General features: G+C 35.3%; 1 non-coding gene across 1 annotated transcript; it reads right to left on the reverse strand.

Annotated features, from left to right (window-relative positions):
• Positions 1-30,882: 30,882 nt before the first annotated feature.
• Trnastop-uca (transfer RNA opal suppressor (anticodon UCA)) lies at positions 30,883-30,969 on the reverse strand. Its single transcript has one exon. It is a non-coding gene; the product is annotated as a tRNA-Sec (tRNA).
• Positions 30,970-72,089: the final 41,120 nt, after the last annotated feature.

A 72,089-nucleotide genomic window follows, 5' to 3' on the forward strand; every position in this document is an offset into this window, starting at 1 on the left:
AGATTGTGTTAGAACCGAGGAGATTTCGTTGAAGGAGCATGTGGTTAGAAGTGAGCAGTGGATGTTTTGTGGCCAATGACGTGGGGGTATGTGAGACCAAGGCTGATTATGTTAAACGTATGGATAGAGAAAGGGCAGAGGAACTGGCTAGGAAGAAAATGCATGGATGGTTCTTCCAGGATGTAGCAGAAGTGGCTGATGAAAGATCATGGCAATGGCTTAGAGCTGGGTATCTGGCTAAGAGTACTGAAGCTTTTGTTTGTGCAGCATAATAGCAGGCATTAAGAACACGATTGTTCAAAAAAGTGGTTCTAGGGGGAGGAAGTTGTTGCAGAATGCCGGATTTGTGGTCAGACCTCAGAGTCAATTGTGCACCTTGTAGCAGGGTGTAGTGGACTGCCCCAGGGGAGTACCGCAACAGACACGATCGCATAGGACTCCGGATATATTGGGAGGTGTGTAAGAAGGTTAGGGTGAAGTGTGCTGGGGAATGGTTTGAGTAGGTGCCTGATGAAGTGAGAACAAGTGAGAATGGCAAAGTAGAGGTATGGTGGGACAAAAGTGACATACCGATCAAGCAATTGGAACAAATTCGTCTAGATTTGGGTATCATTGACAAAGTCTAAAAAAACTGGCATATTGTAGACTTTTCTGTCCCTTGGGACACGAATGTGAGAGAGAAGGAGAATGAGAAGAAGAGCAATTAAGCTCCATTAGCCTTGGAGATAAGGCGTATACACAGGGTTAAAACACAAATAATCCCGGTCTTAGTTAGCACACTAGGAGTAGTATCAAGTCGTCTGGAAGGACAAGTAAAAAAAAAACTACAAATCCCCGATGTTTTAGGCGGCCTTCAAACCTCTGCAATTATAGGTACCACCAACATCCTTAGAAAATCTTGATCTTTGAAGTTCCTAGTTTGAAGCCGGGATTGAGTGGAATCCTCTGGAAATGAATCACATCCCTTTCCAGAGAAACGTTGATAAACCAAATCATAATTATTATTATTATTATTATTATTATTATTATTATTATTATTATTATTATTATTATTTGTATAACTTTTATGTAACCATTTCCAATAAGCAGTGCTTAATAGCTTAGTAAAGCTAGTTAGTTAGGTTTGGGAAATATATATGAAAATAAGCTTCATAGAATTTTCCTTATTTCATCCATGTGAGGATTCTTCAGGTAATGGCATTGTCGTGTTATTACTGCATGGTGTGATATATTCGTTGTTTGCCACTTATCCAATAAGACATTCTTATTCACACATTTGTTTATCGCAGTTATTTTTCGCTGATCTTGTTTCCGAATACTAGTTTATTCACCAATTTTCTGTGTTTGAATGTGCTTATGTGATCATAATATCTGCTTCTAAAATAAAGATATAGGTATAAAGAACATTTATAACCCCTATTTTTGTATTTCTCCTATTGTATTGGTGATTATTAAATCTATATGCACTAGTATATACTTTTGCATTGTCATTTTTCTTTTTTGTATACAATATATATATATATATATATATAATCATGTAATTAATAGCACTGTACTAGGCAAATGTAAATTTAAGCTTCAGTTCAATAAACATATTAATGTTTATATTTTATTCCAACAAAAAAGAACAAAAAACACAGCATATTCTAGCCCGCTATATATATAATCTGCTTAATGGTATCTATCCCCCGACAAGAAAATTACATTCTCTGAAACTCTACAGAGCAGGGATATTTCATCACCTTTTTTTGATTATTGTATTCTGTCGAAAAATAAATTTGTACATGCAAATTTCTGATATTCAATTTGTATTTATGCTCACACATATATATATATATATATATATATAATTATAAAACTCAAATGACCTTGTAACGAATGATGTAACCCACTTTCCAGTTTATGACATCCGATTACGCATTCCCGCATAAACATTAACGTTTAGACAATTGGATAGAGTAAACTATGAATAACCATGGAACTAATGCGACCCTTTATAACTAGAGGACGTGATTAAAAGCTTTTCTTCTCCCAATTTTGAAAAGTCGTCTGCTTACTTTCTTATTACCGATTTTCCAGTAGCTGATTAACCTTACCATAGTTTGGAATACTCCTGTATTTTATCTGCACACGCACAACGGGCATCCGGATCGTTAAATGCACACGTGCCTATTACATTAAATAGTGTTTTCTTTTGTTGTTTTTTTAAACAGCAGATGCTTGAATCTATTCGGTCATATTTTTTACACATATTAAATTCATTTTTTTTTTTAACAAATTCAATATTTTAAATTCAGCCTAAGTTGTTAAACAAAGATGTAAAAAATGTCATCGGCGTTCCATTCGTAGGAAAATTATGTTTAATTTTCGATTTTTGAATGATTATTCTGAAAAATAGGTAATTTTACACGATTAGAAAATATTTTTTCCATGTTTGAGTAAACCGTGCGGATGCCATTAATCCGGAAATACGTTTCTATATAATTATTATAAGAAATTACAACACTAATATATATGTATATATATATATATTCAATAAATGTTTTGTTTTCAAATATTTTTGTGGTCGGAAAAAAAATCTTGTTTGTTACTTATTTGCTGCGGTATTTGACCAAGAAGAAATTAGAGTTACCCCCCACCACTACCACCAGTGTCACCGTCTGTATAGAGCAAAATGTTGAAAATAAAATAAATTAATAAAAACAAAACATTTTAAGTGAAATGTAATGTTTTCTCACTTACCTAATACAAGTAACACGTGATTAGAACAAAACGTTTTCGATAAAATCGCTCGATCTGTTAGGGTTTCTAAATAATATGCTTTTGTTCTAAAAATGTCGAGCGTTAAGTCTATGTGGTAGAAGTGAACAAATCGCAAACGGTGTAAACATGATTTTGTTCCTTATCGAAAACATGCCAACCACATTTTTTAAAAAAGAAAACAAATGTTTTTATATGTAATAAACTCTAATTATTTTTACTTACAAAACATATAAATCATTTAAGGAACAAACTATGTTAATGCAAAACTAACTTTTGTCTGTATTTGAAAAAAAAATAATGACCAATCGGTGCTAGGGTTCTGAAATTATAGCCGCATTTTCGTATTGCTAAAGTATAGCTCTGCTAGAAAACTGCGACCTCTGTCAAAAGATACTATTTTCTTTACGTCACAAGTGTCACGCTCATACATGAATTCCATAGCTAATATAACATACTGGTCCAACGGGTCACGGTTAGTCTAATATATATATATATATATATATATATATATATATATATATATATATATATATATATTTCTGTAGAAATATATTTTCTGATAATATATAGCAATCCCTAATTAAGAAGCTTAATGTAATTACAGAGCAATATATAGAATAAATGAGAAATAGAATATAACTTTTTGCCATTTATTTTATTTTTTATTCAATTTTCACCCCAAACAAGGCACAGTGACACTTTGAAGTAGGGGGCTACTATCGGGGAGATAATCTGCGGGGGCCTTATGCAGGGAGATGCGTAGAAAGATGTTTGTTCACATTACACTTGAACTTCTGCATATCAGTACAGTTGGGGAAGCAGAATCCCGGAAGGGAGTTCCAAAGACTTGCAATTCTGGGGAAGAAACTTTTGGTGTAAACGGCTTTCTTACACCTAGGGATCTCTACTGTAAAGAGGTGGGACTTAGTTGCATGTCGGGTTTGTCGGGGGGTAGTAACGTTTATTCTCTCTCTCTCAGTCTCTCTCTCTTTCTCTCTCTCTCTATCTATCTATCTCGCTATATATATACATATAGTGTGTGTGTGTTTGTGTGTATGTACACAATATTTGTTTAGTTGAAATGTCGAGAGAAACGGATAATTTCTTTCATGTTTTTATTTTTCTGCTTTTGTGTGACAATCAAAAAGTGAGTTTTTGTGTCGTACATGTCATTAACGTCTTCGATTTAGATTCGATAATGAATACTCATTATATAGGAAAGCGAATAAATGAGGCTAAAAGTCTGGTCTACGCATCACATTCTGAATTAATTACATTCAAAATATTACTGATTTGTCAGGAAATATTATTAATTTTGTGTTCTTTGTTTTTATACAAATGGATTCATCTTCTTGTAATTGATATTTTTACATGTATTATTTCGGTGTTATTTAAATGCATTTATCTCATATCGAAGAGTTTAGTTTTTTTATGATAATCAATTGAACTAGGATTTAAAAGATGCAAGGAGACGAAAAGGAACTGAAAACAACGAACCAATATTACAATTAGTCTCAATAGTTTTCTGAGAGTTACAATCTTCCAAATTCTATTTAAACCATTATAACATTCACTTCTTTTTTGAAGCATTACAGGTAATTTAAGGCTTAAAGACTTCGTGAAGTTCATGTGAAATTTCTTTGTCAAATTTAGCATTGGAAAAATATTTAGAAAAATATACGGAATTAAAATAATCATTTATACTAACCTTTTAACTTTTTAGCAATTTATTTTACTTCAGTAAGTTTTAAGAGATAAAGGAGCTCCATCCTTGAAGTAACCCTTGATTCTGTTATGATTCAAATTTATATCCGAGTGCTCTTTTAAGAATATATACTGTTCCCTTTATGGCCGCTATTTGTATTTCGTTACAGCTTCGTCTTCCAGGGATTGCTTATAAGTATTTTTGAAGATTCTTTTTTTTTATTAAACCGGATGCTCCTATCACATCCGGTACAATGTTTATTTCTTTCAGAAACCATGTCGTCGTTTTTAGATCACTTTTTAGGTTCTGATATTTTGTTATCTTTTCCCTTTCAGCTCTGTTAAGGCCAACATCATTTGGGACAGCGACAATGAGTGCAGTTCTTCCAGGCTTGTTCCATATAACAATATCTGGTTTGATGGCCTTGTCTTTCCTGTATCTACCCGCCTGTGTGTCTTTGTCATAGAACACGGTCACATTTCTGTTTGATGTAATTGGTGGTGGTTCATGTTTCCAGATGTTCGGTGATCTGTCAAGTTGCATCTCTCAACAGATCTTCCAATGGAGATACTTGCATACTTTGTTGTGACGAGCCGTGTAATGGTCATCTGCCACAAAGATTGGGCATGCAGACAGATGGCTTGCGCTTTCAATCGCTGGGTGGCAAAACCTACACTGGCCATTCGTTTGTAGGCCAGCCATCTTTTTAACATTATAACATTTAACATTTCAATTTTAAATCTAATAATCACATTTGGATAAAGTCTAGAACATGTATTTATAGAATCAATTTTCCTAGCCGTACATATAGTTAGAAAGATTAACATAAAAGAAACGAGTAACAAAATAAACAAATAAATATTTCGGTCGATTCAATGACTTTTTTATTTTGTATCCGAACACTAAATGACTCTATTTTTTCTCCCACTCAATTTATGTCTATACTGGTGATAGTGTGACAGACTAAGGACAATGCTCTCTAAAATTTTAAGGTGTCAGAAGATTTTTTAAGCCTATAAACACCATGTAAAACTGGCATTTAAAATCCCAATATTAAATATCGAAAATACTTTCATTGTAAATTGCATGACACATCACAAATATTTAAGTTCAATCCTCTGTTATATATACGGCGGAAAATGATATTCTCGAACAAGGTAAAATACACAAAAAGAAAAAATCTACTTGAAACTTAATTGCACAGAAAGAAAGTAGATCGATTAGCGTTGCTCTCATTTTTTACGTATTGGGTTTCCTGTGTGAGTGGTTATTAAACAATGTAGAAATAATATTAGCTGCCCGTGTGCGTCATTCATTTCAGTAAGCTGGAAAGTAAAGAATAGAAGTAAATAATTAGCAAATAAAATGATACTTTCTCTTTCAAATTATCTCAAGAAAGAACCTTCTGTTCTCTTTCTTTATTTTTTATTTTATTTTTTTACATAGGCATAACCACTTATCAAAGTCCAGAGACCACTCAAGGATAATGGTTAAGAGTGTACAGTAGTCAATTGGACAATATTAGTAACCGTAAGTAATGGAAAATCGGTAAATTTTTTAACAAGCGGAACACCTCATCAAGAACTTGTTTACGTTGGACTTGAACACAACAATACTGTAGTCAGCTGGAAAGCAGGAAAAGATAATTCCACAGGCGTGCAGTTATAAGAAAGAAGCTGTGTTCATGGAATCTGCGTTTAGGTTTAAGCACAGATAAAGAGTTGGGGGAAATATTGATAGTGGTTTCAGCTAGACGAGTGTTTCTTGTGAATGTTTGGCGAGAGGGGAACATAGATTGAAGCTCAGTCGAGCACTTGCCATGAAAATAACGATACAGCAGACAAACTCGCAACACCTCTTCTGTGAGATAGAGGTTGTCGCAAAGAGATCTCCTACGAGGCTACGAAGTTTATTTTGAACTCTATCAAGGCAGGACAAGTCCTTTCCAGCAGCTCCTGCCCAGATGTGGCAACATTATTCCATTCTTAGACGTACCTCGCTCTTATATAGATAGAGAATTGCATCAGCAATGAGATATCTACTGGATCGATTGAAGGATCCTACCATTTTTCTAGCGGCCTTGGAAACATATTTGATGTACGTGGTACATTTAAGATCAGGAGTAAAGGTCTAGCCCAGAAGCTTGTCATAACTTGAGGCCTTCCCAAGACAAGAGCCATTCATTTCAATTGATGCCAGATGTTGATCAGAATGTTGATGATGTAAAGTGAGAAGCTTGGTTTTAGATGCATTAAAAGTAACCAGCCACTCCTTTCCCCATTGTACCAGGTGCTCCAGATAAGAGGAGGTAGAATCCGAGAGAACTTGGTCGTTTACTGTCTTAGATGTGCTACCATAGATGGTAGTGCCATCAGCGTAAATTTCTACGAATGATGTAAGGATGTGATTTGGCAGATCATTAATATAGATCAGGAAAAGAGTTGGGTCCAGGATGGACCCCTTAGGAATTCCAGCATTAATACTGTGAGCTTCTGATTGTTTGCCCATCAACTACTACTCTTATGAACCTATCAGAGAGAAATGATTTAATAATTGAGAAGACATTTCCATCTATATCATAGCTAAAGATCTTGTGAAGTAAACCTTTATGCAATCCTCTTTCAAAGGCTTTTGATATGTCAGGAGCAATTGCCCTAGAAAGGTAGCCTCTGTCGAGAGATTCGCTAATCCTATTAGATATAACCGTCAGCACATGTGCTGTAGATATAGCAGAGCGGAAACCATATTGTGTGTCACTGAGAAGTTTATTTTTGCTAAGATGCTTGATTATTTCTCTAGCAACCACAAGACGAAACAGCGATCATGCAGAAGACACGGTTTAAAACAAGCACGTGTTACCATTTTATTATATTTATGAATATGCTGCTAATGAATATCGTAGTTTTATTTAACTTATACAATAATGCAAATGCCTGTTATATATGTATGTATGTATATATATATATATATATATATATATACATATATATATATATAGATTTAAGTAAAAGAGAAAAGAGAAAGATCAATTCCACAAAAGGAGACTTATACGGATAATGCCAAGCTCAACAATGATTATTGGAGCTTATACAATAGGACAACAAGAGAATGAAATGAAGACACAAAACTATATATAGGTAGATATAGAATGGACCATTTATTGAATAATGGAATACAGGCAAAATTTGGGGAATAAAAGGGACTCTTTATGCCAGGGCATTTCGAAGCCTAACGCTTCTCATTAGAAGAGTAGAGAAGGTGCTAGGCATAAAGAGTCCCTTCTATCCCCCAAATTTTGCCTATATTCCATTATTCAATAAATGATCCATTCTATATCTACCTATATATAGTTTTGTGTCTTCATTTCATTCTCTTGTTGTCCCAATATATATATATATATATATATATATATATATATATATATATATATATACACAATGGACCCCTGACATACGAAATTGATTCGTTCTCGGATGAAGCTCGTATCTCGAATGAAAATGGCACAATTAAGGAGACGTACTGGAACCATTCGACCACCTAGCGGTTGTATCTGGACACTTGTAACTTGGATTTTCGCTCGTATGTAGGGGAATTTTTGCTCTGAAGCCATCCCGTATCTAGAATTTCTTGTAACTCGGGTAGCTCGTATGTTGGGTGTCCACTATATATATATATATATATATATATATATATATATATATATATATATATATATATATATATATATATATATATATACTAGAATGGGTGCCCCGCGTTGCCCGGGTATTTGGATGTGTATGTTGAGCAAAAAAAAAAAAGCGGTCAATTCTTTTACCTTTGACCCCTATTTCGACCCCTTAAAATTTATTATTTTGGTTCAAATTTACTAATTAAGTAAGACCCATCTCCAAGAAACCCATATCTAAAATATCAAGTGTTTAGAGACAAAATTTTCGGAGGAGTTTGGTAGAGTTCTAAAATAGACAAATCTTTACACTTTGACACCTTAATCGCCAAATTTCTAAGGTAATTTTTTTTAAATTTGACCCCTATTATGGCCCCTTAACATTTATTGTTTTGGGGTCAAATTAAGATTATTAAGTTAGATCCCTGTCCAAAGAACATATATCTAAAATTCCAAGTATTTACATCCCAGATTGTTGGAGGAGTTTGGTAGAGTTCTCAAAGGTCAAATCGTTGATCTTCGACCCTTTACCAGCAAAATTTCTGGCCGAAAACCGATCACATAGATTTTCCCAAATCTCAGTACACTGTATATCAAATTTCGAGTCTGTAGAATAAAAATTGACACAGTTCTAGCGTAGGGAAATGTACACAGATATACAGACATACAGACACACAGCCACACAGACGCGTTCACTTATATATATATATATATATATATATATATATATATATATATATATATATATATATATATATATATATACCAGCAAACAGTTAATAAAACATGTTAAAAAACACTTTGAAATGAGTTAAAAATATTTAATCGTAAAAGGAAACACTAGATAAGTGGACAGTCCTTAATCTGCGGAGTTTCGAAATACTTTCCTTCTCATCAGAGGGTAGGGATTAGCAAAATGCGGAATCGGATTTTGTATGCAAAAGTATTTTATGAAACAACAAGTAAGCCAAAGATCTTATATGATAACAAAAAAGTGAAGCAGAGGGAATATGGTGAAGAAAAAGGTGATTACACGTGAATGGATAGTCGGTGGAAGATTAATAATCCAGTGATCGTATATATATATATATATATATATATATATATATATATATATATATATATATATATATATTCTCTATCAGTACCCACTAATCGGCGTTGAATAAATTAAATTACGATTCTTATTGATGTTGTTTGTGTGGTTGCTACTAAACCGTCAACCTCCTTATGTTACAAACGGCTTTCGGAATAGACATCCCTAACTCTTCATGATAAAAACGGCTATGGTAACAGATGGTGAGAGTTGGTGTATTAAGGGTATTTAACAACCCCCAACTGAAAAAAAAGATAACACATGGAAGCGATTGGAAAAAGAAATAAAATAGACGCAGTAGGCGACCCGGTTGAAGAGAGGTGAAAAAACAAATAAATTAAAATAAAAATGTATTTTTCAACAGGTATTCATGCTCGTAGAAAATAACATTATGAAGAAAAATTCCAAATTTGCATCAATTATGTATTCTATGTATGTCTTTAGAGTTGCATCTGTTCTTGTGGTTCAGTAATGTTTGATATAAAAATGTAAATATAATGACCTAGATTTACTTTTTTTTTTTACATATTATCAAAAAGAGTATCAAACACCTGTGAAACGAGTTCACCCGATTGTGTTTGTATCAAACATGTAATTTGAGCCGTAATGTATCCAGCTCAATGAGCGTGTTACTGTTCGTTCACCGCAACAAAGAAATAAGATTCGGTCCCCATTTTGTAAGAATATTTATTTTTGTTATGGACCGTTTTGTACGAGGATTTAAAAATAATAACACCGGAAACATTCGTTTTTATTTTGAATAGATGTTTTCCCTTTAATGTAAGTCGTTTCATCGGCGATTACTTCGCAAATTGAATACCTGGCATAGTTTTATACAACGTAAGTTGGTCAGCATTGTTGTTTTTCTTGTCAGCTGAAGAAATACATTCTTCTAATAGTCAAGTTAAATATTATGTCAGAACTATATACGTATATATATATATATATACATATATACATATATATATATACGTATATATATATATATATATATATATATATATAAATTATTATATAAATAGATAAAATCCGACGATATGAAATTTAAAATGTGGACGGAAAAACGTAGAACCTCCACCTTCCGCCCGTCTTATACGGGCTTTCTCACGAGGGATGATCAAGGCAGACAGGCTCGAATGTTTAGGCTATACATTCTAATGGGGGGGTCAAATCTTTATGCAAATTAAACATCGATATACATATTTACATGTTATGATTTAAAAAATGATATATAAGAAATTATGAGGGAATATTTTGTATCTAAATTGTTTCTATTGATAATGATTTTTGACAGATAGGGCGAAATGCGGAGGAAACTTTTTCTTTGCTTAATAGTATCAGCAGATTGACAAATGAGAGCAGATTCAATTAAATGACGTGTTGATTTCTTGTGTGTGTTTCAGGGGAATCGCATTATTAAAATCCAACTTGTGATCATTCTCCATAATTGGAAAGTAAATAACATTAAGTGTATTATTATTTTTCATAGCTCTTTTGTGTTCATATATCCTTTTATCCAGATTACGTTATTAAGGTCGGGTGGCGTTTCTTCTATGTATATTTTGCCGAAAACAAGACAGGGTATGGAGTATATTCTGGCTTTTAATTTGGTATTAGTGTTAGATGCAGATTTACGGATGAGATCTTTAATTGTATAAGAGGTGTGATATCTGCATGCAGATATTATTTTAGATTTTTGTAATTGCGCGGTTATTACTGTTAGTGGGAAGGACTAATATATATATATATATATATATATATATATATAGATATATATATAGATATATATATATATATATTTATATTTTGGCACACACACACACACACACATATATATATATATATATATATATATACATATATATATTAATATGTATATATATGTTAAATTTACGTGAAGACTCCAACTTTATAAATATATATATATATATATATATATATATATATATATATATATATATATATATATATAGTCCTTAACAATTTACCCTCTCGTCATTGACCTCTCTCTCCAGAAAGCCCGCATAAGACAAGAGAAATGTTGAGTCTCTAGGTCGCTCCGCCTTCATTTTGAATTTCATATCCTCGGATTTTATCTATTTTAATAATCACACGGTCGGATTGGGGCAGCAGTCTTACAAAAAGAAAGCTGCATAAATATACAAACACATTAATCGCAGCCCAGTTAAAAATAAACAAGATGCTTTCTTAAAACTATGCATTGATGAGAAAATCATTCGCAAATGTACCTATACAACCTGTCAAGTTTCTCATTATATTCCCCCAATCACATTGAGTAGTATCTAAGCACATCAGCGAAAATTCTAAAAAAAAACAATTTACTTACGAACTATCGCAAACTCAATAGCAGTCGATTTACACGTGAACCACTCTATCTCCATGAACCCCTCTTCTAAAATCAAACGACATATTAAATCTTTCAATTCTACTCTTAACAAAGAGCTTAACAGAAAACTATTCAACCTATCTTCCAACAGTAAGTCGTTCTCCATTGGACGGCCGGAACTTATTCAAAATCTCACAAACCGACCACTATTAAATACCGAAACAGAAATCCTCAATTTCAGTTTAAAATTTGCAACGGGCGTCTATCCTGAAATAACAACAAATATGATCGACCAAAACTATAGATATGAAGACAATGATTTTATGAAAGGTTTCGTTCAGAGTATTATATCTACAACCACAGACCAAACCATGGATACCATCTTAGCAAAACAATATATATAAATAGATTATTACACTTAGCTAACGATCTGCAGGGTAAAAAATACATATGAGGAAACTAATTCAGAGATAATACAAACATAAATTTATAATTTTAACAAAACATAAAAGAAATTAATAAAACATAAGGAATTTATATATAATAACAACATTTGGTCCACTTATATAGACTCCCGACTTTCTATGGGGTACATAAGAAAACACAAAATTAACACTCAAATTCGCTCTATTATTTCGAGCATTGTCAGTGTTACTTAAAATATAGTACGAGCCATTGCAAAACTCCATTGTTAGGTACGATCAGAAATTCCCATCCCAAAAAATCCGGTGACTTACTTAATAAAATAAAATAAAAAAACCTTATTTAAAAAATAATACATTGAATCCTTCTATAATAATATTCCAACTTAGAAATGCCATAACCTACTTCTAAAACATTTAAACAAAATGCAAATTAACTTTCTCAACTGATAATATAATTAATATTATAAGTCTATGTGTTGATATGTATTTCACATTTGAGGGACACTATTACAAACGGAAGTGTGGATTACGCATGGGTAACCCTCTTAATGGGATCTTAGCGTGGTTGTTTTTGGAATTCATAGAAATAATGATTACATATCTTTCGACTCACATCACAACAATAAAGTAAAAATAGGTATTATAATTGGGTTTTATCTCAGAGCCCTAAGAATTTGCAGCAATTAATATACGCTTAAATAAACAATTTGATTATATAGAACAATAATTTGCAATACTCTCAATATTTATAATTAAACGTCAAAAGACGGCTCTAAAAATTTACAGTAACCGAAAATCCTAACAGCCCCGAAAATAATTAAACACATAGCAGAAAACTTATCGTGCCCAACAACAGTAATAACAGCGCCATTTACAAAATTCCTCAGAGCAAGTCAAGGTTTTTCTCTAAGGACTGACCCTATTCGTTGATTGTTTGAACCGAATGGGCTGGGCCGTCATTTTGCCCAAATGAGAGGACGCCCTAGACGCCACCCCCGGAGGCAGTCAACTTCCGGGGAGCGAGTCTGTTGCGGGGGGAGGGGGTGCTACTCCAGCTGGTGCCCTAGTTGCGCCTTCCGTGTCTGTTGCGAGGGTTGCCACACCCGGTGGTACCCCAGTTGTGTTGTCAGTGTCCGTTACGGGGGTTGCCAGGCCTGGTAGTTCCTCAGTTGCGTCCTCCGTATCAGTTGGGGACTTACATAGCCACTGGTGCCTAAGATTTGGTAAAATGCACAGGGTTTCGGGAGCACCATACGTCACGCCCGATGGACTACATACGTGGAACCAAGCAGATAGTTCATTGGAAGACAAATCGGGGATTAATTCTAGGAAGAAGAGACAAGTAATTAGCCTGGGAGAGGAAAACCGAGTTTGAATAAAGTATGTGGAGGAGGACACTGGCGGCACCCAGAAAGAATGGGATCAACGATCATAGAAATGAGAAGAAATAGATTGGAGGAGGCGAAGTTAAAACGTGCTCAGTGATTAGTAACCCTCAAACAAGCCAAGGAAAACATAATCAAAAAGCACTTATCATGGGACGAATGCTCCGGGTAGAGGTCAAGGAAATGACAAGTAGAAGATTGGCCAGCCCTTGGGATTTCGGACTCTCCTATCACGGAAGCCCAAAGAACGCCAAAGAAGAGGAGCCCGAAGGACAGACCCGAGAAAACTAACCTAAAGGAAAAAATAAAGCAAATAAAGTGTAGTCGTCCTGAATCATAACTACATTGTGAAAAGGAAGATCGATTAAAAACAACTTCAGTCAATTCCTATTTGCAGCCAGGGAGGACGTCTTATATAGCAGTTAAGTATGAATTTTGTAATATTTCTTTTCCAGATGCAAGTGCTAATATTATATTTATTTCAGTTTTTAAGCTTTATTTCATTGTTTTATTAATTATGTGAATGGTTTTCTCGTGGAAAGATGTGCCGATTCTACCTGGCAAGTTCATTTGGAATATTTTATTTTGTTTATTCAGGTTTTACTAGATTTAGATTTTTCTTGTCCATAAATGTTTATATTTTCCAAGTTGATACCATAACAGGTGTTTGCAATTGCTTTCATTTTCATTTTGTTAGAAGGAAATCTTTCATCTAACCCCCTCTTAAACACACCAAATGGGCTTTTATTAAGTACAATACTTGTTTTTTTTTGATGGAGAATAGACAATGCATTGTGGATGCGTTATCGGGAGCTCCCGTTACTCTCGCTTTTCTTGATTTGTCCCTCAGTCCTCATTTTTAATGAGTTATTTTTCTGACAAAGGGAGAAGAAAAAGCTGTTTCCTAGGTTGGCAGTATTTTGCGTGAACAGCAGCCAAGGATGTCAGAAATTTTCTGTTTCTATGTTTATCCTTGTAGCCATGTCAATAGTAAGGGTGCTGGAGGTAAACTTTTTATCTGAGCTGACGTTATCCGCCTGATAGTCAGGGACCCGGACCTTGGATTAACCACTAGGGAGGCTGTCATATCAGCAGGTGCAAAGTACTAAGGCTGCTGTATTGCCATTTCATGAATGGATTCTGGACCATGCAGTAGCTTTTGGTTGTGCCTCTCGATGCCATATTAGTGGGTAATTGTTACGGGTCTACCTTTTCATGTGTTACAAAACAATATTTCTTCATTTCTATTTCTCTATTACTTTCCCTCTCTACCCTGCTTCAGGCATGTCTGTCGGCCTAGTCCACAAATCCCAAAACACCATCATGACCAGTCTCAATAAAAACACACGATTAAACCCAAGTCTCTAACTTCTACCGTAGACCCCCACTACCAGGTCTCCTTCTCTAACATCAGGGGTCTAGGTTCTAACCTTCCAGAGGTTGAAACCCAATTAGAGGAGACTCAACCGAACATATAATTTCTATGTGAAACTGGCATTGGAGAGACCATTTCCCTAGATTAGTTCGTAATTAAAGGATACTCTAATTTACCTTCCAAATCTGACCCCCAAGATCGCCATGGGCATGGAATATGAGTCTATATAAAAGATGGCTTTCCATCTCCAGAGAAGATCCTAACTTACCCTATCTGTGCTTTCGGGTTGCACTTGCTCAAACTATTGCATTTATATTTGCTCTCTATCGCCCCCACAACAGCGGTGTTACTATCTTTAAAAGCATATCTGAGAATATTGACCACGTCCTATCTGCTTATCCTTCAGCTAATATTCATGTCTGTGGAGACTTTAATGTTCACAATGTGAAATGGTTAACTCATCTAAACAAGACCGATGATGAGGGGAGGTTCTGTCATGATTTCTCCATTGCTTATGACCTCACTCAGATTGTTCACGAACCCAACCGTGTTCCCGATACCGACGGCCAGTATGACCTCTTTCTCACAACTTGCCCTGAACTGTGTTCAGCTTCTGTTCTGTCTCCACTTGAATCTTCCGACCACTCTGTTGTATCAGTTAAGATAAAAATAAAATGTAATAAGTCCCCTGATGCACCTCTCCATCGTACAGTATATCTATACCCTATGCCTGACTGGGATAGCTTCCGTACATTTATATCAAATCCACATCTGCGTTCCGTGTTTAAAAAGCATGTGCCCTCTATAGTACCAGACCTGACATAATGGTTAATTGTAGATATAGACTGTTTCATACCCTCGAAAAAATTCAAGCAAAAACCTAACAGCTCCGGAATGTGCTGCTGCCATTGCGCATTGAAATCACTTTTTTCCATCGCGTCCAACATAATAGATGTAGTGAGACTAAAGCCGCTTTCAGAACTGCCAGCAACAACTGTAAAAAAGTAATAAATAACGCAAGAGAATTGTCTGCTCAGTCCGTCAAGTCTAAAGTAGTTGAGCAGCAGCTTTGTTCCCACCAGTTTTGGCAAATAGCAAACAGATTCGTGAACAGAAGCGTGCGCACTATCCCAACTCTCATAAATGGACCTGAGGTAATCTCGTCAGCATCAGACAAAGCCAAACTCTTTGCCAAGAACTTTGCAGCTAATTCTAACCTTTGCGATCAAGGCTGCCAACCACCAATATTTCCTCCTGTATCAGAAAACATGCTATGCGATATACAAATATCTGTTTTTGATGTTGCCAAGCTAATCAAAAACCTTAATTCCAGTAAAGCAGCCGGCCCTGACGGTATTCCAATTATAGTACTCAAAAGACTTCAACCAGAACTTGCGCCCATCCTTATAAAACTGTTTAAACATTGTCTTAAGGAGAATTGCTTCCCGTCACCCTGGAAAATCTCATCAGTAGGCCCCGTATTTAAGAATTCAGGCGATCGTTCATCTTCATCATAGTAAAGGTCATTAAGTCTCCTGTACGCCATGAGTAAGTTGCTGGAATCTGTGTTAAATAGAGAAGTAATCAAACATCTCAGAAAAATAACCTTCTTAGTGACACGCAATATGGTTTGAGTTCTGCTAGATCTACAGCAGATGTGTTTACAGTTATATTTAATAGGATTAGTGAATCTCTTGAAAAAGGCTTCCTTTCCAGGGCAATTGCTCTTGACATATCAAAGGCCTTCGACAATGTATGGCATAAAGGCCTACTTCCCAAGATCTCCAGCTACGGTATAACTGGAAATATTCTCTCTATCATTAAATCATTTCTCTCTGATAGGCTCATAAGATCGACAAAAATCAGAGGTCTGGAGTATTAATGGTGGAGTCCCTCAAGGGCCATCCTGGGCCCAACTCCCTTCCTGATCTACATTAATAATCTCTCTAAACACATCCTTACATCATTCGTAGACATCTATACTGATAAGACTACTATCTATGGTAGCACACCTAATACCGTAAACGGCCAAGTTCTCTCTGATTCTCTCTCCTCTGATCTTGAGCAAGTGGTACAATGGGGAAAGAGGTGGCTTGTTACTTTTAATGCATCTAAAACCAAACTTTTATCTTTACATCATCAACGCTATGATCCCCATCTGGCACCAATTGAAATGAATGGCTCTCGTCTTGGGGATGCCTCATGTTTTGACAAGCTTCTGGGCTTGAGCGTTACTCCTGATCTTAAATGGAACACACACATTAAATCCGTTGTCAACGCCGCTGGAAAAATGTTAGGATCTTTCTATCGACCCAGTACATTACTCACTGCTGATGCAATTCTCTATCTATATAAGAGCCACATACGTCCATGGATTGAATACTGTTGCCACATCTGGGCAGGAGGTGCTAGAAAGGTCTTGTCCTGCCTTGACAGAGTTCAAAATAGACTTCGTAGCCTGGTAGGGAATGTCCTTTTCTCTTTTCTGCAACCTCTTTCTCATAGAGGAGATGTTGCGAGATTGTCCGTGCTTTATCGTTATTTTCATGGCAAGTGCTCGGCTGAGCTCCATTCTATCCCATCGCCAAAGTTTCGCAAGAAACACCCGTCTAGCAGAATACACTATCACTAATTTCCCCCACTCTTTATCTGTGCATAAACCTAAACGTAGATTCCATGAGCAACGCTTCTTTCTCAGAACTGCACGCCTATGGAATTGTCTTCCGTTTTTCTGCTTTCCAGCTGACTACAATATGGTTGTCTTTAAGTCTAACGTAAACAAGTTTTTGATGAACCATTTCATATAAGTTAACAAATTTACCCTATCTCCATAACTAACGGTTACAATATTGTCCAATTTCTACTGTACACTCTTTAACCCTTATCCTCGAGTGGCCTCTTGGCCTGAATAAGTGATGGTGCCTATGTAAAAAAAAAAGACCTGCACTTGGAGTGTACTCGACTCGCTGATGTTTGGCTTTACCGAGTAGGACGTTACTAGAAGATCCTCCATGATTGCCTGCGATCGCGTGCATTTTTTCTCGACTCATATCCGACCACTACACGGAAGGTCGCCGAAGAAAATGTGGAGAGATGCTTGCATTCGCTGGACCGCCATTAAAGCATTTCCGAGTTACAGTTACCTTGCACCGTCCAGGAAAAAAAAAACAATATCAGGACTTAATGGTGGGTAACGCAAAGGATCTGCTGGCTGAGCGGCTACGCATGCCTAGGGAAAAGTTTCTCTCAGAGTGGAATTGGGCGCCAGACCGAGGTTATTTGACAAATTAAGAACTTTCTATAACACGGAGCGTTGTCTGGGATGCACCACCACTCTACCACAAACTCGCTAGAGTCGGAGGTATAGAAGTCAAGCTTCCTTTCTGTCTACGCTGCAACGAAATCAAAGCTAAAACGATGGACAATGCAGTCATATATAGTCGACTTAGGAGGCTAAGGGAGTATGTTGGGGAGGTAACGGCTCGCATCGACTCCGAACGTTTGATTTAGCGTAGGTCATCGACAAAATAGACCCGCGGTTTACTTTACGAGTAGTGTTTCTAGCGATTCTAGCTGTAGTAAGGCTGTGACGTAGACTACATGTCTTAGCGTAGACCATGTGTTTGGATCTGCTTTTTAAATATCAGCTTAAAATAAAGATCAGATGCGATTGGAAAAGATTACATCGCATGGATTACGGTACAAGATGGGTGCACAGAACTAGTTTGTGCATCCGACGAGGTTTCCTCCCTGATTGTATTAGGCATACGGTGCTTCGTTCTACGGAACTCAACCCGATCAAAGATCATTTAGATTAGGATTGGATAGGGTTACTACTTCGAGTGGAAAACTTTAGAGGTCCTAGACTAAGGTAAGATTGAATGTTGTTTCTATGGATGTTTTATTTGGTATCGATACTAGGAGAGCTTCCAAAGATTCCCATGCCCCATTTTGCTTTAGTCTGTTACTCCTATACGCCAATTTATCTTAAAAAACGGTTTATTCTCTATGTTCCCATCCTGCTTTAATTTGTTTTTGAATGAGTATCCTTAGATCCGCTTCACCCCCTTAGAGAACAACCTGCTTGTATTCGACTTGTATTTTTTTCACTTTGTAAGAAGTCATTTTCGTATTACAGTATACACTTGAAAAATAAAATTTATTACAGTAACTTAAAAATTTCTCTGTCGATAGTCTGCATTGTATACACTTGAAACATAAAATTTATTACAGTGACTTAAAAAGTTATCTGTCGATAGTCTGCGTTGTTTATTCGGTAAAACAACGAAAAAAGAAAACGGTATATGAACTGTATGAAACATTGAAACCGCATTCATTCTAGTACGAAAATTAAGGACAACAATGTGAATACTCGACTGGATTGTTTCTATGAAAAGGGATTTCAATTCGTTTTTAATTATTCCAAATTCTTCTGGACTCCAAATTATTCATATTTTTTCAACAGAGTTAAAGCAAATTCTCAATTGTCTTTTGTTCTCTTCGGAAAATTACACATTTCTTGTTAAAACCAAATGTTCGTGACATTTTTCTTCGTGAATATTAATTTGGTCGCGTTTTTACTGTTTAGCATTTCCAGATTTGTCTAGCGAATCTACTTATTTTTCAAAATAGAAGCGCTTTCAACGGTACTAATTGAAATGGAACGTTTTCTGCCGATTCGGACTTTGGAATTCCAGAAACAAATAAAAGAAGAAAAAGGAGACAGTTAAGAAAGAAGTAAGAAGAGAAAGAGGAAGAGTAGAAGAAAGAAAGTGAAAAAAAGCGAAAGAAAAGGCAAAAAAGAGAAACGTAAAGAAGATAAGTAAAAGAGGAAAGAAGACAATTCAGTGAAAAATTACGGGAAATACAGACAGAGTAAAAGAAAAAAAATCTAGAATTACATAAAAAAGCGACCCCCCCAAAAAAAACAGCAACAAATCCGACCAGAATTTATTTTCCAAAACCGCGATCTTATCAGCGTTAGAAAAATTTGAGTATCGTCCTGAATAGCAGTGGACATTTGATGCCTATTTTTGCAGATTTGTGGACGTATTCAGGATTGATTGTAAGTCATGGAGCGAGCAGAGTAAGGTTCCTTTTTTTTAAAGTTGGGGGGGGGGCGGAACATAAGTTCGTGGAATACATCATCCCTTAACAAACGAGCGAATAGTCCGTCGAGGAGACAGTAAAAAAGCTTCATGGAATTATACTGCCCAAAAATACGCTTATTCCATAAAAGATGGAGATGCATCAAGCTGACAAGCACAGAAGGCCAAGATTTCACCGCACTTGATTTCATCGTAAATAGACACTGTGTATCCTCATTGATAGCCGACGACTTTAAGGTCTTGACTTTTATTCAAGGCTTACCGTCGACCAAGGACACTGAACTCAGACGCTGGGTGCTAAACAGATTGGAAATGGAACCAAATATAAACTCTCTGAAATTAGCTGAGGGGTGCCAAAGAATGATCCCGAAGAAGAAAGCCTAAAAAATTATAGAAGGGACAGCTGTAGCATACATTGGAAATGTACGAAGTAACGTAAAATCTTACTTTCCAAACAGTCAAGCGAAAGTTAAATATAACTCTCCGGTAAAATCCCATAATACCTAAGTTACTCCGTTATCCATACCACGGATGTGGAGAACTCCACTGGCAGAAGGATTATTCATACCGGTTCCGGAAATGTGACTAGATAAAAACATTTAACTCTTAGACGCGCTCATCAGCGATGGTTGTCCAAAAGTAAACCACCTTTCAGCTGAAGTTGAAAAACTAAAGCAAGACCTGAAGAAGTCGTTCCCCAATGTGTTGTTGGACAAACAAAGCCGTTGTACAAAAATGGAGGAGACGTTCAAGTTACAAGACAATTACACCCCAGCCTTCAAAAAGAAACGCAGCTTACCATTTACTCCTATACATAAGTTTACCATAAAACTGGAGAGACTAGTCAAAGCAAAAAGTTTGACCCCATTCAACTACAGGGAGTGGACAGATCCCACCGGGTATATAAAGAAGTAAATTATGACCGGGTTGAATGCAGCACTTAAATATCATCATTACCCGCTACTCAGCTCCGAGGAAGGTTTTATGAAACTAAATGGAAGGAAAATATTCTCAAAAATAGATCTGAGCGAAGCGTACCTACACATTCCCGTTGAGGAGAAAATCTTAAAATTTGTGCGCAGTACTACTTACAAGGGACTATTGAAGTTCATAAGATTCGCTTTCTGGATCAAGTCGCATAAGCTGTCTTTTGATAGATAATCAACTCGATGTTCATTAGCTTTGATTATTTGATAGGATACCTGGACGATATTCTTCTGAAATGCGAATCTATAGTGCAACATAGAAAAAACGTTTTACAGGTTTTTGAAAAGATAAACGAGTACGGCTTCAAACTTAAGATACCAAACTAAAATACCTAAGGCAGATAATAGATTAAATGGTAAACGGCCCAGTACAGAAAGACCCATCGCGATAGAAAAATATGATTGAGTCACACAACATAACAACACTGCAAAGTTCTTTGGGCTTAGCTAATGACTAGCAAACCTTTCTTCCATAAATGCACACATTGCGCGTCTTTAAATGAACTACATAGGAAAAACAAGGGTTGGAACTGGACCAAGGAATGCAGGATGGTGTTCGAAAAGGTAAAAGAGGTGCTCACACCAGGACTATTCCTGACTGATTTCAGCGTACATTAAGACATTTTCGTTGCAATTGACGCGAGTGTGTATGAAATCGACGTGTGTACCATGTAAAAAATGTCCGACGGTTCAACGAAACCGATAGCACATGCGTCGAGATCCCTGCTGCGTGCTGAAAAGAATTATTTCCCGAGGGGGGAAAGAATTCTTAAGCATTGTTTTCGTGGTAATACTATTTCACAGATTTCACCATGGACAAGATTTCAAACTTTAAACATACCACAAGCCAATGATTTTCTTTCAAGAGAGTTAAAGAAAATTCATCTGCTTTATGTTCTGAACATTGAAGACCTTCCTTCGCAAATTAAGGGACGAGGCGACGAAAGAAAGTGTTGCCTACACATACGGCAAACAGGGTCCAACGATTGGAAAGAACCATATTAAATGTCGACTTCAATATGGAGTTCATTAAGTTAAATTTATGTAACAAATTATGTTCGCATAAGAAACAGACTATATATATATATATATATATATATATATATATATATATATGTGATTGCTTGACAGAAGTTTGCCATCTTTTCACATTAGTGTGTTGCGACTGTATGCACGTAGATGACTTTATCATTCAACTTTCGTCCTACATGAAATATGTGTCATAAAAAAAAACTTTTCTTCTGTTAAAAGTGATCGCATGATAATATTGTGAATCTTTGAATATCGTCTCTTGCAATTTTTAGATTTGCAGATCAGACAACAAATATGACAACACCGTTGTCATATCTTTAAAATTCGTTTGTGTTTTTGATTGTATGATTTCAGATGAGTTATAAAACCATTTTTTAAGATATCTTCCACTTACAATGCACTTCCATTCTTGTTAAAATTTCTCTGACATTATATTTTCGTGCTGCTATCTAAAAACACAAGACAGCAAAATCTACACGCTGCACATCAAAATCTTACACCTTTACCTGAGATTTCCCCTACAGTGATCGAGTTTTCGATAGGGCTTTAAGTTGTTCTTCAGAGAAATCCTTAACCCTTTTATTGGTTTCTGTTATCGCCTTTACCCCTATCAATCTTGCCATAAAACTATTGTTTAGGAAGTCTTTTGTCCTCCATCCTAACCAAGTGTCCAATCCAGCCCATTTGATTTTGAATGATTTTCATTTCTATAATAGTACTATTTGATCATTAAAAAACTAGTGTTGGGCGTTAGAGTCCTCCAGTTAATATTAAGTGTTCTCTGAATACAACTTTGATATATTGTCCAAGTCTCTGACCCATATAACAGTGTCGGGATAATGCATCCTTTGTAAACACTTACTTTGTTTTTAAGGTTATTCCCCTATCTGACCACATACGTTTTCCCAGTTTGCCAAAACCAGAACTGGCTTTGGCTATTCTGCGATTTATATCAGCATCAAGTATACAAATATAAGAAAAAATTGTCTCTGACATTAAACTTTTTACTATCAACCAAGATGTTTGGTTCAACATATGGCATTTCTTTAGGAGGTGAATACATAGCATACGTTTTCTTAATGTTAATGGTAAGTTCAACAGCTTTACTAGCCACTGATGACTTGTCCATAATCATCTGTGTGTCTGCTTCTGGATAGGAAACAATAATGTCGTTCATCTGCATATAAAAGTTCATGAACTAGGTTCTGAAAAGTTTTCGACTTTGCATTGAAACGTCTAAGGTTAAAAAGTTTACCTGATGTACGAGACCGAAACTTCACCCCAATATCACAATAGTTAAAAGCATGCACCAGCATCACAACGAAATACATGAAAAATTATATAGGATCACGTATATCCCTTTATTTCTCACCATATCAACTGAAATTGGATCAGACAGAGATCAATTATAGTTCACTCGTGCTTTTATATTATGGTGTAACTGCTGTAGAATATTAATAAAATTGAAGACAGCCCAGTTCCCTGAGAACCTTCCAAAGTGCTATGCGATTGATGGTATCTAAAGGTTTTGTCAGATCAACAAAAACTTGGTACAAACGCACGACTGCTTCATACATTTTCCCATTAGCTTTCGCGCAGAGAATATCATGTTCATTGTCCCGCGCCATATTTAAAATCACCTTAATTCTATGGTATGATAAAGGGACAAATCCATCTAAGCAACGATTTATAAACATCTTTGCTAAAACGTTTCCCGATGATTCAAGCAAGCTAATACACCTATAATCAGATGTTGAACGTTTTACATTATAAATTGGGATGGATTTTGCATCAATCTAATCCTGAAAGATAGCATTACCATGCCAAACAATGCCATGAGTGCATGGAATGCGTTGATAACGCTATAACCTCTAAATAGCAATAATGTAACAGGTATCCAGTCAAGTCCTTGTGCTTTTCCCTAATTAACGTTGGTTTATGTGTTTTCAGACTATCAATACGTGGATCAGTCACCGTCTCATTAACGATTTTTTTAGGAAGACTATCAATAGCATTTACTTCAGAGAGATTATCAAACAGATCTCGAAAATCTTGTCTATCGCTTTATGTTCCCGTTAACATTTTTTAAAAGGGCAAACCCATTTTTGTATTTCACATGAACCAATGTTAGAAGCTGCGGTTCCAAACTTTGTTGTATTTTGTAGTACATATATTTTGAATTTTTGCTGTATTTTTTATTTTACTTTTTCGTAAACTTTTCCCAGTTAGTTTAGCTGATCCATTAGAATACAAATATATAAGCCGTTTTCTTCTCTTCCAAAAGATTAGTGATTGTAGAATCATTTTTATCAAACCAATCTCTATGCTTCCTTTTCCTTAAGTCAATAATTTCAGCACCTTTGTAATATACTTGTGACTTGAATCGTTCCCAAGTTCCGTCGTATGAGATATTACTAATTGAGGTCCTAAGAATTTCACACGCTTTCTTATTTTGTGACTTGAAGACATCGATAAGTTTAGGAACTTTTAACTTCATTGACTCTGACCTTTTTCCTTATAAACAAATAAACTTTAGCACGAACGAGTTTGCGATGAGTGTCACAGTCTCCACATCGCATAACTCTTACGGTACACATACTCTGAAGATCACGCTTGCGCATGGCGACATAATCAAGAATATGACCATGTTTTGATCTAGGGTGTATCCAAGTTACCTTTTGAATAAGGTTTTGTTTGTGGAAGTTGTTACATACTGCAAGATTGTGTTCAGTGCACAAATACAAAAGAAGAATCATATTAAGACATTAAGATAGTGTTTTGATCACTTTCAACCCCTCCATTAAACTCCCCAAGCAAGAAAAAACATCTGCTTTCGGTCTCCATAGATCTTGATAAAACACCATTTTAATATCCTTCCTACTATCCAAAGTAGAGGCATATACTGAGACCACTGACATGTAATGATCACACGGTAAAGATACCTTCAGTAACATGATTCGATCACTAATTACAGAAAATTCCTTTAACTTAGCAAAACTAAAATGTCCCTTCCTCTTTACTCCCTTTGGGTTTGCCTTTCAAGGAAAACGTATACGTGCACACTTTTACAGTATATTTATTTTTATCACTAAAACGGGTTTTAGATAGACCAGCAATGTTCATGTGAAATCTAGCGAATTCTCTGACAAAAAAAAGCTGTTCTTCGCTTTGGATGAAGTAACTTTCGTATCAAGAAGTGTCATTACATTCCAGGTAGCAATATTCAATTTCGTTTACTTAATTAATCAAATTTTTTTCCTTTTTTTTTTCCTCTGTAAAAATGAACAACCGCCAGCCACAGGTAACTGACCAGCTGAAAATAGAAACAGACGATTTTACGTCACCTTTTCTGGACCTCCTCAATGTTCTAGGTGAGAAGCGCTGTATTTTAAGGGGCTGCTCAATCACAAAAAGCCCCCACCAAAACTATTTCCTGTCCTTTTAAAACAAGCAACGCTGTTAAGATACGCTTTACGCCGCTTTTATTTAGAATTGTAGCTTTATACTTCAAACTTATAAAGTCTATGCACGTCGCCTCGCCTCCATCGCCACAAGACTTGTAAAGAAGAGATATCCGTAAAAAGATTATCTAAATGATAAATACTTGTACGATACATGTATCACTTCCTGAGCATCCACCGTCAGAATCCAATGCCTAGCAAGTACAAGATAAATGATATAAAACAAGTAAGATGTTATTGGAGATGATGTAATTAAATCAGATTGGAGTTGATTTAAAAATGCATTTCTTCGGATCTATGCCAGAATTAATATTTATTTAGAATTCATTGTCATTATCAATTTTAGCAACTACATAATTTAGAAAAACAGAAAACGCATGTAAAATGTGGCAAGCGATCGATTTTTATCCTGTGTTATAAATCGTTATGAAATAACTTTAATGGACTTGAGTGTTAACGCCGTGTCCGCATATTTTTGTTATATAATCTGATTTAAATAATAAATTATGAATGTACATATACTATATAACTATTAAATAAGGTACCTTAATTGTCAAACATGCATAAATAAAACAAATAATTAAAAAAACTATAATCTTTTTGATGGAATCGAACCCAGATAAGCTCGATAAAAAAACAAAAAAAAAACAACACCTCTTAAACAAAACAAACTTTAACGCACATCATTTGTTAAAATATGTAACCAAAATAAAAGTCAGACATCTTCATTATAAAGGTAATATACCAACAGAGATTAAACTTAAAAATAAAACAAAAAGGTCAGCAAATATCTAATTACATACTCGGCCAACACGTATCATAATCGCTAGTTACTTAGAAAAAGCGGTTCCATTCAATATATATAACTTATCGTTTATAAAACCTCATGATTCAAACTATATTGGAAAATGAGTGCAACTGTTGTCGTCTTATGTGAATATATGAATTGCTATAAAACCAGTGTATCGATATAAAAGAATGCCGCATGCACCGCAGTTGTCTGTGGTACAGGCTTCAAACCTGTAGATGATAAACGTCAGAATAGTTCGATTCCACCTTCAGGGCGTTATGTTCCTTTTTATGAATACTTTACAGATATTTTTGCAGTGAAGTCACCATAGTTCAAGGTCCAAAGACCGGTTGAAATACTTTCTAGTTAGAATTATTTTTAAAAAGATATAGACCTGAAAGTTATGAAACTTGTTAGGTCAAAATGTTTCTGTGGACGAACGTGATTTGGACTTGGCTCACATAGATTGTCAAACGTTTACAACTCCTTCACTGTAACCTTTCTGATGATGATGATGATGATGATGATGATGATGAGGCTTGTGGTGGTTGTGGTGATGGTTTTAGTAGTGGTAGCTTTATTCTTGTTGTACAAATGTTACTTTTGTCATTTGGCGAAATACTAGCTGGTAGCACCGCAGTTTCCGGTCGTACTATACGCTTAAACATGATATTTTTTACATGGTAGTCACCAGTTATCAAGGCCCGGAAGCCACTCGGGGATAAAGGTTATTGCCTGTACACTAATCAATGGGATAATATCGTAGTAATCGTTAGTAATGGAGATTTGATAAAGTGTCATACATAAGGGGGTGGTTTATCATGAATTTGTTTATGTTGGACTTGAAGACATCCAAGTTATTTTTAGATAAGAAACAGGCCTGACGTGTTCGAGCATGCTTGGCTACTAAACTTTTCCCTCAACACACACCTTCAAACAGCCGGGTAACGCCGGGAACTCAGGCAAATATATTTGCGTAAGATACTTCGCTTATATCGCACATAAATGTCCTAATAATGCTGCTGTTCTGAAACCCTTGACGTAATTTTCTAATTATATAAAACTCAGCTACGTCTTAATATGGAGTACTGTTGACGCATTTAGAGGGAAACTGTAAAGGGTATCGTTTCCTTTTTTGACAGGGTTAAAAATTGGCTTTAAAATATAATCGGCGAGGCAATTTTCTCCACTCTAATTTCTTTTTCTTACAGAAGAGATGTAGTGATTCTATTTTTGCTTTCTCGTTATTTTCATGACAATAACTCGACTGAGCTTCTGTTTCAAAATTATTTGTTCAAATGCTCGTCTAACTACAACAATTATCAACAATTTCCCTTACAATTCATCTGTGCTTAAATGTAAACGTAAATTCCATGAGAATAGTTTCTTTCTTAGAAGTAGCGGCCTATAAAACACGATGGCATGGCCATTTCCAAGTCTAATGAAAACAGAAATACAAAAGTTTTACCATTGTCGATCTTTACGATGTTATTGCATAGGTGACATGATACTCATAATAACTGTTCGGGTTGTGATAAGCACCGATCAACATCCAACAAATATACGACCGAGAAAATAATTTAAATTCATCACCGACGAATCAAATATATGTTCTATAGTTTATTCCATTCGAATAAGGGATGTTTATTTTTTTTTTTACACGGTGGTCACCACTTATCAAGGCCCGGAAGCCACTCAGGGATAAGGGTTATTGCAAGTACAGTACGTTAGTGTGGAGATTTTAAAGAGTTTACTTAAGGGGGCGGTTCATTAGGAATTTGTTAACGATGGACTTGAAGACATCCAAGTTGTAGTCAGGTGGGAAGCAGGCAGACGGAACAGAGTTCCACAGGCGTTCAGTTTTAAGAAAGAAGCTTTGTTCATGGAATCCACGTTTGATTTAGGCACAGATAAAGAGTGGGGGAAATTTTTCACAGTGGATTCAGCTAGACGGGTGTTTTTCGTGAAAGATTGGCGAGGGGGGACCAGAGATTGGAGTTCAGACGAGCACTTGCCATGGAAATAATGTTAAAACAAGGATATCTCCCACTAAGCCACGAAGTCGAGTTTGTACTCTGTCAAAGCAGGATAGGCTGTTTTTAGCAGCTCCTGCCCAGATATGGCAGCAGTATTCCATCCTTGGACGTACTTGTCTTTTAATATTTTTTTAATATTTTAATACTTGGCTTTTAATATCTAAATACGATAAATAACATTTGCATTACACGCCATGAAACATAGTCTTAATAACCTTTGAAACGAGTTGGGTAAACACTGCTTCAAGCCTTATTGCACTCCGCTCTCTGGCATTTGTATCAATGTTATCCAAGCTTTAATGTTTTACTCTTCGTTTATCTAGCAGATAAATAACAGGTTGGATTAATTGACGTGTTTTACATTTATTTTGCACCTGTTTCATACGAATTTTATTGGCGATTATCACACCAGACCCTTGCATCATGCTAAGTTCTTTTATATCTTGTCATTGTAATTCGCAAATTGAGTTAGATTTTAAATTATTACATATCGTAGTTAGGGGTCACTACATCAGCCATTACTGTTTTCTATGTTTACAAACATTATTGGTGATCGTTTAGAAGTTGGATAGAAGTCGAACAGCTGCACCATCTAAATTAAGAATATTTAATTTTTAGAATGTCATAATAAAACTAAAGGGGAGGGTTAAATCCATTAGGTAAAATTGAACTAAAATTAGTTAAATAAAATGTAAACTATAGTCAATTCGTAACGCTGCAGTGTCACCACGAGAAGCTTATCGTTGTTGACTTTGGTAAAGTATATACACGTAAGATATAGAACATATAGCTAATCAATTTTCATAAAAATGTGGATAACACCAGGGATATAAGATAATGAAAGAGAATAAAATGAGTCAATATTAATAAGATTGGCGCCACTTATGGAATGTAGTGTTTTTATTTCTGTTTGAGTAAATATTTATTTGAAATACGTGGTAATCATTTACTTTATAAAACGTACATTGAATAATTAGCAAAAACTAAATTAATTATACGAATGAATCTAGCCATATAATTGCTAGTCGATTCTACTAATCGGTATAAAATCTCTTGCAACATATTTATATGTTGTCCAGATATCTGCGTTGCGTGAGCCAAACCAGCGGGTGATTGACATCAGAATGGTTCGATTTCAATTTGTACCTTCAAGACAATTGAAAAAGTTTGCTCTATTTTTTTATAGAACTTTTATTAGAATTCATCTAAGCATGTATTCAAATATACTGGTCAATTTTATTTAAAAATTTATAAAATCGAAGGCGATCAGTAATTCAAATAAACATAATCAAATATTGGCCGTTTTAGGCCCAATGTCAGTAAAAAAAAATCTCGAAAGCCAACATAAATTGGGATAAATACATTGAGTTTATTGTTTATATTGTTATGAGATTGGTGGGCTCTCTCTACCGTGCTGATATGTTATTCACACCTGAGAATACCTTTTATCTCCACAAGGCCACTGTTTGCCCATGCATGGAGTATTGTTGACACATCTGGGCTGAGACACCTGCCACTAGTCCCTCGATCCTTAACATAATTCAAGAAAGAGGCCCCAACCTTATAGGTCCTGTCCTATTACCTCAACTTCAATACATGCCCCATAGCCTAAACGTGGCAGTTTCTTGCTTGTTTTACAAGTATATTAATGACAAGGACTCGGCAAACTAAAAGCACTAGTAATCCCTCGATAAAAATGCCTTCGGAAAACCCGAAAAGCAACAAAATCCCACCCCTAAACTGCAGAGACCCCGAAAATCCTTATTTCTCAATCTATTTTTCCATAACAATAAGCGTAAAGTTAGAATCGGGGTGTAGTATATTTCGTTATCATGATTGCATGGGTATATATGCTGATGGGTATATATGCTGATGACACCACACTCTATAACAGGTATGCCAGAAAAACAAACGAACACATAACTAAAGAAACGGTAAAAACAAAAGACGTTGACCTCAAATCTGTAGTTAAATGGGGACAAAAATGGATGGGCACATTCAATGCTGTCAATACTAAACTGGTTTCCTTCAATAATTACAAGAAACCTTCTCTGCCACCAATAGCTATGCTAGTGACTCCCTATCTGAGAGTACATCCTTCAAACTGCTTGGCCTAACGTTCACAAGAAACATGAGTTGGAACAATTATTTGAAAACATTGCCAGGGCCGCTGCGAAGAAGGTAGGTTCTCTCTACCGTGCTAGAAAACTACTAACACCCGAAAGTATCATGTACCTCTATAAGGCAATCATTCGCCCATGTATGGAGCATTACTGTCATATTTGGGCTGGTGCATCGGCTACTAGTCTCTCGCTCCTTGATACGGTTCAAAAGAGAGTCGCAAATCTGATAGACCATGAACTGGCATCTAAGCTTCAGCCTCTGTCCCATCGACGAAACGTTGCATCCCTCTCCCTGTTCTACAAGTATTATAATGATGAATGCTCTGATGAACTGCAAGCACTTGTGCCACCACGAAATGAACACCCTCGACAGACCCGACAGGCTGCAAAATCCCACCCCCACACTGTAGAAAGTATAACTTAAAAATATCCTTGATGAGGAGCTTGTTTAATTAATCCGTTTCTATCCAATTACCCCATTACCGTTTATCACGGTGCTCATTAATTAACCCATACACTTGAGTAGCATCTAGACCTCGATAAGTGGGGACTTCACTCAAACTATTCACAAAGATCTACGTAACGCCCTGAAGGTGGAATCGAACCACTCTGACGTTAATCAGCTACAGGTTTGAAGCCTGCACCGCAGACCACTGCAGTTCATCCGGGCATTACTTGATATCGATACATTTGGTTTTATAGCAATGCATATATTCACTTAAGACGACAACAGTTGAACTCATTTGCATATATAGTTTTAATTATGAGGTTTTAAAAATTAACGGTTTCATATATTGAATGAAACCGTTTTTTTAAAGTAATTGTCTATCGTAATAAGCGTTTTACCGAGTATATAATTAGATCTTTGCTGATTTTTATTGGTTTATTTTTAACTTTAAGCTGTTTTCATCTTATTTCTATGTTGCATATAATTTTATACGAAGATATCTTACTCATTTTGATATATGTCGATAATATGTATCTTAACAAATGCTGCGCGCTGAAGTGTGATCCGTAGCCGAGCGATTTCTGTAATGGCATTGATGGGCATGTATCCAGCCAATCTGAGTTCGATTCCATCAAAAAGTCGACGTATTTTTTTTATTATTTCTTTTAATAAGGAATATTAAAAACCTTAAATGCATTAATTACTGATTATTTACTATGATTATATGAATACTTTTCACTTAAATCAAATTATATAAAACTATTAATACACAGCGTGAACATTTTACGCTAAAATAAATTAATGACGTTAAATATACAGTAATTATGTTTTAGGGAAAACGTTATGTATACTATCTCTAATGTAAACTGTTGTGGGAAGGCAGTGAGTGTTTCAACTTTCTACTAATTTTGAATACAGCTTCTCCTGGTCTTAATCAAAGGTAAATAAGAATTTTTGAGTCGAATACATTTCATTCATAAAGAAAGGTTCTTATTTCATTGCATTCTCATGAAGGACAAGTGATCTCAAAACAAAATTAAAATGCAACAAAGAAGCAGCTACCCCCCCAAAAAAATAATATCTTCATACTTATATTGTTAATCCCTTAAGTATAGGAGATAATGCATAGAGTGATAGATTACAGGTACCGAGCAGACATCTCCGCCACACAGCGATAAGATTAGACACAAGGTCAATTTATACAGGAAATCTTGCATCCCGAAATCGGCTACTCTCGATGGACTGTAAAGAAAACAAGCAAAAAAACTGTCGTCCGGTCGGCATTCCGTCCAGAATGGCAGAGCATTAATTTGCACCCTTACTAAAAGAGGAAACGAAAAGTTAAAAATCTTTTGCAGCATGTGAAAACAATATGTAATGCATAGGATTTTTTTAATTACATTTTCATCCCAAACAAGGCACATGTAGTTTTCTAGCACGGTAGAGAGAGCCCACCTTCCTTGCAGAGGCCCTGGCAATGCCCTCGATGTAATTGTTCCAACTCATGTTTCCTGTGAATGTTATGCCAAGGAGCTCGAAAGACGTACTCTCAGATAAAGAGTCGTTGGCCATTGCTATAGGTGGTAGAAAAGGTTTCTTGTAATTATTGAAGGAAACTACTTTAGTTTTGGCGGCATTGAACGTGACCATCCATTTTTGTCCCCATTCCACTACAGATTGGAGGTCATCTTCTAGTGTATCTGCCATTTCTTTAGATATGTGTTCATTTGTTTTCCTGTCGTGTCTGTTATAGAGTGTGGTGTCATTAGTACATATACCCATCTCAGAGGAAATTTTGTCGGGGAGGTCATTTATGAATATCAGGAACAGTAGAGGTCCGAGGATAGACCCCTTGGGCACTCCCGCATTTATATCATATTGTTTAGATGTACGACCGTCGAGGACAACCTTGATTTTTCTCTTACCTAAGAAGGATTTAATTATGTTAAGTATTCTACCAGTGATACCGCATGATCTAATCTTCCTGGGGAGACGCTCATGCCATACCCTGTCAAAAGCCTTAGATATGTCTAGAGCTACCGCTCTGCCCTCCACCGCTTTGTCCAGTGAATGGTATTGAAATCGATCATTTGAAACAGCTTTATTTTTTGTGTTCCAGGGAAAATCAGTTATAAGAAATAAGCTAATTAATTATTGGATTTTAATTAATTATAAGATGAAACTCTAATAATTTAAACTCGATAGATAACGACAAACTTACACCTATTTATATAGGAGGGGAGATTATCATCAAAAGTGTCCTAAATTTTTAACTTAGCACCGGACTTACTACTTAGATATAAAGTAAGTCCTGAATTTTTAACTTAGCACCGGACTTACTACTTAGATATTTAGTAAGTAACTTTTCCCCCATTCCCCCCCCCCCTTTTTTTTTTTTAATGGAGAGTAGATAATACAGTGGATGTGTTATCGGCATCTCCAGTAACTCTCGCTTCTCCTATTTTGTCATCCAGTCCTCATTCAATGGGTGATTTTTCTGACAAAGGGTGAAGAAAAAGCTGCTTAAAGATCGGTAGTACTTGGTGACCAGTAGTCTGAGTTGTCGGAAATTTTTCTGTCTCTATCTGTCCTTGTGGCCATGTCACTAGTAAGGGTGCTGGAGGTAAATGTTTGTCTGGGCTGACGTTATCCGCCTGATAGTCAGGGACCCGAACCTTGGATTAACCACTAAGGAGGCTGTCCTATCAGCAGGCGCAAAGTACTGGGACTGCTGTATTGCCATTTGGTGAGTGGATCTGGACCATGCAGTAGTCTCTGGTGGGGCCTCTCGATGCTATACTAGTGGGTAATTGTTACGGCTTTACCTTTTCGTGTGCTACAAAAAATAAATTTCCTGTCTTTTTCTCTCTTACTTTCCCTCTCTGTACTGCTCTAACCAAGTATGCCGACCTATTCCACAAATCCCTAAACCTCAACATGAAATATCTCCAGAATAAAAACTCGATTAAACCTAGAACCCCATCTTCCAACGTAGACCCCTACTACCAGATCTCCTTCTCCAACATCAGGGGTCTACGTTCAAACCTTCCAGAGGTTGAAACCCAATTACAGGAGACGAAACCGGACATATTATTTCTAAGTGAAACTGGAATAGGGCAGACCACTTCCCTAGATGAGTTCATAATTAACGGATACTCAAATTTAACAGCTAAATCTGACCCCCAAGATCGCCATGGGCATGGAATATGTGCCTACATTAAGGATGGCTTCCCGTGTGGCAGGATATCTCTAGAGAACATCCTAATTTACCCTATATGTGCTTCAGGGTTGCACTTGCTAACACCACTGCATTTATATTTGCCCTCTATAGGCCCCACAACAGCGGAGTTACTATCTTTAAGAGCATATCTGAGAAAATAGACCACATACTGTCTTCACATCCCTCGGCTAACATCCACATATGTGGTGACTTCAACGTCCATAACGTGGAATGGCTGACCCATTCAAATAAGACAGACGATGAGGGGAGGTTTTGTCATGATTTTGCCATTGCTTATGATCTCACTCAGATTGTTCGCGAACCCACCCGTGTGTCCGATACACCCGGTCAATATGCAAGCTTCTTAGACCTTTTTCTCTCAACTTCCCCTGAGCTATGTTCATATTCCGTTCATTCTCCTCTAGGATCCTCCGACCACTCCGTCGTATCAGTTAAGATAAAAACGAAATGTAAGAAGCCCCCAGACGTACCCCTCCACCGTACTGTATACCGATACTCTATGGCCGACTGGGATAGCTTCCGTACATTCATATCTGATTTACCTCTGCACTCCATGTTTAAAAAGGATATGTCCTCTATAGTATCAGATCTAACCGAATGGTTAATTGCAGGCATAGACCAATTCATACCATCTAAAAAATTCCAACAAAAACCTAACAGCCAGCCATGGTTCTCCCCAGAATGTGCTGCTGCTATCGCGCACAGAAATCACTTTTTCCATAGCTACCAACGTAATAGATGCACTGAGACTAAAGCTGCTTTTAGGTCTGCCAGCAACCACTGTAAAAGAGTAATAAAAAATGCAAGAGAGCTATATGCCCAGTCTGTTAAATCCAAGGTAGCTGATCAGCGGCTTGGATCCCACCAGTTTTGGCAAATAACAAATAGGATCCTGAACAGAAGTGTGCGTTCTATCCCAACCATTATCAATGGATCAGAGGTCATCTCATCAGCGTCAGACAAGGCCAAACTATTTGCAAAGAACTTTGCAGCTAATTCTACCCTATGCGACGAAGGCCATCAACTCCCCATATTTCCTCCTATAACACAGAACAAGCTAGGTAACATACAAATATCCGTGCATGAGGTCGCCAAGCTAATAAAGAACCTAGATTCCAGTAAAGCAACTGGCCCTGATGGCATCCCAATTATAGTGTTAAAAAGCTTCAACCAGAACTTGCTCCCATACTTACGAAACTATTTAAGCGCTGCCTTCAGGAGAAGTGCTTTCCGACTCCCTGGAAGACCTCATCAGTTTGCCCTGTATTTAAGAATTCAGGTGATAAGTTATCTCCCTCTCAATACAGACCAATAAGTCTCCTGTGTGTTATGAGTAAGTTGCTGGAATCCATATTAAATAGAGAAGTAGTCAACCACCTCAGCAGGAATAACCTTCTTAGTGACACACAATATGGTTTCCGCTCTGCAAGATCTACCGCAGATGTGCTGACGGTTATATCCCACAGGATTAGTGAATCTCTTGACAAAGGCTTCCTTTCTAGGGCAATTGCTCTCGACATATCAAAGGCCTTCGACAAGGTATGGCATAAGGGTCTACTTCACAAGATTTCCAGCTACGGTATAACTGGAAATGTTTTCTCAATCATTAAATCATTTCTCTCCGATAGGCTCATAAGAGTAGTGGTAGATGGACAAAAATCGGAGGCCTGCAATATAAATGCTAGAGTCCCTCAGGGGTCAATCCTGGGCCCAACTCTCTTCCTGATCTACATCAATGACCTCCCTAAACACATACTTAAATCATTCGTTGACATCTATGCTGATGACACGACCATCTACGGCAACACATCAAACGCTGTAAATGACAAAGTTCTCTCTGATTCTCTCTCCTCTGATCTTGAGTGCGTGGTTCAGTGGGGGAAAAGGTGGCTGGTTACCTTTAATGCATCCAAAACCAAACTGCTATCCTTACATCATCAACGCTCTGATCCCCAGCTGGCATCAATTGTGATGGATGGCTCTCCTCTGGGTGAGGCCCCGTGTTTTGACAAGCTTCTGGGTTTGACCTTTACTCCTGATCTGAAATGGAACACGTACATCAAGTCTGTTGCCAAGGTCGCTGGAAAGATGGTGGGATCCTTCTACCGCTCCAGAAGATATCACACTACGGATGCAATTCTCTATCTATATAAAAGCCAAGTACGTCCAAGGATGGAATACTGTTGCCATATCTGGGCAGGAGCTGCTAAAAACAGCCTATCCTGCCTTGACAGAGTACAAAATAGACTTCGTGGCTTAGTGGGGAATGCCCTTTTCTCTACCCTGCAACCTCTCTCCCACAGAAGAGACGTTGCGAGCCTGTCCTTGTTTTATCGTTATTTCCATGGCAGATGCTCGTCTGAACTCCAATCTCTGGTCCCCCCTCGCCAATCTTTCACGAAAAACACCCGTCTAGCTGAATCCACTGTGAAAAATTTCCCCCACTCTATATCTGTGCCTAAATCAAAACGCAGATTCCATGAACAAAGCTTCTTTGTTAGAAGTGCACGCCTGTGGAACTCTGTTCCGTCTGCCTGCTTCCCTCCGGACTACAACTTGGATGTCTTCAAGTCCAATGTTAACAAATTCCTAATGAACCGCCCCTTAAGTAAACATTTCAGCAAATCTCCTCACTAACATAATGTACTTGCAATAACCCTTATCCCTGAGTGGCTTCCGGGCCTTGATAAGTGGTGATCACTGTGTAAAAAAAAAAAAAAAAAAAAAAGCTTTATTCATGAAATTTTCGTTTAGTTTTAGGTAAAGATAGGGAGTAATAGGAATTGTTATGAGTTGCTGTACCTAAGTGAGTGTTTGTTAGGTACGGGCAAAATGAATGCCGACGCTCAAATGTATAAACATTTTGACCCCTCCCTTTACTTAAATATTCACCAAAAATTAGGAAATTAACTAATTTTAATTAAATATTCAGTACTTATAAAATAATGATCAAGGAATAGGATAAATTTATTAATTTTATTTAAATCTTAGTGAAAATATATTATTGTTTTAAACAAAAAACACCTTTATTAAAGTTATGATTTTCTGTAGTAAAAAAACCAAAGAATTTATTTTTGCTTTTTTATGAAATTAAAGGATCGTAAATTATAACAATTTTTAAAAGAATATTAAATCTTTACATGAAAAATTACGAAAAAAAGTTCGTATTAATGAATTCCATATAACCCGAAACTTCTCGAACTATAGATATTACCGTTGAATGAAGCATGTTTTATTTAATATTTGCTCACAAAAATAAAATAGCAAAAATATTTCTACTTTTTTTTTAAATTACAGATTTCGCATAATTTTTATATGCAAGATTTTAATAATTTACTTGTTCGCATGAATGTGATACTTTCGGCGTAACATAAATTTTATATAATCTCGGACAATAATTAAAACAAAAATAATTTAAAAACAGGAACATAAAAATAATTAAATTAAAAACTGATAAAAATTGATACAAACGTTCAAAATAGGAATGTGCAGATGCACGTTTGGGAAAGAATAAATCTGACACCCCTATCTCCTTTTATTATAGTGCTTTTGTTTTGAAACATTATTTAGATTGGCTGTAATTTTGGTTTTCCGGATAATTGTGTTTACAAACCTTTATTGGTTGCGACTTGGCTAGCGACAGAATTACTGGCTTTTTGAGGGTTAATTAAGCTATTTTTGTACAAGCAAGGCGCTTATTTTTTATTTAATTCACTATCTTAAGAATTTACCAATTTTCTTTGAAATAGACCTAGAAACCTAATATTTATATTTTAAAGGATTTTTACAATGAATTTTTTTAACTTCAAAATTTTGCTGAATTGGTTAGCTTGCCGTAAAATATTTTTCATAAAAAATTTTTTTCACGCGTACAAATATTTCTTTCCTTTAGGAAATTCACTTTAGTCTCTAATTTTTCAAATTTAATCAAAAAATAGTGGGACACCTACAAAAATTATGATTAATCGGCCTTCAGAACTTTATCCGCCCATTTTTGCCTTTACCGTGTGTTTCTCCGTAATGTTTTACAGGGGGTAACCATACAGTGAGGCTAAGCCGAGCGCCTCTTATGAAAATAAGGTTGGGTCAAAGCTAGAAGAGTATTATTAGCACTCTCTCTCTCTCTCTCTCCAGGTATGTGAACATCACTTAATGGTATGAAATATTTGACTCTGATATAGGTACAAGATTGAGTCTGGGGTAAGATATCTTTTTTGTTTGTACTTTGTGTATATTTGGAATTTATTTTCAATTTCCTCACTTGGATTAAATTAAAATTTACTAATAAATTGATGTGAAATAATTCTACCAAATATAAGATTATTCTTATTAGCTAATAGGCGTGCTTTTTGAAATAGCAACATTAGTTTTTTATCATTATATTAGGGCTAGGACAACTGAATATTATTGTGTATTGTGTTAATTCCCGATTGTGTATCCGTTGATATCTTATATATTTTTATATAGAGTGATATGGGTCTCGGTTGATTTACTGTGCCTAACTTTGTCGGATATTTATTTAAGAATCAAAACCGTGGTTAGACTATTTTGTTGTCATAACCTTACAGCTTACATAGCTTTGACATTACTCGAACTCATTGCACCGAACTTTAAGAACTTCATAATGTTACGCATTCTAAATTGAAATGAAATAAGTCGGCCACTTAAGCTCACGTACGCAGATCAGGAAGTAACTCTCGGCCGTTTGACATTTACGCTTTATATAAATATTTATTTCAACTGTATTTCTCGCGACTAATGTTGGCCGCGCGGTTTGTTCTTTGTTAAATGTGTCAGAGATAGCTTCGTTACAGGGCTCTAATCTCCCGACCGGCTGTAATCGTAATTCCCTGCACCGCTGATTCTCGAAAGTATGCAACACTAATGTATGTAAGAATAAAAACATTATTATAATAATAATTATTATATATATTCATATTTCATTGGGCACAAGTTAATTTTGTTGAATATTTTTCTTACGTCGGACAGTATGGCAGGTGCTCGTCTGAGCTCCAATCTCTCGTCCTCTCTCACAAATCTTTCACGAGAAACACCCGTCTGGCTGAAACTACTGTCAATAATTTTCCCCACTCTTTATCTCTGCCTAATTCAAAATTTAGATTCCATGTGCAAAGTGGAACTCTCTGCCGCTTGCCTGTTTCTCACCTGACTATAACTTGGACGTCTCAAGTCCAACAGAAACAAACTCCTGGAAAACCTCCCCCTTAAGTAAGACACTCTATCAAACCCTCCAATACTAATGATTACTACCATACTATCTCATTGATTACTGTACACGCAATAACCTTTATCCCTGAGTGGCCTTCGGGCCTTGATAAGTTGTGACCCCCATGTAAAAAAAAGAATATGAACCACACTTTTAAAATAGGGTCTTAAATATTATCGTATATACGTAGGTATGTAGCGGACACACAGGCAGACATTCTTCTCATCATAGAATATATATAGAGATAAAGCATATTATTCTAACTTTTTCTATCCTTCAGCGCAAATACGTACGAGACCGAGAAAAAAGAGCCAAGGATATCAGGAATTGTTGCTCTTGGGGTTTATTTTATAGATTTTGGTTTTTATTCCAATTTGCCATGACTCTCTGTATTATGCTAACCTGTCACATGCCAATTCAAAAACGATCGCCAACGACGTATTCTTGTTGTTAAATTGAATAAATAACGACATATCAGCTACAATTCTGTACGCTGTAACACTTTCAACAAAAACAAAAGAGGTGTGTGATTGACTGATGGATTTGAAATACTGGACAATACAATGTAAAATACTTCTGAAACTATTGCGCTACGTAAACCTTACGCTCTTGGTAAACTTATTAATGTGAAAATTCAATTTAATCACGACTAAGATAGCAACTAGTGTTTAATTAATGGCATATATATATATATATATATATATATATATATATATATATATATATATGAATAGTGTTTTGGGAACAAGAAAACCAGCAAAGTGCTCAATTAAAATGGAAAATCCGAAATATAAGAGCGTAATTTATATTTTGTGTACAGAAAGTTGTTAGATGAGACAAGTCATTGCTACCGTCGATTTCAAGCCCGATAGTTAGGACCGTTTAAGATATCCATATCAAACTCTTTTAACAACGAATATTGGCTTAGGAGAGTTTGATATAGATACCTTAGGTGGTCCTAACTAACTGGCTTGAAACCGACGGTACCATCTAACAACTTTCTGTACACAAAATGTAAAAATATATGTGTATATATATATGTGTGTGTGTGTGTGTGTGTGTTTGTATACACAAAATATAAAAATATATGCATATATATATATACACACACACATATATGTTTATATTTTATGTACAGAAAGTTGTTAGATGAGACCAGTCATTGGTACGGTATATATATATATATATATATATATATATATATATATATATATATATATATATATATATATATATATATATATATATTGTGGCAACTAAGATGCTTTTTAGAAAACAAACAATCGTGGCTTTTCTTTATTTTTTTATTTTCTTACATTGAAATTATATTACTTACAAATAAATACATATATTATTGCATATGTTCCCGATAAGCGCTTCGTTATAGTTATTGAGGCTTTTTGAAAATTGAAACATTATTCAATTTGTCAGTGATAAATAGCTACAATAACTTGCACCAAAAGACAAATCACTACACATAAGTAAATCCAAATGAAAAAAGCTGAAATTCGGAAAATTATTATATGTATAAAAGTGTATATATATATATATTTATTTTTAAAACAGCAATCTATGTACATGAATGTTTCGGGGCTCTACCCCTCTTCAGCGTAGATTGACTGTTATTAGGACTCGAACCCGGGACCTTATGTATTTCAGTCCAGCGTCTTATCTATAACACTATGATGCCATAGACGATTTACTGTTTAGTTTTCACCGTTTATATATTTACGTAGTTTTTTTGTTGTTGATTTCAAGGTAAAGACGCTAACCTCAATATCCTTAAACAACTCAACGACAAAAAAACTACGTAAATACTGTATATATACATATAGTTATTTTTTTGCTATAATACTTAAATACCTACAGAAATAATAAGTGTTTCATCCTTTCGGGAATCTTCAGTGCAGGGAGTCACGATTAACACCAGTCCAGAGATTCGAATCCGGCAACACGAGCCAACTCTGGCTCGATTAGCAAAGACCGTATCCAATCGGTTACCATAAACCGCGAGAAATACCGTTGAATTTAAACATTGTATTTTTAAATGTTCTTAACGTCAGTGATAGTGATCTAATCGTTTATCATATATATATATATATACATATATATATAAATAAATGTTTAGAGGTACAGAATTTATATATAGTTTTAAAAATGATAAGCGGAAGTTTCTCGAGAGCTCTTTCGGCTATCATCTCATCAGGAGAAAATCTAAAGCGTACAAAATAATATTGTGTCGAAAAATAAAGAGTTCTAATGGGGAACTTATTAAATGCTTTTCCGTCTTTTAGCAAGGATAGTTTGCCTTACATCCAAAATAGCAATATTGTATATCAATTTAAACGCCAGTGCGATGCTGGTTATGTAGGGCGAACATCTTTGCACCTTTAGACTTGTATAAACCAGCATGTTCCATCGAAGATCAGACAAAGGAAGGATGGGGTCTGGTGGTCTCCCTCCTTCTGCAGTCTTGGACTCTGCTATTGGCCAGCATTTGGTTGACAATCCGTGCTGTACAGATAGATATAAAATAGATTGGTTCGAGGTGCTACATAGAGCGGACTCCAAAAACCATTTAAAGATTTGGGAGTCTGTCTCTATTGCGGTGCGTCAACCTTCTTCGTGCCGGCAAACAGAAACATCCAACGCATTGTTTCTCTTTGGAGAACTTTGAATATTTTCTCCCGCTTTTTTTCCTCCCTCGTTGTGCCAATATTTTAACTGTTTTTAAACGTTAATAAATGTATTTTAGTGTCCCCGTACTTTTGGCACATGTAATAAGTTCCCCATTAGAATTCTTTATTTTTCGACACAATATTATTTTGTACGCTATCGATTTTCTCCTGATGATATGATAGCCGAAAGAGCTCTCGAGAAACTTCCGCTTATCATTTTTAATATATATATATATATATATATATATATATATATATATATATATATATATATATATATATATATATAACGACATACGAAGGGTGTTCCAAAATTCATGCATCAGATTATGAATTTCTCCGAAACGGATTAGAAGGGTCTTGCTGGTTGTATTCTTATAGTGATTGAACTTTTTCATGATCTTAATTTTCATCTCTATTTTGTAGATATTTGCGTGTGAGATTATTAAAATGTACACTGTCATGGACGTGCATCAGAAGCAGACTTTAAGAATGGTGGTTTCGAAGTAAAAAGATAAATTCTCAAATAAAACAAGGTTACTCATTGTAAATTGTACCACTTATAGATTTAATAGCTGTTCAATTTTTTTTACTTAAAAAAAAGCTTTACGTTTACAACGGCTAAGTTCGCTCCTAAAGCCCATGCTCAACTATCGTTAAGCGCTGGCAATAGTTCAATTAGAATGCTGGTGTAAAGCAAAAAGTCGCTCGTATTACTTATACATCGTATTTCATAACTCTTGGAGCTAAAAAAATGAAACTCAAACAGAACGCATAAACTATGAGGCTTTACTTTTGAGAAACCTCTCATATTTTCATTATATATATATATATATATATATATACATATACATATATGTATATATATATATTTATATATATATATGCGCGAGATAAGACTCTGATAGAATTCAGATGAAAAATCCTAATAGATATTACTTGAAGTAATACTTTCAAGGTGATACTAGCCAAAAAAGGAAAGCTCAATATTTAAGAATAGAGCAATATATAAGTTTCGTGGTTACATTTTAAATTCTAAAAAAACAGCATATAGGGATATATATATTCTATTTAAGAATTTATTGTTTGACAAAAGGAATATATAGAAGGGGTTATTTTAATTTCCTTAATCCATGGATTTTCAACAATGGCACATATCATCAGAGGAAATGAAATGCGGTTAGTACAATGTTCCGCTGCGAATGGATGCTAATTTGGCTTTTCAGCACAAATATTGAAAATAGTTTTTGGAGTGGTTGTGGATAGTTATATGGAAAAATTATACGAAAATATTAAGGAAATTAAAATAACCCCTTCTATATATTCCTTTTGTCAAACAATAAATTATTAAATCGAATATATGTCTCTAACCACGAAACTTATATATATATATATATATATATATATATATATATATATGTTGATGTGAAAAGATACTCATAGTAATTATGTTATGCATATGTTGTTAATGTTTTTAAGATAGATTATTAGGCATGCAAAGGAACACGTTCAAATAATTTGTCGTATTAATATTTTATTTTATATTATTATAGTTTATAATTTGAAATTCTTTTGACTTTCAAGAAAAAATTACAAACATGTCTTAAGATCAGTTGTGAAACATCCGTAATTCGTAGGTTTAGTCATCATCATCATCATCATCATAATTGTTGTTGTTGTTGTTCTTCTTCTTCTTTTTTTTCTTCTTCTTATTTCTGTTGCACATCTTGTATTTGGCTGTTGATAGGCAGATTATAACAACTAGCCATAGGCTATTAGCATCTTATTTCTCGGTCTACTAGCCCTATGCGCAATTTTCGGGTGCTTTCCAACAATACTGCTTTCGGAAGTACTACACCATTTAAGTGGATTCTAATTTTCTCAATATATTTATCAAATTTATTTGTAAAACTTGTAATGGCTCCCTTCACAAGAGATAAGATTTCTACCTGATTCAACTTTCACAAATTTTTTATCTCTCTTTTAAAGTCTTGATAATGTTCGACGTTTTTTCTTTGCTTTTTTCACCACATTTACGTCAGCTGCCACTGCTAAATAAATAACTACTGTTTTGTCTTACTTTTTACAAACGAGACTTCACTCAGTCTCCTTGTTTCAATTACAATATCCCATTAGATATTCATATTTCACCATAATTTCACATTATCACTATCCACATCCCCTTTGGGAACATGCTCGTATAATTTTTCATTGCATTTTAATCCTCATGATCTGCATATATCCCAAGGGACCTTTCTTGCAATATTGTCACGTCGTCTCTTGTACTCCTTTTTGGCTAACTTCTCACAACTACTTAGTTGGTATTGTATAATCGTACTTTTCTGCCCACATCGGAACATTCGGCTGTTTTTTCCATGTGATACCTGACATAATTTATCGTGGGCGCTTGCTCCTATGCAGCACATATTACGGCTTTGTCCCAATAGATTAGGTCGATTTGCAACTCTTTTCAGAAAATCAACATGGAACTGGTGATGATAGTTGGGATTTGATGTGATAAGAATAGATACCAAAAATTATATTCCTATCTTGAACAGAAAATTGAGCATTTAATTTTTAAAATCGTGTAGAAAAATGCTGAAAAATCCTTCATTTTCATAGCATTTTTTACAACAATGACTTTGAAATTTCACTATTTTTTATAAAATATTCAATTAAAATTTATATATTTATATGAAATACATTGAAACAAAAATAAACACATGAATTATAATTTTAATTATGAATCACAACTAGCAAACTATCTCGACTTTTACTACATTGATTAAACAAAAATTGTAAAAAAAAGTTAATTAGAAACTAAGTCTTTTAAATTTCACAATTCCAAAAGATATGTGGAGATTGATACAAGTTACAGAACCATGCACTTTAATTTTTTTATTAGAGACAATAATATAAACTTATAATAGAACTAAATTGTTCTGTATAACTTCCTTTCAAGGAAAATGAAGGTCTAATTTGCTGGCAGGATGACTTGTAATAATGTGTCCATGTCTTGTTTCCTGCCCATATAAAACTTTTTGAGAAAACTCAATCAAATTTTACCAGTGTGTGGCTGCAAAATTGATAGCAGTACTCTATTTCAATTGTTTCTTTTAGTTGTTCACTATTTCTGGAAAAAACAACACAAAAAAGCAAAACACTTATTTGAAAACACTTATTTTTTATATTTTTGCAATATAATATGAATAAAACTAACTATTGTTTGGGTAAATTAAGAAAACTAATAAAATTTAATGGATAAATATTTATTTACCTAATGGACAAAATCGTTTGAATGCCCTCTCCTCTCACCTCCAATTTATCTGAGTTGATCATCGATATTATATTTTCCGGAAGTAGTGCAAAAGCACTATATTTTTAACAGTTTAAAACAGTCATTTGGATTTCAGTTAACTGTTTTGTTCTCTGAATCATATTAAAATATACTGTTGTTGGTTAAAAATATATTGTTGGTTTTCATCTCAAACCAACTAACTGCATACACTTGGATGATAAATTTGATCAAAATGTTTAATTTATCACAGTGTTTGAGAATAGACAACTCTAGTCCATAAACACATCAATCTTGTGGTTTATGTTAGTCATCTTCCTTGATTCAAGGGCCCAATTTTCTAAGTTAACTCCTCCACAAGAAATGACAACAGCATACTCAAAAAGTAGCCTCTGATCTTCACACTTAAACTATTTGTTTCTTCTGTTGTCAGATAATGATGATTGGGAGGGACACTCATTTTTTAGAATTCTACTTGAGGCAAATCTTGATAATTATTGAAACAAAGTTTCCCCCAAAGGACCAGTAAATGTTAGGCTTTTTGTTGTTCCATCAATTAATTTAAAATTGCTGTAAATTACAGTTCTTCTAGTGAAAGATGAAAATTGAAAAATTTGCATGTTTAATAATAGAGCCAGGTTCCATAATAAATACCAATATATTATTTTATTTTCCACAAAAAAGGAACATAATTGAAAGTGAATCTATAGAATTAATTTTACCTCCTTGTTAGGAGATCAAGTGCAGATTATGTGCCTTGTTTGATAATTTTCTGTCTTGCACTTTACTGCAAAGTCATCACATCTCAAGACAGACAGTTTACAGCTACAAGAAGATATATCAAACAGTCTGTCTAGCTTTTCACTTTGATTGCTGCAAGAGATTTCCTGTCAATCTGTTTGGCCCTTTTATAGCCAAATATATTGACCTTCTGTCCTATATAATGTTACCTTAATAAGGGTAATTGTGGATTGACTGCTTGCCGAATACTAATTATTTCCTTGGCAATTAACTTAGAAAGCTCACTATTTTTTAAGTGAGGATAACTTTTTTCGAGGAAATAACTAAACTGGATGAGTTGTCGTGAATTAGGGGGGTCTGTTTCATCCAAATGACAAGGTGGACCAGCAAATTTTGTGAACCACGGATTAAAACTGAACGTCGTGCTTTTACTGACATTCTAATCTGAAAAGTAAAATAAATAAATGGATTATAACTGAAGGAAACTGTATTAGGCTATCTTCCAGTTTCATACGTAAAAATAAGTGCTAGTCATAAGAAATAATGAAAAACTTTGTAGTGTTGAATTAGATATATTGAAGAGAGAGGACCAAACCAAATCAGAGGCATAGTAGTGTTTAATTTAGACATTTTAGCAGATTTTAGCTCCTCCTTCGATAACATGAATTTATCCATAAAGAGATTCATCCTTGCTGTAACTGTGTCATTTTAAACGAATGTTTAGTGTTTAGAGTTTGAAAAACCAGTGCTTGTACATCTATGTTACTATGCTATTTTTAATAGTATTTTCAAGTTAAATTTAATTTTTATGAAATTTTTGTTTATTAAATTTTTAGGTGAAAGTAGAGAATAGTAACAATACAACCTCCTTCCCATATTAATACTGGCTTTCTAAATAACAAATTTATTTTAGCACAATAACATAGATGCACAAATAACGAAAACCCTTTAAAGAGTTTCCTTATTTACTCGCATAATCTTTGTGTGTCATCTGATTTTAAAACTATCATTTTGGAAGAAAACCACTGCTTAAAATCAATTACTCCCTAAAAATAAAAGATATTAAAATTTGACATTAATTTTCTGCAAAGTATTTTTATTAAGTAGAAAACTTGAAAATTTGCGTGGTTATGTTTCGTAAAGAATGTGTAGAATTAAATTTTAGAAACTATTTTTTTGTTTTAATATAAAACTGGAGAATTACCATATTTTAATAAAAATTCCAAATAGAATTGCCTGTGAAATATAAGGTTGGTGAAATAATAATGTTTTCTACGTTTATTTAAACGTCAAAAATGTCATTATTTTTGCACCAACCTAATAGAAAAACAAATTAAAAAAGATTTTAAAAATATGTTTAATTCACTGCAGACATTAGAAATAAAATAATATATATTTTAAACAAGTCTTTTTCGTTTTTCCTTTCGAAATAATTCCGCCTAAATCGTAATGTTTTCAAATTATATAATAAACAAACGTTAAGTTTCAATATCAATGACGAGCGTGTTGTCGCCGGTGAAATCTTAGATATATCAACCCAAAAAATGTTCCTGAAATGAAAAAGCGAACTTTGGTTGTTATTACTTAAAAAAAAAACAACATAATTTTGCCTTTGCACTTAATATTTATTTTATTAATTAATTATCCTCGCTCATTTTATTTAAAAATATAGTTTAAAATATATTCTAAATAATGATTCCATTTTCTTAACAGGAGGGATTGTTTAGATGACGGAACGTTCTTAAAAATTCACTGAAAAACTTTTAATCACTTCAATTTTTCAACTTTTAAAGTCGTTTCCTCAAGCAAAGATAACGATTTGGAGAAATATATTTCGTGTACGTCTTTTCTATGTCAAAGCGCAACTATCATGACCATTGAGTCATTGAGGTTCCAAAATCGACCTGCCGTATTGTCCCAACCGAAGCTTCAATCACATTTTGGCAAGCAATGTTAGTTTTTTTTTTTATTTATTGTCCACTGCCTCTGGTAGATCCCTACTTAATTTACTATGCATTTTATTCTAAATCAACTTGCCATTTTTTTATAAGAGTGTTACCTTAAATTGTATTTTCCTTACTAATATTCTCTCTTGCATTTAAAAAAAAAATTGGCACAGCATTTATATCTATTTTGTTTTTACTTTACATCTTGACCTAAGAACCAACAGTAATCGATTATATTCATTCCTATTATTTTTTTCAATTCAACCTTTTTAATTTATTCAATTCCACAATTACTTAGTAGGTGAATACTTCTTCTCCAATCTTATTTAATATTTTCCCATTCAAAAGATATATTATTTCGCCTTCAACAATGTGTAATTTCAGGTCTCTATCAATTCCGAAATATGAACTGTCCTCATAAGCATACTCCGTTTTTCTACGTGCTTTGCATACAACGTTAAGTCTTTTATAAATAATAAATGGTTTATCCGTTACTCTTTTTCTTACTCATAACGTGCATTTATCCTTTCGTAATATGAACGGCAAAGGTACCGTACTCGAAAAATACAAAGGTGACGAGCTGTCCCCCTGAATAATCCATCCCCTGACAGGAATTTCCCCAAGATCTTCTCGATTTGATGTTAATTAGACTGTCACTTGTGTGACTTGTGACTTGTGGTGAGACGACGACAACTACGGATGGCAGTGATGGCTGAGAATGCAGTTAGGAGATTCGAAGTTCCTATCCGTCGCGGTTACCACCTGACGAAGGCCAGAGGAAGTTGGCCGAAACGTTGTGAACCAATAAAAACAAACAAACAACAACTAATAAAGATGAGACTAATAGTCCGAAATAAAAATAAAATAAACATAAAAATGCTCATCTCAAAAATAAAAAATTCCAATTAAGGAATAATATATATATAGACTGTCACTTGTTTCATACTTCTTTCTAAGTAATTTCACACAATCCTCGCCATTCTTAATATGTACATACTCTCCCTAGGCCTTCTATGTGGTTGCAGATTATAAACTTTACGGGGATCTATGATATGCATGATATTCATAGATTTGTGGATATTCTCTTACAATTCGAAAGTATTTTCCTATCACTAAGCACTTGATCCTTGTTCTCTTTACTGCCTCATCCACATCCCTTTTGGTCCTCCGGTAAGATGTCATGCTGTTCCGTATAGTGGTAAATGTTATCTGCTAAAAATTTATGTTCATGTACCGTTCATTACCGGACATATTATTTCTATGTGAAACTCGAATAGGGCCGACCACTTCCCTAGATGAGTTCATAATTAATGGATACTCCAATTTAACAGCTAAATCTGACTCCCAAATTCGCCATGGGCATGGAATATGTGCCTACATTAAGGATGGCTTCCCATGTGGCAGGGATATCTCTAGAGAAGATCCTAATTTACCCTATATGTGCTTCAGGGTTGCACTTGCTAACACCACTGCATTTATATTTGCCCTCTATAGGCCCCACAACAGCGGAGTTACTATCTTTAAGAGCATATCTGAGAAAATAGACCACATACTGTCTTCACATCCCTCGGCTAACATCCACATCTGTGGTGACTTCAACGTCCATAACGTGGAATGGCTGACCCATTCAAATAAGACAGATGATGAGGGGAGGTTTTGTCATGATTTTGCCATTGCTTATGACCTCACTCAGATTGTTCGCGAACCTACCCGTGTGCCCGATACACCCAATCAATATGCACGCCTCTTAGACATTTTTCTTTCAACTTCCCCTGAGCTATGTTCATGTACCGTTCATTCTCCTTTAGGATCCTCCGACCACTCCGTCGTATCAGTTAAGATAAAAACAAAATGTAAGAAGCCATCAGACGTACCCCTCCACCGTACTGTATACCGATACTCTATGGCTGACTGGGATAGCTTCCGTACATTCATATCTGATTTACCTCTGCACTCCATGTTTAAAAAGGAAGTGTCCTCTATAGTATCAGATCTGACCGAATGGTTAATTGTAGGCATAGACCAATTCATACCATCAAAAAAATTCCAACAAAAACCTAATAGCCAGCCATGGTTCTCCCCAGAATGTGCTGCTGCTATCGCGCACAGAAATCACTTTTTCCATAACTACCAACGTAATAGATGCACTGAGACTAAAGCTGCTTTCAGGACTGCCAGCAACCACTGCAAAAGAGTAATAAAAATGCAAGAGAGCTATATGCCCAGTCTGTTAAATCCAAGGTAGCTGATCAGCGGCTTGGTTCCCACCAGTTTTGGCAAATAACAAATAGGATCCTGAACAGAAGTGTGCGTTCTATCCCAACCATTATCAATGGACCAGAGGTTATCTCGTCAGCGTCAGACAAGGCCAAACTATTTGCAAAGAACTTTGCAGCTAATTCTACCCTATGCGACGAAGGCCATCAACTCCCCATATTTCCTCCTATAACACAGAACAAGCTAGGTAATATACAAATATCCGTGCATGAGGTCGCCAAGCTAATAAAAAACCTAGATTCCAGTAAAGCAACTGGCCCTGATGGCATCCCAATTATAGTGTTAAAAAAGCTTCAACCAGAACTTGCTCCCATACTTACGAAACTATTTAAGCGCTGCCTTAAGGAGAAGTGCTTTCCGACCCCCTGGAAGACCTCATCAGTTTGCCCTGTATTTAAGAATTCAGGTGATAAGTCATCTCCCTCTCAATACAGACCAATAAGTCTTCTCTGTGTTATGAGTAAGTTACTGGAATCAATATTAAATAGAGAAATAGTCAACCACCTCAGCAGAAACAACCTTCTTAGTGACACACAATATGGTTTCCGCTCTGCAAGATCTACTGCAGATGTGCTGACGGTTATATCCCACAGGATTAGTGAATCTCTTGACAAAGGCTTCCTTTCTAGGGCAATTGCTCTTGACATATCAAATGCCTTTGACAAAGTATGGCATAAGGGTCTACTTCACAAAATTTCCAGCTACGGTATAACTGGAAATGTTTTCTCAATCATTAAATCATTTCTCTCCGATAGGCTCATAAGAGTAGTGGTAGATGGACAAAAATCGGAGGCCTGCAATATAAATGCTAGAGTCCCTCAGGGGTCAATCCTGGGCCCAACTCTCTTCCTGATCTACATCAATGACCTCCCTAAACACATACTTAAATCATTCGTTGACATCTATGCTGATGACACGACCATCTACGGCAACACATCAAAGGCTGTAAATGACGAAGTGCTCTCGGATTCTCTCTCCTCTGATCTCGAGCGCATGGTTCAGTGGGGGATGATGTGGCTAGTTACCTTTAATGCATCTAAAACCAAACTCCTATCCTTACATCATCAACGCTCTGATTCCCAGCTGGCATCAATTGTGATGGATGGCTCTCGTCTGGGTGAGGCCCCGTGTTTTGACAAGCTTCTGGGTTTGACCTTTACTCCTGATCTGAAATGGAACACGTACATCAAGTCTGTTGCCAAGGTCGCTGGAAAGATGGTGGGATCCTTCTACCGCTCCAGAAGATATCTCACTACTGATGCAATTCTCTATCTATATAAAAGCCAAGTACGACCAAGGATGGAATACTGTTGCAATATCTGGGCAGGAGCTGCCAAAAACAGCCTATCATGCCTTGACAGAGTACAAAATAGACTTCGTGGTTTAGTGGGGGATGCCCTTTTCTCTACCCTGCAACCCCTCTCCCACAGAAGAGACGTTGCGAGCCTATCCTTGTTTTATCGTTATTTTCATGGCAGTGGCTCGTCTGAACTCCAATCCCTGGTCCCCCCTCGCCAAACTTTCACGAAAATCACCCGTCTAGCTGAATCCACTGTGAAAAATTTCCCCCACTCTATATCTGTGCCTAAATCAAAACGCGGATTTCATGAGCAAAGCTTCTTTCTTAGAACTGCACGCCTGTGGAACTCTGTTCCGTCTTCCTGCTTCCCTCCGGACAACAACTTGGATGTCTTCAAGTCTAACGTTAACAAATTCCTAATGAACCGCCCCCCTAATTAAACACTTCATAAAATCTTCTCACTAACGTGATGTACTTGCAATAACCCTTATCCCTGAGTGGCTTCCGGGCCTTGATAAGTGGTGATCACTGTGTAAAAAAAAAAAAAAAGAAAAAATTCTGACAGCAGTTTCCAAATCAATGGAAGGCAGGTGATGGGTTTATAGTTATCCTTCACAGTGCCGTTTGATGTATCTTTCTGAAAGAGTACTGTTTTACTAGGTGTGATTCATTCATGAATTGCATCCGTCAGCATTCCGTTAATTTCAGATGCATACCTTTCATGCAAGTTTGTACAGATTTTTAACCAATACGCCTGTACACCATCAGCCCCCCCTCCAGATACGGATTTCCTTACGTTGGTTGCTCAACATCTCCTGGCTTATCTTCACAACATCTTGCAGTTGTTTAACTTATTTTATATTTATATTTCTATTATTATTATTATTATTATTATTATTATTATTATTATTATTATTATTATTGTTATTATTGTTATCATTATTATTATTATTGTTGTTATTTTATATTTCTATTATTATTATTGTTATTATTGTTATCATCATTATTATTATTATTATTATTATTATTATTATTATTGTTGTTGTTATTTTATTGTTGTTGTCTTTGTTGTTGATATAGTATTATTAGTTTATAAAGTATCCTCATAAACGCAAATTGTCCGTGGATAATATGCGGATATGTACTCGAGTATTCTTTCGTTTTATTGTTTGAACTAAATTTGGAAATTCTTTACAAATGCGAGAATGGAAAATTTGTTCTATTTTCGCGCACAAATTTCAAGCTATTTGTGAACAGCCAATGAAATTGCATGAATTTAATATAGCATGCGGCGAAAAAGGTTATGCACTGATAAACGGTAAAACGAAAACTTAAACAAATGGGCATTAATGATTAATGAAGAAAGAAAACAAAGCATATTTGAAACAATAGGTTGGAAAAGAGACAAGAAATGAACAATAATTGCGCGCCAAAAGTAAATCGTCGGAATTAAAATATTGATCCAGAATCTGACCATATTACGAAGCTGCAGAACTTCCTGCTATTGTAAGAACTGCGTGCAAATTCGTGCTGCGCAACTGGCATGACAACTATATGTATCCACAATGATGATTCTTAATGAAAATGTTGTATATATGCTAGCATCTTGCTATAAAATTATTAAAATGTAATTATATATATACATATAAATATATACATATATATGTATATATATATATATATATATACATATATAACTACTTCAACTAATTCATTTACTCACATAAACTTAATATACGAAAGCATAAATTAATGCCTGAAGAATCCTAGAGTGGATGAAACACGGAATATTCAGTGTAGCTTAAACGCCATATATATTTATATTATAACTTACTATATATATATATATATATATATATATATATATATATATATATATATATATATATATATATATATTAATGGAATTTAAAGGATGTGGTGTTTACCTGATATACACAATAGTAAACTACAATTTAATATAAATGCCAGTATTTATATATATAGAGATAATTTAATCCCAACCGAATAAAAAAAACTCAGTACGCAAAAGAGAGTAGATCTTATTATAAAAGAAAGAAAATTCAAATTGTTGAACTTTACAATCAAAATTTATTGTTCGACTCAATACTCCAAAAAACAATTTACAAACTCTTATTTCGCAGAGGTTCAAAAAACGCAATTCTTGCCATTTTACTCATCTGAGGAGAGAAAGAAATCAGCAAATTATATTTGTAGCAATGCTAGAATTTGCTAGTTATGACATTAAGTGAAACCGCAATTTATTGTAGTCACAAATTGCCAAGGAAAACAAATAAAAAATGCTGGATATGTAAAAAAAATATAAAAACAAACCGCGCATAATATTTCAGCTTGCATTGACCTTCTCACAAGGTAATTCGAAAGGCGAAAATAGTTTTTTTTAGACAGAATGAAGTCCAAAATTAAATCCAGTGTGATGATGCATTTTGTCCGGTTGGAAAGTTTTCAAAGCAGCTGAAATAATGGAAATTGTTTTTTTTTTCGGACATTGCAAAAGGCCAAGTATCTCAAGGTAAATAGGATCGGAAAATGAAAAGAAGAGAAAAACTTTATGTCATCTTTAATTGCCGGCTTAATTTTAAAAACCGTTCTTTCTGTCCTCTCTGAAACTCCGCGGAATAAGGACTTGTAAATTATTTTTTGGAGTATTCAGTCAAACAAATATCTGTTTTAGTCGCTGTGCAGTCAATCTAAATGTTTGTCGGATAGCGGGAGAATTGTCGATTGTTCAGTATTTCCTACATTGTTATAAATTCTTCAGAAATTGCGGTATATTGGTTTCTGCGACTCAATACGTTTTCTGGTGACTTTGCAATACTGTCACTTACATGCGGCCATTTCTCTCTTACAATTATTTCTTGCTTCTAAAAGAATCTGTCTGTTTGTTGGTTGGTTGGTTGTTTTTGTTTTACGGCATATCAACCCTTTTCAGGTTATTTAATGGCGAATCCAAAGATTTTGAAGAAAAACATATTTTAATAGAATATATTTGTTGTTTTCAAGTCGGTTTCTATGTAACCCATAGTTGGAACCCTAACAGATACTACCACTCCGGGTCAGAGTGGACCTGGGAGCAATGACAATTAAAGGGTGGCTCCACACTCCCCAAAGCCAGCAAGCTGGGGCCTCACCACTGAATATATTTTAAGGTCATAACAAGGACCTGTCTGTTGTATTAGATATATTTCGGTTAAGTCCGCGAGATGCACGTTGCGTTTGAGCGGTAGCAGCTCCTAAATCAGTAGTGAACAATTAATTTGATAAAGTACCTACGTGTAGGAACGTGTGCTGCAATTACTACTTTAAACAATTCAGAAGACTCATCTTCCCACTTTTTCGCAGGACTTGATTACATACTACTCCATTGCGCCTCTATGATGTGATATCGTGGCTTCCGAGTGAACCTTCTTATAGTAGCTTGTCATTTTGAATAAAACTCTTTACTATTTCTACCATACATTTCTTCGCTGGCCCAATATTTTGTGAGTGTGGGCATGAGGGGGTGAGGTGGTTATTTTACGGTTCCACCTTTCGAGAGAAGAACTAAATCATGTTCCGACGTGTTTACACAAAATTGAAGCAAACTGACTCTCTAAAATAAAACTAAACTTTAGTTTATGGTAACGTTATACTTACCTTTGGGTGAGTTTATTTTTAATAATGATTAGCTTATATGTAGAATAAGTGTTTGAAATGTTTGAATTAATTTATTCGAAAAGGTTTTTTTTGAATTCTAAAGAATAAATAAGTTATAGACTCAGCCAATGATAGTAGAACCGTGTGTTTTTCTTTTCTTTTCTATTCTATTCTAGTTATATATTGTATTCAATGCATGCGTGACGTGTATGTATGCAGGTGCATGTCTGTGAATTCCTTTCCATCCATCATGGATTCCAAAATGCAGTTACATTTATCAAATAATTTATCTTCCATTGTTATAGAAATCAGGATATGTCAGATGAAAAGCACGACTCGTCATGATCAGGATAAAATTCACTCAAACTGACAAGAGAAAAAATGTCTTTCACTATAGTATTAAGCAGTAAAGTTTTAAATGATGAATGATATAATCGACTTCGTGCGGAAATGGAAAGAAAGCTGATGTACAGAACAGAACAATATTAGCAAAAATTGTTGAAATTATATAATCATGTCGTCAGTTTTCTGGTTGATTTAATAATGCAAATTTCTTATCGGCGATTATGAATAAATATTGCACTTGAACGATACTAGCTATGTAACATTTATGCGCTTAGATATGTTTGTGAATATAAGTATGTCTATCAATCTATCTATCTATTTCTATATATCTATCTACCTATATATATGTATATATATATATATTTATATATATATTTATATATATATATATATATTGTTTTTAGGCATACACAATTTAATATTGCAATTAAGAAGGGACCACTTTTATGATTCATGATTAAAAGTAAATTTATATATATATATATATATATATATATATATATTCCTTTCATCTTATCTCCAAAAAGGTGGAAAAGGGGGAAGAAAGAAAGAAAAATGGGGAGCCAACTGACCGGTTTGGACCCTCGCTTCTCAAAGCTGTATCGAGGGAATTTTTAAAACAAAGAATGAAAAAGCCATTAAAATTGCGTTTTATTCAATTTACGAGGAGAAAAAAGTGGGAAAACGATGAACATAAAACTGCGTTATCGTCGAATACCCTAGAGATTAATCATGTTCAAACCCAGGAGGCACACCCATTGCTTGCAAAGGGAAGGTTTTCTAAGTTGAACGTGAATAGTCTCGAAGATCTTAAGGTGATATAGTGAATCAGCACGACTAAGAATAGAAAAAGAGTCCGTGCTAAAGTTCGCTGCATAAGACGGGTTTTTAAGTAAATTATCAGTAATTGAAGACCCGTATGTGTTAGTAACAACATCCGTTGCCCAGTAGGTTCCATTCTTAATTTTACTGGGTCCATGTTGCTGGATTCTTCCATCTAATCTTAATGTCGTTCGATCCAAGTAGTTAGCACCACAACCACATTCAAAATTGTAAATAACGTTACTATTATGGTGGGGGCGTAGAACGTCTTTTCGAGAAGATCGTAATAAAGTTCTCGTAGAGAACACAACACGCACATTGGCAGCAAAATAACATCCATGAACTGCTGAACTTATTTGTCTGGCAAATTTCTCACTTACTGTACCCAACCAAGGCAAACGAAGATAAATTGGACATTTGGCCACTATATTCTCTTTAATTCGAGAGAATTCAGCCAATTTCCTTTGAATAACTGACCTAATCGCATCTAATTTTAACTTGGAACAAACCATAAGGGCACGATATGTTAGGGTCCAAATTAGATTCATCCTATGTTTTTTAGAACAAAATGAATCCCAACGAGTGTACAATCCTGTAAATGTTGGTGCTCATTCACTATATCACCTTAATATCTTGGAGACTATTCACGTTCGACTTAGAAAAGACTTAGAAATGCCTCCTGAGTTTGAACGTGATTAATCTCTAGGGTCTTCGACCATAACGCTGTTTTATTTTCATCGTTTTCCCACTTTTTTTCTCCTCGTAAATTGAATAAAACGCAATTTTAATGGCTTTTTCATTCTTTATTTAAAAATTCCCTCGATACAGCTTTGAGAAGCGAGGATCGAAACCGGTCAGCTGGCTCCCCATTTTCTTTCTTCCCTCTCCTGTTCCCCTTTTTCCCCCTTTTTGAAGAGAAGACTAAAGGAACACACACACACACACACACATACACACACACACACACATATATATATATATATATATATATATATATATATATATATATATATATATATATAACTAGTCACGGATATAACCGTCAGTTTAGCGATAAAATAACTTATTACTCTATATCATGATGAAAGACTCGATACGAAAAAATTACACTCAATATAAATTAGCCCTCTCTCTTTCACTTCTGAGGCAATTTTCTACTCGGATACGAGCTGAATTCCTCCTAAGATTACGCACTGTTACCAACTCTTGAGAGACGCGCGAAACTAGCTTCGAGATCTAGTGGGTCATACCCTTTTACTCCGTCCCACAACATCTTTTTCATAAAAGAGACGTTGCGAATCTATCTATATTCTATTGTTATTTCCATGACAGGTGCCCGAGAGAACTCCAGCACATTTTTTTCCTGTAAAGCATGTACAATGCTCGTTTCTTTACAATCAATATCAACAATGTTCCTTTCTTTTCATTTGTGCATAAAATTACACAAAAGTTCCATGAGCAAAATTTCCTTCATAAAAGTACCTTAATGTGGAACAAAATATCACGAAGCTGCTTAACGACTGATTTTATCATACCCGGTTCAAGTCCAATGTAAACAACTTCTTGTTAATCGGTTCTCTTAAATTATCCAATTCTGTCCAATTTTCACCATTACCGACCATTACAGTGTTGTCCCACAAGCCATCTGACATTAACTGCTACTTATAATCGAGTAGACTTTGAATAGATACCTAGTGTAATAACAGGATACCAGATATAATAGCTGACATAATAACTTACAATTGAGTAGATGCATGTTCGACAAACCCGCCGTCTAAAATGAATTAGTAAAGAGAACACGTCACTTTATTTCCATAATAAGACATTGAATAGACGTAGGAGAAACATATTTTATGTCTCCAGCAATTTTGCTTTTTTGTTTCTGTTTTATTTTTTTTTTAAATCTAGTTTGAGAGGTTTTCCTATTTTCATTTCTTTTATGACTTTACAGATTGAGACGTTATGTTATTATGGATCTGAATATTGGTGTAAAGCATAGATGTTTCCGTCATTTTCATAAATGAACATCGACCTTCGTGATGCGGTTTAGAATGTTGTTTGACATATCAACCTTACTGGAATTAATAAGACACTGTATTACCCAAAAATTGAACTCATAAAGCGTTTTATTACTTCTACAATAATAAAGCAAAATACTTTTAATTTTGTAAACTCGAACGTCTTTGTGTGCATGATTATGCCCAAAAGTTTCAGTAATCTATCGTACTTTTCACAAAGTTATCATCTTTCTAGAATAAGTTCCAAATGAATTTATTGGCGTTGGAGATGGGCTAGCAAACTCTGCACAAATTGGTCAATCCCCGCATACACTCCTCTCTGAGAATTCGTCGGATTTTTGCTGCAATTGCAGCTCTGAGTTTTCTAATCGTTTTAGGATTGTTCTCATACATATGTTCCTTCAGATAACCCCACAGTAAAAGTCAGAGGAGTTCAAGTCCGATCCATTAGGTGCCCACTCGACGTCACACTTCCTAGTGATAAGCAATTTTAATAATCTCTCTCTGTCAGTCAGAAGTATGATTTGATGTGGGGATTCACTTTATCATGGGAGAACCACTGGCCATCTCGAACAATCCCTCTGCGACGTCAGAGTGATGTCAAGAACTTCCACAGCACTGTTGTATAACGTTATTCATTCACTGTTTGAGCCTTCTTATTTTCATCTTCACGCCGATACAGTCCGATTATACCACGTTTGAAAATCGCTACCCATGCTGTGCACTTTACTAAAGGTAAGGGTCTCTCTAAGTCTTCCTCCGGAGATGATGTACCTCAGTAAACATTATTTTTGCTATTGACGTGTCTGGACAGCAGGTAGTGCGTTCGTCAGAGAACCAAACATGAGCAAAAAAAAGTCTGAATCATCTTCGATTGTGTCAGAAAACTATTCACATGTTGCCACGCTATGCCAGTCTCCGTGAGCGTTTGCTTTATTTGGATTTGCTTAAAATTAAAAAAAAAATGAAGATTAGAGTTGAGAACACGCCGCAAAGACTCCTAGGAGATCTTCAGTTCAATACTAAACTGTGCAAGCGATTTTCTTTAAAACGGTCTGACTGAGTTCAGTTTTTCCACTCATGTTTCTATCTGTCCTAGCACTCACGATCCGAAAAGAATAATTATTTGTGATGTCCTTAGAATAAAAACTCTGCACAGTACAATGCTTTGTAAACTTGTTAATCCAGTCAAAATTTCTGCTTTTTGATATATTTCGTGGCGGAATAAGTTTTCACACAAAATGTATTTTTCTTCGTTGATTATGCCATGTTGGTGAAAATTATCGTTTGAATTTTTCATGCATAGAATTCATGTTAATATCCTGAAAAAACGAAACAAATACAAATTTCAGTTAAAAATAGATAGGCTTTAGGTATTTTTTGTTGTTTTTTTTTTTGGTTCGCCGTCTATAAAAGACAACGATCAAATAATTGAATTATCTATAAGTAAATTTCTATGATAAGACTTTTAAAATATGTAGTCATTTCTAACAATAGGAGGATGGATCTGAAATCTGAAATGATAATGTTGCTGTGTAAACAAGGACAGGAAAAACAGACTAGACAATAATATTGAGAAATTTTGTCGCTCTCCATGCATCAGCAATAGTAATTTTCGGTAATTAATTACTTACACCGCAAATTTCTGATGTGTAAAGCATGGAAATAAATTAAGGAATGGAGAATAGACAAAACATGTCACAGATTAACTTAAAATAATGTACCATAAATATTGATAAACGAATGCTTAAAATTGTACAGTGACAGCCATAATGTTAGGAAACGGCATTGTTTCGTAAAAAAATGTTTAACTTTTTATCTAATTTGTTTTAGATTCTACAATTTTCAGCCACAATACATTCGATTATGGTTTTTATTCTGTGAAATTTTGGTTTTATTTGAGATGATAATAAAAAATATTAAAGTATTTACTGATTTTCTGCAAGACCCAGTGCGACCAAATTCATCAGAACGATTGCTTTTTTTTTTATTCGTGTTTTGATTTTTTTGATATGTCGCTTCGTCTCCAAAACATTAGTCAGAATATCTATGTTTAAATAACGCTACCCACTCCCTGGCCAATACGTCAGCAGATTATTTTGATTCCAATGTAGTTTTATTAAAGTTTTTTTTTACACAGTGATAACCACTTATCAAGGCCCGGAATCCACTCAGGGATAAGGGTTATTGCAAGTACATTACGTTAGTGTGGAGATTTGATGAAGTGTTTACTTAAGGGGGCGGTTCATTAGGAATTTGTTAACGTTGGACTTGAAGACATCTAAGTTGTAGTCCGGTGGGAAGCAGGCAGACGGAACAGAGTTCCACAGGCGTGCAGTTCTAAGAAAGAAGCTTTGTTCATGGAATCCACGTTTTGATTTATGCACAGATATAGAGTGGGGGAAATTTTTCACAGTGGATTCGGCTAGACGGGTGTTTTTTGTGAAAGATTGGGGAGGGGGGACCAGAGATTGGAGTTAAGACGAGCACCTGCCATGGAAATAACGATAAAACAAGGATAGGCTCGCAACGTCTCCTCTGTGGGTGATAGGTTGCAGGGTAGAGAAAATGGCATCCCCCACTAAGCCACGAAGTCTATTTTGTATTGCAGTGTTGCAAGTCAGAAAGTGTGGTTTACGGTATTGTTAATGTGTACAATGATTGTGGTTTGTCTAAAGCAAGAAAGTCATACCAACAATAATTACCAAGAAAGTTATACCAACAATAATTACCAGAGAGAGGATCGTGCTATGGTAAAGATGATTGAAAATACATATTTAAAACTGCTACTTTATGTAGGAAGACGCGGTGTTAGGTTGAGCAATTACTTTTAGCTAGACAATCTGTCTTGAACCCACAGCTAAACGTGCACTTCAGTGATGAATCTAGGTTTTTTGCTCAGATGAAAAAAACGTACCATTTATCGAACAGTAAGTGAAGAATTGTCGTCTAAATTCCTTAAGACTACTGTTTAATTTAGTGAAGGAAGTACAATAGTAAAGGATATGATACCGTTGGTACGATTACAAGAAAATTATAAATATATAAGTAAATCATGTCTTGCATGTAGTGGAAAATTTAACCAAGCACGCTTCTATTTTCATGCAAGCCAATACCTCATGCGACAAGTTGAGGTAGTCATGAATTTTCTCAATGCTAAACATGTTACTGTTAAACTCAAAACCTAGATGTTAATCGTATTGAAAACGTGGAAACACTAAGGAAACTTTCTAAAGCTAGAAATCCAAAAACAAAAGAGTAATTATGGAATTCTCTTCAAGAGGAATTGCATACGATCACTCGGCAAGATATCATTAAATTAATTTTTTCATGCACACAAAAATGTTAGTTTGATTGAAGCTAAAGCACTTTACACTAAATATTAAATATTAAAAAAAAAATCTATTATATTTGAGTATTTTTTTTTCATTTTTCAATCATTCTGGTCATTTTGGTCATTCTAAGTTGTACAGTAAATTAATTAACCGATCACGACTTATTTATTATCATCTCTAATAACACTATCATTTTACAGATTAACAATTAATATCGCATCTATTGCTTCTGAAAATTATAGAATTTAAAAGCAACTTAGATCAAATCTAGCGCGTTCTAATCATTATGGCTTCCACTCTCACAATATCTTAAAATAATTATCGATTTTATGAGCGTATGATCTTAAACTGACAGCTTGAGAACAACTAGCACACATTAGAATACAGTGAAACATTTGACAAGACGACTCTCTTTCGATTTAATGATTAAAATAAATTACAACCCATGATAAAACGTTTCCACGTACTAATTACATTCCATACACAGTAATGCACTTTACTTCCGCCAACCGAAAAAATGAACTTTCAATTAAAAAAGTAGAGAGACACTTATTTTTATCTTAATCTCACACACGTGAAAACAATAAATTTTACCGTTGAAAACGTGATACGCACTGATGTTCTCTTTCCTTGTTTATTTCAAACTGCCCATTGATTAGTCAGAGCGTTTTCAGTATGCATCCTCATAAAAATCCTAAAAGAGCACAGCGACATTTACCGAATTCTTCTATGGAATGCCATGACTTATATCGCAGTTTTACAGCCCGATGAGAGAAATCTCTGCCAATTGCAATGCTGTGCCAATGTATTTATTTCTACTTTTAAGTAAAATTTATTTTATTAACGGTAGAATAAATTTGTGGCGCTCCACTCCCAGATCATCAGGTGTTGAATATTAAGGTCCGTATCCGAATGGAATGTTTCGAAAAACCCTTAAACGTCTAAAATCACTCAGACAGAAGTCAATAAAAGAACGAGATTTTCGGCCAGGGCTTTTTCCATCTCGGTTGTCATGTCCACCTTACGGATAACAATAAACATTTTAACCTACGACCAATATGTCTTTGACGTTATGTTCATACCATGCACACATGGCAATCATACTGGCGTATAACTGTTTTTCTTATTAGTCGTATCTGCTTTTTTATTCAATATATTTTGTTACCGCAAAATACAGAGTTGTATTTCTTCCCGATCCTTACTGGTCTATAATAGTATCTTCTATTTTGCAAATTTAAAGAATAGAAAACAGCTATCCACAATACTTAAGGCAAACGAAATCGGTGAGCCGGTTGGTGATAATATCGTGGTTCAAAGATAGCGTTGGAAACGTGATATGTACTCATTTTTATAGTTCTATTTAAAATAGCTAACTTATTAGTAATTTCGTGTCTAGTAGCAGATTCATAAAACGTTATAAAAAAAATCTGAAAAGGCAAAGTAATGTTTGCCGGATTCTTCGATGGAACGCTGTTATTGATATCTTCGATTATTGATATCGTTGATTTACAAGATGACAGAAAATGATCCTGATTGCAATATAGCGTCACTTTCTTTATTTAATTACAACAGATTGCATTAATCAGCAGCAATAATTACGAAAGCTTCATCGTGTGTTGCCTGCTAGTGACCGTGTTTGCATAGGATGCTTGGAATTTAACATAAACGGATAACAGTAACTTGGTTTTACTTAATCTTTTTTTTTGTTTCAGCCCAACGAGAGAGGCGCTAATACTCTTATTCGACCAGCTACAGTGATCAGACCCATTCCAATTATTTTGGCCTTATTCACCGACCTTTTTCCAACTCTAACTTTAATTTCATGCGCCAAGACAGCTGGATGTAGCGATACTTCTTGTCCGTCGGTTGATACGTCGGTTTTTCTCTTTGTCTTTCGCGTATTTAAGTTGTCACTGTGATATTTTCCTTTTACTGTCTTTTAAAACAAACCCCATTGTCTGCGTCTGCCATCAAACAAAGAAGAAACTGATTTCACAACGATCACGAAATGGATGTATAACAATCAATAACCCCATCTCTTAATGATACTGCAATATATGCGCCGCTGCCAGTGAGAAACATGGCAAAAACTACTCCCTTTCGCGAGGCCTATCTTTTAAATAATGAACGCTCAATATGAAGTATCCCTATAAAAGCCAACTAATTATTGTTTAAAGAGTTACACAATCACAAGTGCTGAATGTTCTCGATTATTCCTAATAGCCCCTTATAGATAAAGATAGATATGGCGGGAAATTGGGAGACATCTATCCTCTAAAACTCTATCGGTATTGTCATAGTAAGTGTTCTATTGTGCTTCAATCTTTCCTCCTTCCTCTCAAATATTTACAGTAAAACTCCATATAGCTACAACATCTGTAAACATTTCTGCTCTTCTCTGTGTAATTCCAGCTAAGCGGAAATTCAATGAGCAGTGTTTCTATTCAAGTACGTTCTACCTGTAGAGTGAAATGTCAATTGATCTGTTTCCTAGCTTATTACAGTATCGTCGTGTTCAATTAACAAATTCCTGTTGAGCCATCCTATTAAATAATCAATACTGTTCATCGTCTTTAATCTTAAACGTTCTTGTCTCGTCATCATTTTGACTTTTGTCTGTGATAAGTAAAGTCAGTGTATATTTAGGGTCAGTAGGTGTCTGGTAATGTTGTTGGCGTCTTTTCGACAAAATAGACGATGGAGAATCGCGCATGAAGGTTGTCATTAGTGGTGGCAGCTGTTGCTGTGACTGATCAGACCGATACGGGAGCGGTAGAGGCTGTTGCACTTTCCGCAGGGATACCCTCGGTCAGGCTCTGCCGACGCTGCTGCTGATGCTGTCCTTTGGCGTCTGTCTCTCTTCTCCTCCCACTGTTCATTTCTTCTCTCCTTCCTCAGCAAGACACATTTCTTGAATTTGCCCCTCCAGGAGTCATGGTCAGCAGCGTAGGGTTTTAAGTCCCTTTTGCACACACCCTTAAATCTGAGGAGTTTCTGCCGGTTGGTTTTCTGTCGGCCGAGAGCTAGCCATACAGGATGTCTTTGGGTGATCCTGGATGTGAACGACGTACACTCGCCAGCGCAGACTTCTTTGGAGGAGGAGGGCAAACATTCTTGGAAGATTTTCTTTGGCAAGAACGTCTTTATTCTGGAACGCGGTCCTTACATGTAATGCCTAAGACGTTTCCTAGATTGCGCAGCTGGAAGGCGTTTAGTCAGCACTGCTGATGCGTGTAGAGAGTTCATCTCACTACAGTAGAGCAAGATATTGAGGACACAGGTTTTATATATATATACTCATCTTTATGTTTATGGGCAGCATGTTTTTACTCCACGCTGTCTTGGTCATATGAACCATAGCTGCTGCTGCTTCTTCGATGCAGGTCCAGTGAGATTTTGTTGGAAATAATGGAGCCTTGATAGGTGAAGTCGTTAACCACCTCTAGTGTGTAATCGCCAATGAATACGCAGGGGACATTTCTGACATCGTGAGCCTTGATGTGTGTTTTCTTGGCATTTATTTTACACCCAAACTCGTTGCAAGCATGGAGCAGGCGGTCAGCAAGTTGTTGGGGGGGGGCTTCCTCAGAATGGGCCGCTCATGCTGCATTATCTGCGAACAGCATTTCCCTGATGAGGGTCATGCGGACTTAAATTTTGACACATAGACGGGCCTGGTTGACGGCATGAACTACTGTTCGCGTCATATACACAAAACGTTTCGAGCGATGCTATTTCCTATCCTCTGCCTTATCTTATCAAACTTCATCATCTTTCTGTGTAACTCGGAAATCCGCTTAGATTTCACGAATGTTGCGTGCTCTAGTTCTATCCGTCATAATTTCCCTACACTTTATCTGTGCCTTAACCTAAACATTAATTCCCTGAAGAAATCGTTTTTTCTTAGAATTGCAAGCACCTGGAATTCTGTTCTGTTTTCTTGCTTTCCAGATGACTACAACATGATGATTTTCAAATCCAACTTGACCAAGTTCTTTATGAGTCGTCCTCTTAAGTAACACAATTTACCCAATTCCCACGATTAACGATTACTACGAAATTTCCCCATGGACTACTGTACACTCATTAATCCTTATCTTCGAGTGGCCTCTAGGTCTTGATAAGTGGTGACTTCTTTGTAAATAAATAGAAGTTTAAAGTAATTCGCAATTGTATTCTTAGAATCACCCGCACTGATTATTGAACATCTAACATTTAAAAGAGCGGCAGTTACAACTGAATTTAATCTAATGATTTTCAGTTATATTGTATGTTCGCAAGGAGTTAGGCAGATGCCCAAATTTGACACAAAGGTTCCTGGGTTCAACAGGATACACAGCTGAATGATTATGTGAATAACACTCACCATAAGAACATTAGTCCGAATAAATTATACAAATTATCATCCCTCAACTAAAGAGAATCGAGAAATCTATCCAAGACTTTTAAAAATGTAAATTTAGAGTTTATTTTATCAATATATTTGAACTTGTTTCATGATATAAATTGTACTAAATTTCAATGGCACATGCGTAGAGAGTGTCAATTAAGGACGTGCACGTGCATAGAATTACACAATGAGTGTTCCCCCTTTCAACGTCATAGTTGCTCATCTAGTAACCCTACTGCTTTTAACGTAACAGATAACTCAAGTTTTAGTAGGGTGTTTCCACAACAAAATACATGTTACAATAGTAAGTTTCAATAAGACGACCCGACAAACATAATTACACCAGTGAATTAAGAGTTATTCTTAATCAGTTACATACATGATTTCAACACATTCTGTGGACGATTTTTAACTTGGCCTTCTATGAGCAATGGGCATAAAAGATGCAATTATATGATATATCTGTGAATGCAAACGCACACACACGCGCACACACATGCACACAGACACACACAAATTAAAAGAATTAAAAAAAGTGCCCTTAGTTGGAAAATTATTTTGTCATTGAATATATTAATTTCCTGCTATCACTAAATCAATTTACTTTTGCATAATATTCCGAACTATCGAAGGTACCCGGCGTTGCCCGGTTGTTTGGAGGTGTGTGGGTAAGGGAGGGTAAAGTAAAGACTCAGCGAAATAATAAACCTGTTCAAATATGAAAATAAAAATAAAAACGGTGTTACACTTCTTTAAAAAAAATTGAATAAATAACCCTTCGATTCGATTAAATCCATGGTGCGTTTCACTCAGTAGAATAAAAATTCCATTCCAGTTTCTTAAAGCAACTACGAAGTAAGGAAAACCCAAACCGGTGTTCCCTCGTAGCTTTTTTTTTACAATGTAGTCACCACTTATAAAGGCCCGGAAGCCACTCGGGGTAAGGGTTATTGTGTGTACAGCACGTTAGTGTTGGAGATTTGATAAAGTGTCTTACTTAAGGAGGCGGTTCATCAGGAATTTGTTTACATTGGACTTGAAGACATCCAGGTTGTAGTAAGGTGGGAAATAGGCAACCGGAACAGAGTTCCACAGGTGTGCGCTTCTAAGAAAGAAGTTTTGTTCATGGAATCTACGTTTTCATTTTGGCACAGATAAGGAGTGGGGACATTTTTTTACTGTGGTTTCAGCTATGCGGGTGTTTATGGTGAAAGATTGGCGAGGAGAGTTTGTGGACGATCCCGCAACTGTGTAAAGTAGTGGCGGGAAAAAGAGGAACTTACTAGAGGGAAAAGATTTTACCACTTCCATTGATCTTAACCGATTTTGACAGTGAACTCTCAGCATATAGAATATAGGAATCTACGATAATCGAGGAAGTTGATAGGTTATAGGCCTATAAAATACCTCATATTTTGTGCAGGAAATGTCTTGATTTTTAATCCTATTAAGGTCAAAAGCAGATGGGGAAAATGGGTTCATTTTATATACATAGGGATGCTATTTTAGGTATCGTCTCTGTATATATATATATATATAAATATATATATATATATATAACTACTTCATTTACTCACATAAAATTAATATATAAAAGTATAGATGTATGCATAAACTTTACTTCAAAAGTGCTAAATGCGTAGGTAGAGCTAGTTAGTAAGTTATAAAATGTATATGGCGATTAAGCTACACTGAATATTTCGCGTTTCATCCACTCTAGGACTCTTCAGGCTTATGCGCGAATTCTATATACATGGGCGCCACACTGGAAATGCCAATGTTTAGAACAAATGAGAGTATAAACCCAGACGTCCTCGTCAGGCGGCTTAATAAATGGTTGCTTTCCACAGATAAAAACAAAATTTAAATTCAACATTAAACGTTTTAAAATCAAGATACGTGCAATATTTTTAAAAGTAATTTTTTTAATTATAAAATTCATATGTTCGACTCATTAATATGTCTTCATCATGCAAATTCAAATTAATTCTTCTTTTGATAAATAAATATATTCAATTCGAAAAAAACAAATTAAACATTCCCAGGCATTTAAAACGCTTAATTTCACATTTTGAATTCCAATATCAACAGTGTTTTGTTTTAAACGTGGATTTTCTATTATTTTCAAAAGTGTGGGTAAGTGTTTATTTAAATGGACACTTGTTGAGGTCATTTGCGAGCACCGGTTGCATGGACCGTTGGGTAGAAATACACTTGGAATATGGATAGTAGAACTATCAACGCGATAGTTGTAAGTTCAATCCCAGGTTAGGGAAAGGTGCAGACTCGCTGATAATATAATGAACCGTACTGTATGTGGATGACTATATATATATATATATATATATATATATATATATATATATATATATATATATATATATGTGTGTGTGTGTGTATACGTGTAACGGCGTAAGTTTCTTTATAACACAATTTTAAAAAAATAAACGATTGAGGGTCTGTTTTCTCTGTGTTCAATTTGTTAGGCAATGAACACCTCCGACGAAATAATAACACCATTTGTTATTTTAGAGGTGACACCATTTTTTTTTGTCTTTTTTATTATTAAAGAAATAAAAACGAATTGGTTGTCTGTTAATTCTTTCGCTCAGTGCCCGGTCAATTCGTTCGTTGAATCGCTCTCCACCGTGAGAAAAATATAACCCTGCCCCGCTACGCACACTCGATTACGACTAACATGCCATGTTCCTCTACCGAGTTGACAGACGCTATGATATTACTCACGTTCGTGTGACCACTTTAAAAAAATCCTCGACACTTCTCTCTCTCTCTCTCTCTCTCTCTGTTTGTCTGTCTCGCTGTATCTCTCTATCTCTCTGTTTCTCTGTCTCTCTCTCAATCTCTCTCTTTCTGTCGCTCTGTCTGTCCCTCCCTCTCTGTCTCTCTCTGTCTCTCTCTCTCTGTCTCTCTTTCTCTGTCTCTGACTCTCTCTGTCTCTCTCTGGATCTCGGTCTCTCTGTCTCTGGCTCTCTCTGTCTCTCTCTATCTGTCCTTATATCTCTGTCTCTCTGTCTCTCTCTATGTCTGTCTCTCTCTATGTCTCTCTCTCTTTCTCTCTCTCTCATTCTCCCTGGCTATCTCTTGTTTTGTTTCCGTCTGCTTGATAAATCATAGTTATTCAGAAAAACAAAAACACGCGTGTTTCTTCCGTAAGCATTTATCAGCAAACAATTATTTCCGCCCATTTCAAATATACGCATCTTTATATTAAAAAAAATTCTCGACGAATATTAATGAAAAGGCTTCATAACCCGCCCAGCAAGATTCATCAATGGAAGATACATCTAATATTTATATAATATATTATCGGGAGTGGGACCGCCCGGCTTTTCCCGGGCGTAAAATACGCTCAAATATGATAATTTAATTTGTCCAGATTTCGTATATCTCTACAATTATATAAATGCAACTTTGTCTCTGTGTGATAGTTTGTTCCTTCATAGACTCCTAAACGGCTGAACAGATTTTTTTTGGAAATTTACAGAGTTTTAGTGTATAAGCCTAGAAGTGATCTTAGTTAAGTTTGTCTCAGAATATCCCTCGATAATTACGGATAATCGAAAATCAAAATCGTTATTTTAATTTATTTATCATCGGTAAAGCCATGTCGCCACTTATCAACGATGATAGAACAACGGGCCGGGAAAATTCTATTGCGGGCAAATTAATGGTGTGGGTCTTTTTTTTTTGTTTTTGGCATGACGTAAAAACGCCGCATGTAAGTTAAAACGCCGCAAGTAAATTTCTTAATTTTTTTTTCATTAACTGAAAAGAATTTTATAAAACTCGAAAACGTACGTTTTTATTTATTTATTTATTATTATTATTTTTTTGCATGACGTGTTCTGTAAGTTCAAACCCCACACGTAAATTTCCTAGTGTGTTCTTCGTTACCTGGAGAGAAGTTCACACACACACACACACACACACACACACACACACACACACACACACACAAACACACATATATATATATATATATATTCTATAATATAAAGCTGAATGTATGTGTGTGCATGTGTGTGTGTCTTGTCACGAATAGGCTCCTATAGTGTTGACTATTTAAAAAGAAATACTGATTACATATAATGATAGAAGATGTACCAAGACACAGGAATGGTTATGTTTGATCTGGCAGAACAGTGGTTCATTAAAATTGTGGGGTCTTCGTTCGCGCCTGGTCCACAAAGTATGGATATAAAAATTTTAAAATTAAAAAAAAAAAAAAAACGTTTACAAGTGTTTTTGATATAGATGTACATAATAATACATTGATAAGTATATTTTAACTTAAATAGGGATGGTATAATAATGGTTCGCGCCTGGCCTCCATAGAATGGAAATAGGCACAAACTTTAATAAAGGTTTTTCATATCTATCTGCGTAAGTATACTTTGATAATTATGTTTCAGTTTGAAGAAATATGGTATAATAAAATTATGGGGTGTTCGTTCGCGCCTGACTGCCATAGAATGGACATATGTCACAAAGTTTAACAAGATTTTTTAATATAGATCCACCAGAATATTGTGATAAGTGTTTCAGTGTGAACAGGTATGGTATAATAAATTATTGGGTTTATCTATTTTATTTTTACTTTCATCATATTTTGCTTTGGTTTTTATACCCCCAAATTTGAAGCTGTCTCATTACAACCCTTCCTTTTCATAACCTATCATACTTTCATAAATCAGAGTCCATTTTCTGTAGGCTCTTTTTGAACTCAGTCAATGACGGGTATTTCTACTAGTCTCTCTATATATATATGTATATATATACATATACATATATATATATATATATTCTTCATACGTTTTGGTTTAGGTTTAGATTCAAGCTGATGCACGCAAGACATATGGATATGTTTTTTGTTTTATTGTTGAAATCACAACATCATAATATAAAAGAATCGATAGAAAATTGACTCTATAATAATATATAGGGAATCTGTATAAATTAAAGTATCATATATTAGCGTATTTTACGGCTGGGTAACGCGTGGTATTCCTGCTTTTTTTATAATAGAGTTGTGATTTCAAAATGAAGAAAAAATGTATTGAATGTCATGAGCTAGAATACAAACCGAAACTGTAGGATACAAAATCCGTGACGTTATCGCTGTACCAACATTATATGCATATAACCAGATTAAATCTCAAAAATCAAAACAAACTTAGACAATGTGCAAAATGTGTAACGATTTTTTTAATTTTTATCTATTTTTGACCCTTTATAAATATTTTAACTAGCTGAAGACCCATAAATGAATAACTTGTAAAATTGACATCATTTGATATCCCTAGCGCCAGTGTTCGACTTTTAGTTTCGGCGGAGATAGAGTTTGAAAAAACGAAGACAGACAGACAGTCATATAGACGTTTATATATTAGATTTAGATTTCATTTCTATATTTCCTTACGTTTTTATATTCCAATTAATAGCAACATTCCTCTAAATTCTGTTTGCTTTTTATTTACGTGTGCGTGATATATTGTACCACGGCCACCTAGATATAGAAGGCCTGTTAACTGAGAAATGCCTGCAGGCAATGTATTTTTTACATGGTTGTCACCACTTATCAAGACCCGGAAGCCACTCGGGGATAAGGGATATTGTGTGTACAGTAATCAATGGGAGAGTGTCGTAGTAATCGTTAGTATTGGAGATTTGATAAGGTGTCTTACTTAAAGGGGCGTTTTATAAGGAAATTTTTATGCTGGACTTGAAGATATACAAGTTGTAGTCAGGTGGGAAACAGGAAAATGAACAGAGTTCCACAGGCGTGCAGTTCTAAGAAAGAAGCTTTGTTCATGGAATCTACGTTTTGATTTAGGCATAGATAAAGAGTGTGCAAAATTATTGACAATAGTTTCAGATAGACGGGTGTTTCTCGTGAAAGATTGGCGAGGGAGAGACCAGAGATTGGAGCTCAGACAAGCATTGCCATGGAAATAACGTTAAAACAAAGATAGGCTTGCAATCTCTCTTCTGTGGGAGAGAGGTTGCAGGGAAGAGAAAGGGCATCCCCCACTAAGTCACGAAGTCTATT

Source organism: Euprymna scolopes, chromosome 5 (assembly GCF_053919585.1).
Source record: "Euprymna scolopes isolate OS-2025 chromosome 5, ASM5391958v1, whole genome shotgun sequence".
Classification (NCBI taxonomy): Eukaryota; Metazoa; Mollusca; class Cephalopoda; order Sepiida; family Sepiolidae; genus Euprymna; species Euprymna scolopes.